Source organism: Archocentrus centrarchus, unplaced genomic scaffold (assembly GCF_007364275.1).
Source record: "Archocentrus centrarchus isolate MPI-CPG fArcCen1 unplaced genomic scaffold, fArcCen1 scaffold_41_ctg1, whole genome shotgun sequence".
NCBI classification, from domain to species: domain Eukaryota; kingdom Metazoa; phylum Chordata; class Actinopteri; order Cichliformes; family Cichlidae; genus Archocentrus; species Archocentrus centrarchus.
The window spans coordinates 3,015,569-3,076,516 of NW_022060267.1; the positions used below are offsets into that span (position 1 = coordinate 3,015,569).

Sequence of the window (60,948 nt, forward strand, 5' to 3'; positions counted from 1 at the left end):
ATCTGCCCAAACTAACCAACAGTTTGCCCAAGTTAACGGTGTTGATCCCAGATCAGCTGTGGCTCTTACCAAACACAGAACAATTCCACATTAAAATCACATTATTGGTCCTTAAAATTACAGTAAAGTCAGAAAATCTTCATCACTTCATAATTTCTTCATCAGTGAGGTCTCAGCAGTGACTCTGTCAGCCGTCAGCCACTGATCTCTGTAATAAGTCACTCAGAGGTCAGAGGTCACTTTCAGACTCTCTGAAGCCTCTTTCCCACCAACAGGGTTCCGGTGCCGGTGCCTTAATTTGAACCGTTAGGCGGGTTTTCCACCGTGGAAGCACTCGGTGCTCGGCCGAAAAAGGGGTTCAATTCCAGCCCTGCAAACTAGCTGGTCTGGAACCAAGAACACGTGACGAAAGCGGCAGAGGGGCGTGACTCTGCCGTGTCAACATCCAGTTTTCTACCATATTACACGTGTATTACAGGAGAAAAGCAAAGCGATTTTCACAGCTGTGAATTAGGTTGGGCTCTAAGGCTGAACTTGCTGCTTTGTATCAGTTCATATCACAGATAAAAGGACACAAAGTGCGTACTTGTCGTCTTGCTCTAATCGCTGTCTGTGTTTCCCTCTGTGCTGCACACAGATGCTGCAGTAGTTTGGTTTGGACCCTAAAAGGTGTTTGCAGCACAGAAAGGGGAGCGTGTTCTCCCACGTTTGTGCGCTTCGGCTTCGTGTCCAGACGAGGACCCGCCCACACTCATACGTAAAGGAGCAGTTCACAGAAACGAGTTGGGAACGCGGGCCCGTTCTTAAGCGTTTCGCCGGTTCATAGGGAACAGAACCAGCACCGGCTCCTCGGCGGTGGGAAAGTAGCACAAGTCCACCTGCAGGATCAACATGACAGCAGAGAAATCATGAATCCCGTCCTCATCAACAAGACTGTGGTGGAAAAAACATAACTGAAAACACAACTGATGTTCTGATATTTATGGAAACCTTTGCAAAGGGATCAATACAGCAGGAACAGCCCAGCACTGAGCAGAGAACAGAGTAATAACAGCTCCTGTATGTTTCCACCAGCATGCAGCATCAGCATGATACTAACCTGGGTCATGACCTCAGACACAGATCACAGCCTTCACTCAGACCTCAGTCACTCAGAGCTACACAGAGGTGACAGAGCTGAAACATTAATTTCCTCTCCTATGATAAAACACATGTATGATGCTTCATATCCTGAGTCTGAAAATGGAGACATGAATTTAAATGTCCCTCCACCCCCTGCAGACACCGTCCTCCTCCATCTTTGATGTGTTCTGTACAGACAGGGACACGATGGTCACTGTAATAACTTAAACTGACAAACATCATAATAAATAAAGATTTACTGAACATTAACTCATGGAAATCAGATGTTGCCTTTGAACTGTGTTCAACAGAATTATTTAAAACTCAAACTGGTCTAAAATGATGGAGCCCTAAATGAGCCGACCACAGGGACGTGTTAACCTCAGGTGTGTGTGTGATCTGAGGTGTGTCCTCTAACCTGTACTCAGCCTGTTTAAAGGGGGGAAAGTGGTCACTGTGCTGTTTGGCACCATGGAGAGTCCCACACTGACCATGGACCACAGGAAGCAAAGAGCTCAGGAGACGAGAAAGAAAACTACTTCTGAGCAGCTTGATGTTCCTGTGACTGCAGCTGCTCATGTTATTGAGGAGTTGGACCTCCATGGAGCTGTAACCAACCTCAACACGGCCACAAGAGGAGCACTGATGACACACTGAAGACAGATAATAGGAATGGTAACAAAGAGGTCAGAGGTGAACTCCAAGGTCAAGGTACATCAGAGTCAGATCATACCATCGGTCACTGTTTGACTTAATGGAAGGTGACCAAGGAGGACCCCCCTGTAGAAAGCATATCATAAAAAATAAGGCTGTAATTAACCAAAATACATATTTGACAAGCCATGAAGCTCCTGGGAGAACGTCCTTTGGACAGATGAGACAAAACTGGAGCTTTATGGCAAATCCCATCAGCTCTGTGTTCACACAAGCAGCCTAAGCAGAGAATCCCAGACCTCCCTCACCCCACCCACCTCCACCAGCTCATCCAGAGTGACTCCAAAGCGTTCCCAGGCCAGCCGAGAGATATAATCTCTCCAGCATGTCCTGGGTCTGCCCCAAGGCCTCCTTCCAGTAAGACACGCCCAGAACACCTCATCCAGAAGGTGCCCAGGTGGCATCCTAGTCAGATGCCCGAACCACCTCAACTGGCTCCTCTTGATGTGGAGGAGCAGCGGCTCTACTTTGAGCTCCTCCCGAATGGCTGCACTCCTCATCCTATCTCTAAGACAGAGGCCAGCCTCCCTTCAGAGGAAGCTCATCTCTGCTGCTCGTATCCTGATCTCATTCTTTTGGTCACTACCCAAAGCTCATGACCATAGGTGAGGGTAGGAACGTAGATCGACCTGTAAATCAACAGCTTCGCTTTCACACTCAGCTCCCTCATCTCCATAAGGGTAAAGAGGGGGATGACTCGCCCATCACTGGGGGTGAGGTCACTGAGGTGGTTAAACAACTACTTAGTGGCAGGGCCCCTGGGGTGGATGAGGTTCGTCCTGAGTTCCTGAAGGCTCTGGATGTTGTAGGCCTGTTGTGGTTGACACGTATCTGTAACAGAGATCCTGGGTGGTGCCACTGGATTATCAGACCGGGGTGGTGGTCCCCATCTTTAAGAAGGGAGACCAGAGGGTGTGCTTCAACTATAGGGGCTCACACTCCTCAGCCTCCCTGGTAGGGTCTGTGCCAGGGTGCTGGAAAGGAGGGTCCATCCGTTAGTTAAACCCCAGATTCAAGAGGGACAATGTGGTTTTGGTTCTGGTCGGGAACCCTGGACCAGCCAAAGGTTGTGCAACTAAATTTTGTCCTGTCCTGGCCGCTCTCTAACCACATATATAAAACAGGATTAGGCTGAACGGTCATGTGCATCTCAAATATGACAGGGCAACATGGCGGCTTCCACAAACCAGCGTCCTGTATTTTTAATGGATTAATTTCAGTTTGTTGGAAGATGTAATTACAGAGTAATATGTGTGCATTTATGAGTACAGTAATCTATTTTTCTATTAAATAACCTTAAATGTCCAACTTAAAACACCTGAAACTTTAAAATACCTGCCAGTGTGTTTTCTGCTGTCAAATCCATAATCACACAACATCATAAACAGCTCTTTATAACCTCCTTTCTATCCAGCGCTGCGCTTGTGTGCGCCTCCAGTTCTGATTGGTCAGAAAATCTGACATACACAAATTCTGACGAATCAGATGGAAGTAAATGGCCTGGTGTAAGCGTAGAATTCCCGCCCTGGTGGCCTTGCTATGCGGGCGGAGCCGTGTGGCACAACTGGATTTGACTAGCGGTCCATTTAACCAATCAAAGAGCAGTATTAAGCGTAACTCCGCCCAGGTTTGAGGGGCCCTGTCCCGCCCCCTGAATAGGAATGACCAACGGGGGCGTTACTGGTGGGCGGGGCCTGCCTCACGCTCGACCCAGTTTGAAAGTGAACCAACGGCTCCAGTCGCAGCTTCAGCCCCCAAACAACAACAAGAACCCGGAGAACCTTTAGAACCCGACCCGGTCCCAGCCCGCCTCACCTGCAGTCGGCCCTCCTGACCAGTGAGTACCCCGATCAGCCCCACGGCGGGCCTGCGGTTATATATGTGTGTTTGAGGCGGAGATGAGCCGATGTGCCGGGCGTCTTTTTCCTGATGAGCGGGGATCCAGAGAGAAAGGGTCCGGGAACGGAGCTGAAAAACGGGATAAAATGGCCGCTTTGACGGTCGTAATGTGGCGGCGGGGCGATCCGATCTCCTTCCCGGTCCTTTGTGTGCTCCCTCTCGGGGACTGATCCAGACGTGTTGTTGTAAACACGAAACGCCCATTTTGGAGTATGAATGCCAGGAAATAGCCTGACCCTGTGCATACAGTGCTGACCTCCCCGGAGCGTAGACGGAGCCTTTCGTTGAAAATGCGCAGCAGACGGCGAGACTGTGTGTTTCCATTGCAGACGCGCCCGTTAGCAGCACTAACGGCGCTGCTGCGGATCAAATACCGCTGAATTTCCTGAGAGCCCCGCGGGGCTCCGCTCAGCCTGTCCGCGGGTTCACTGGGACTCTACGCGGCTGTTAGCCGGTTAGCCATGGCTAACGGAGGGGGATGGGGCGGAGAGCTCCGCAGAGGGCGGGAAGCAAATGGTGGTCCATTGTTCTGACTGCTAGCGCGGCTAGGCTAACCGCAGCGGCCGCCGATCAGCGCAGGAGGCCCGGATACGCGCCCCGTCCTCTATGCCAGGCTCTCACACCTCCAGCCGCGGGTGGACAGCGGGCACCGGCGCTTCGGAGGGAGGACCCAGCGCGATCCCGGGGAGGGGAGGCTGCAGCAGGGCCGGAGGGCCTCCCGCTGCCCGGCGGAGAAAATGGATCCCCGCCCGCTGCCTTTGTTATTCACAGCGAGCCTACGGAGCGCCGTTACCGGAGATTTACCACGGCCTTATACAGGGCTCATTTAACAGGTTATTAAACTGAGAATATCGGCATACACACGAGTTAAAGGACGTGTTTAAATAAAGATTAAATCCGCCACGAGAGGTCATTAACACGGTTCTTATTTTAATTATTACGGTTTGATTGATCCAGTTTGTTTAGTCAGGTACAAATACACTAATTATCCTCATCAATAATAACGGTCAGCCTCTATGAGTGCTGCATGTCTGATCAGTCATTAATCATAATAAATAAACTGTGGGTGTATGACACCATCAGCTTGTGTCTCAGAGTTTTCTTTGTGATGATAAACTGAAAGTTTCTGATCAGGACTGCAGAGTGATCAATAAACCAGTGACATGATGATCAGAGTGATCAATGATGGTGATCAGTAGTGAATCACAGCTGAGGTCAAAGGTGATGCCCTCACCTGTCCTTACTGACAGGTCAAAGGTGTTCAGTTTATGTAGCAGCAGCTGCAGTGTGCAGAAATACCTGCTCAGTGATCTGTGTAGGAGGAGTCTGCAGGTACAGGCTCACCTCTAACTCCTCCTTCTGCTCCTCTCTTCTTCTGTGGTGGATTTGCAGGCCGCCACTATGATGCGCAAAGATATCAACAAGCCGAAGGGGAAGACGTCGGCGTACGCCTTCTTCGTCCAGACGTGTCGAGAGGAGCACCGCAAGAAGAACCCCGAGCAGTCGGTCAACTTCGCAGAGTTCTCCAAGAAGTGCTCCGAGAGGTGGAAGGTGAGACGGGGGGGAGGCAGGTGGAGGTGAGACAGGTAAAGAGAGGGCGACCTGGACTAATACAGGGGCTCTATTGTCCCAACATCAGGACTCATGCTCAGTGTTTACAGGGTTGTTTTAAAGCAGGTAAGTGGTGTTCAGGTCATGTGACCAGTTACCTGTGTGAGACCTCAGGTGAAACAATAATGAAACCTGGTCACATGACTGATCAGATGTGTTATAGACAAGGGACTCATTTCTGTGTGAGTGTGAGAGAGAGAGTAATCCAGAGCAGGAAACACCTCACCTACCTGTGCTCAGCTGTCCAATCAGGACACAGAGAGTGTCCCAGCAGTGAGCAGCAGATCCAGCTGTTAGTCTGACTCCAGCTGTGCCTGCTCACACTCACTGGTGTTTATACTGGTTATAGTGGGGTTGTAATAAAGTGTTTTCAGGTCATTAATGTCTGAGTGACCCTCTGAAAGAAGCCTGTAATCATCATTTAAACCCTCCTGATTGAGCTCTTTCTATTCTCTGGATTAATGAGTGCGCTTCATGTGAGGAGCCTCACAGCACAGAGAAACAGAGAGCAGCAGCTCAGTGTTCAGGCCTGACCTCTGTGCTGATGTCACTCAGCCATCCTGATCTAACCTGCTTCACTCTGAGTGTGGATTTGGAGCCATCGGTCAGCGTGTTGGTGACTGATCAGAGCAGAGCTGTGACTCTGCAGCTTCACCTGGTCACTGCATCAGGAACGCTGCTGTGCTCTTCATCACTCAGTACAACAGCTCACACCTCATCCTCAGTCACAGCTGATGATAATTAACCCTCTGACATGGACGGGACCCCCTAATGAGTCAGGAAAGTCACAGGGCCTTAAAAAAATAGAGGAAATAAAATAATGTCAAAGTAAAGTATGTAAAACCAAAAAATAAAAATGTAAATGACAACAGTAAAGACATGAAATAACTGCATGAAGCAGACAGACGTGAGTCACAGTGAATCCTCAGAGCTGAGTCTTTAAATCTGTAGTTTGGTGTTGGGTAGAGATGACATCAAAGGAGGCGGAGCCACTCAGCGTGTGACATCATCAAACGCTACCTGACTGAAATGTCGGCCATATTGGTTTGTCTGCTGAAAGCTGTCAGCTGCTGTGTTATCAGCAGGAGAGAGCTCACTGTGAGCGACTCATCAGGTCATTTTTTCCTTCATCACTCAGAAAGGATGGGGGGGGGGGGTCAACAGCTGTGCTTAGAAGAGCAGTCACACTACACTGTACAGGAGAGCATCAGATACACTCATAATCATGTGACTGGATGTTCATGTACGTATGCACATGTCACAGTGCACATACACTATAACACTCAGCAGCCTGATCCACTGACCCTTATAATGATCAGACTCAGTTTATCACTCTGACTCTCAGCACTGATGCTCGCCTCTGTTAGCAGGAAGTGAGCCTAACACCACACAACAGACAATACAAATGGTGACCTCAGAAGTCATGTGATGTGCCAGGAACCCCCCCAAACCTTAGACATATATACATGGATGCCGCATAGAGCGGGGCGGCCTGTTGCTGTGACACGTCAGCGCGTCCACCATATTGGATGTGGCAGATCTGACTGTAGACTAATACAAGTGAACGGACTGAACTTCATAAAGCGCCTTTCTACATAGTTATTGAAGTTAATGACACACAGTCAAATATGCACTAATATACACTGGGAAACTGTTAGGCACAAAAAAAATAATTCTGTCTTCAAAATGTTAGAATGGCCAAAAAACATGTTGATGTGATTCTGTTTGACTGTAAAATGGTTTGAAAAACTCCACCAGAGTGCAGCATCTCTCACTTTCACCACATCCCATATGGCGGCGACGTTGATGTATGCGTCAGCGCTCAATGCGGCGTCTATGCCCTAAACATGCCTCACTCAAGCCTCTTTCCCACCAACAGGGTTCCAGAGCCGGTGCCTTAATTTGAACCATTAGGCAGGTTTTCCACCGCCGAAGCACTCGGTGCTCGGCCAAAAAACGGGTTCAACTCCGGCCCTGCAAACTAGCTGGTCTGGAACCACGAATGCATGACGAAAGCGGCAGAAGGGCGTGACTCTGCCATCTCAACATTAAGTTTTCTACCATATTACATGTGTATTACAGGAGAAAAGGCCTGTTCCTCAGTACTCAGGACTAGTTTGTACTCAGTAAGTTTGCTCAGGAGTCCAGACTTCCTGAGGACAGGACGAAGCTGCTGAATCACAGCTCAGCTCCAGAGATCAACATTTCCAATGTAACCTGTCCACAGTACATCTAATTAGAGTTGTTTCAGAGTAGATGGTTTAAAAAGTGTTGTTTAAGCACATTAAGGAGCATGAATGTGAAATAATTAGCAGTAAAGTTGATGAATTTACTCTGGAAGGATGTTAGCAGGTGCTAAAGAGCTGTGCATCATTATACTGAGATAAATACTGAGTAATAATATTTTAGTAACATACATATAACATTAATTTGGTCTGTAGATGTAAGAACAGCTGCCTGATTTAATCAGGACCATCATCAGCAGAGGTGGCAACAGTACAGACATCCTGTACTTCAGTAGAAGTACTGGTACTGAATGAAAAGTTCAAGTACTGGTTCAACTTCTTTACTCAAGTAAAAGTGTAAAAGTACAGGCTCTGAAATGTACTCGAGTAATAAAGTAAAGTAGTTCTTTATGTTTGTACCTGATATTAATGTTGATGTATTTGAATAAAGGTTTGTAGTAAGGCCTCAGTGTCTGCTGTGTTTGATCAGAGTGAAGGATGCTGGGCTCCAGGAGGGTTTCTCCTGAGTTTAGTGAGACTCGTCCTCTCACTCTGGGTGTTTGCTATGAAAATGAGCCCTGAGAGGTCAGAGGTCACCCACTGACTGTCTGCTCTCTGCCTTCAGGCTCTGTCTCCCAGCGATAAGAAGTGCTTCGAGGACATGGCCAAGGCCGACAAGGTGCGCTACAACCGGGAGATGAAGGACTACATCCCCCCCAAAGGCTTCGGAAAGAGGGGCCGCAAGAGGAAAGACCCCAACGCCCCCAAAAGACCCCCGTAAGACCCCAAATACACACTGATCCACAGACACACAAAGGTGTGTGCTGTAGTTGTTGTAACTGTGTTCTGTCCTTGATGCTGAGCTGTGTCCTCAGTGAAGTCTCTGCTGTTGCTGGGTTAAAGGTTAAACTCATGTTAGTCCATCACACTACTCTGACCTGTCTGTGTGTCTGTCTGCAGGTCAGCGTTCTTCGTGTTCTGCAGTGAGTACCGTCCCAGTGTGAAGCAGCAGTATCCTGGCCTCTCTATAGGAGACTGCGCCAAGAAGCTGGGAGAGATGTGGAGCAAGCTGTCCCAGTCTGAGAAGCAGCCCTACGAGGAGAAGGCCCAGAAGCTCCGGGAGAAATACGACCGGGTCAGCCTCACTCACACACACACACGGGTCACAGACAGACAGATGGGTCACAGACAGACACACGGGTCACAGACACAGATGGGTTACAGACACAGATGGGTCACAGAGACAGACGGGTCACAGACAGACACACGGGTCACAGACACAGGGGTCACAGACAGAGGAGTCACAGACACACGGGTCACAGACACATGGGGGTCACAGACAGACACACAGGTCACAGACACAGATGGGTCACAGAGACAGACGGGTCACAGACACACGGGTCACAGACAGACACACGGGTCACAGACACACAGGTCACAGACACACCGGTCACAGGCACACAGGTCACAGACACAGGGGTCACAGACAGACGGGTCAAAGACACATGGGTCACAGACAGACAGACGGGTTACAGACAGTCAGACGGGTCACAGACAGAGAAGCAGATGTAGTGTTTGGGAGGAGGTCAGGGTGGTGTGGTGGGGTCAGACCTGCTCAGCTGTTTGTTTCTCCCTCACTTTAACAGGATGTTGGTGCTGACTGGAGGGTTGAACCCTCTGGAGTAGATCTGCCTACTTATGATTTGACCTTTATAGTTGACCTTACAAACTGCTGACCTCGCCTTCTTTGGTATCATTCTTTTCAGCACAGCCTCACATGTGTGACTGCACACTTATTCTTTCACTCTGACATACTGCAGTGTTCTAGCTAGCAGTTGATCGCCAGGCGCTGCGCCAGGCTGAGGATTTCACCTTCACTCTCGGAGCTCTGCTGTCACTGCATTTAGCAAACAGGAGCCCCCCCCCCCGCGGACTCCACCCCGGCCAGATCGCTGCTATTATGGCTGCTTGCGCCTGGATTATTTCACTGCAATTTACAATCTACCACAGAGCACAGAAAGTTCACAATGTGCACGTTTGATCTCCCTGCGGTCGTGAGCGCGCTTGATTTCACGGCTACAGAAGTCGAAATGACAACCTGCTTGAACGCGAGGAGAAGTAAGAGGAAAAACGAAGATCAAATGAAAATTTCAGGCATGAATTAACTCGAGTGGATCATCGCTGACAAGTTTTTTCCACGCCTCCATTGTTTGTGTGGCTGCGCGCGCGTTTTACTGGCTGTGCTGAGAATGTCAGCTGTTATTTTTTCTTTACGTCAGCTGTAGCCACCAGAACATCACTATAACCATAGTTTGCTAGCGGGGGCTGCCATTAGCACTAGTGATTGTTTGGTGCCAGAAGCCCCCCACCTCAGTACGGCGGAGCTCCAGCAAAATGTTTTTTATGCTTTAATTATGGACTAAAAATAGAGCTGCAGTAGAGAGGTAATTTGGAGGAATAAAAAGCATTACAGCATTAAGCTCATGCAGCCCCCAGTTTTTCAACAAAAACACTCAATTAACAAGCGGGAGCGGCATTTAGCGGTTACCATTAGCTCGCTAATTAGCATTAGAAGAGCATTAGATCTGAGTAGAAAAAAGCTCTTTACTGTGAGAATCACAAACATATTTAATGAACCATTTTTACAACTTAAAATACAAATATGTTGCAATTTTTAAAACCTTATGTACAAATACAGCAAACAACAAACTTCTATAGAACTATTGACATTAAAAAGCAGCACTGCCACAGAACAATCAGCTGTCACAATAAGACGCCTCACTAATTATTTGTGCCGCTCCAAAAACACTTCCTGTCCCCACAGACAGAGGGCGCCATCACAGACAAACCTCCCCATCAGTATCAGTGTCTTCACCTGTTTCTCTGCAACCAAATGCTCACAGACACTTCCTGCTAGTGAAAATCCAGTTTTTACCATTTTTCCTGCATGAAACACGCATCGAACGTGAGGCACAGCCTAGATTATTGATCACAACTTAGTTGGCCTGTCGACATGATTTAAAAACTGGTATGTAGTTTGAAGTCCTCACTTTGCTTTTAAGCAGCATCCCGCTGCTACATCACTTTAAATTGACGTTGCCATTTGGAGGCACTGGTGCATCTGCCGACCCCCGAGGGTAAAACTGACCTCAGGTCTGAGCTTGACAGCAAACAGTGGCTGTCTGAGAGCCTCCAGGAGCAGTTTGATTGGACCTGAACAGCAGCTCCAACCTTCAGCATGAAGCTGAGCACATGTAGAAAAGAGCCAAACATCATCAGCTCCATGAACAAATGTGTGAAAGGAGAGCCATAAACTGCTCTGTTGGTCGTCACAGTGGGGTTGTATGTCATCATCATGTATGAACACAGGAATCTGTGGCTGATCCTGCTGAGTGTTAGGAATAATAAAGCTGTGCTGGTACACAGCAGGAACACTGATGAGTGTGTAACTGAGAGCGTGCTGCTCAAAGGTTAGAGTAAAGATTGAATTCAAACATCAGCTCAGTCTGCGTTCACATCTGATCTGAGGTCAGTACAGTGCAGGTGTCCAGTTTTAGGATATGAACCATTACAGAACAATAACACTGGTTTATTAGCTGATAACAGAAAAACTCAAGGAATAAAGTTGAATGTAAGAATCTGATCATTACTGAAGCTCATCAGGGAAACAGAGACATCCATGCTGTGGGTCAGGGTCAGCAGAGGTCAGGCAGTGTGCAGATCTGATTTTCTGACAGTCTCACTGCCTCAGCTGTGGGTATGCAGTGAAAAGTGAGACCACATCAGAAGACACTGTGGTTTCATCTGGACTCAGATTATGGACCTTGTTGGTAAAGTCTCAGATGGTAAAAGCTCAGATGGTGCAGAGGTGTTTGGAAATGTTGTAGGTGACTGAGTTTATGCTGCTGATAATGGATCTGAGTGGGACTCCTTCTTTGTGGATCTTCAGAAGTCCATAGAAGCATGGAGTAACTTCTCCAGGGTACAGGTGGAGGTAAGCAGGGAGGTCAGTGGCTTTTCCAGTTGTTGTAGGCAGCAGGTGACTTTCTTCTTGTAGTTGTTGTGGGGTCTTAAGAGCTCCTAAATGTTGTTTGAGTTTAGAAGATCGGAGCACCCCCCCCCCATCAGCTGGTAGTAGGGTGGTGTTTGGACCCTCAGGGCTGTGATGGCCTTGCACTGGAGACGGTGGCTGAAACTGCTCCTGCTCTGCTTCAGGTTGTGTTAGTGTGTTATTGCTGTTTGTGTGTCTGTGATGAGGTCCACTGTGGGCAGCTGTTGCTGCAGGTCCTCCTCTGCTTTAGAGGACCCTGAAAGGTTCTGCCTGTCTTTGGTTGTGCTGTTTGTGTCTTTTATATTCACTGAGTTTTGTCCTTTCATTAGTTTCTCCACAAACTGAGGAAGTTCCTTCGTACCCGCTCCTGAGCGCGTGCAGTGAGCTGCCACAGAGGATTAACTGCTTCCTGTCTGTGTTTCAGGACATGGTGGCGTACCGCGGCGGCGGCACCTACGCCAGGAACCCCAGCTCTTCAGCTCAGGGCGGAGAGGAGGAGGAGGAGGACGAGGGCGAGGATGAAGAGGAGGAGGAGGACGACGACGAGTAGAGAGAGAGACTGAGAGTGTGTTAGAGAGAGAGAGACAGGTAGGTGTGTGTGTTTCAGAGTGAAGGTCAGGGGCGGAGCCTAACAGCAGATACACTTCCTGTTCCTCCATTAGTGTGCGCCTCCCAACACCGTCCCCTCTAATATAACAGTTCCACCTGAGAGGAAGCACGCTGCCACTTCCTGCTGCAGCTGATGGTAGGGATGGAGGAGGAAGAGGAGGAGGAGGAGGAGACAGGTGAGCTCAGCTTTACATCAGCAGCAGCTTCCTGTCTGACAGCTGAGGTGCCGTTTACACGAGACCGTTTTCATTTTGAAACGGTGTCGTTTTGATGCGTTTCGGCCTTCTGTTTACACGACAACAGAGTGAAAACGATGTGTTTCAGAAACGGGGTCCAGAGTGGAGCGTTTCAGAAACGCACCGGCTTGCGTTTTCGTGTAAACACTTGAAACCGGGGTGATTTGAAAACGCTCGACTCGCACATGCGCACTATGGTTGCGACGGCCAGTTTTTCGCGCACGCGCAAACTGATAAACAGCACTCGTGAATCCGCGAGTGCTTCTTATGCTTTTCCTGTGTTTTTACCGTTTTGTAATTCAGCGTTGTGTGCAGCAGCGATCCAACCTCATCATCGGTCCACACAAAACCTCTCACATTGGCCGTTTTGTAAGTAATGAACAATTTGCCGCACTACCTACTGTGTCACTCCACGCATGCGCGTCTTGCGTAAACAAACTGCAAAGAGAAAACCAACGCCAACTTGTGGCCTGGCATGGGAACTACATCGTTTTCATCGTTTCACATGTCCTCGTGTAAACGTGGATCGTTTCTGAAACGCCATCGTGTAAACGAAAGGCTGAAACGCATCAAAACGACACCGTTTCCAGTGAAAACGGCTTCGTGTAAACGGCACCTGAGACATGAGTAGGTCAGTTTAGCAGGTGAGGACGTGCTTCCTGCTTCTGGAACATCACATGACTCCATCAGGCAGCAGGTCACATGACCACGCTCAGACAGGTGGAGTCATGTGACTGAGTGTTGGTGTGTTTGGGACACACAGTAGGAGGCCGGGCGCTCTGAAACACACACACCAGACCACAGAGAGAGAGTGTGTGTCACTGTGTGTGTGTGTGTGAATGCAGTGTGTGTGTGTGTGTGTTGCCTTTCAGTAACGTACGTGTGTGTGTGTGTGTGTGTGTGTGTGTGTGTGTGTGTGAGGTCATGAGATGTTAAACTGTCCTGTACCTGAGGATAGTAGAGTACCCCTCCCCTCACTGTTACCATGGATACCCCTGCACCCTCCACCCCCTCCTGTGCGTTACCATGGAGCCCCCGTCCTCTCCATCATCATCATCATCATGTTGTTTTTATGTTGTGGAGGTGTTTGGAGGCTTTGTTCCTCGTTCACTGTCAGAGTAGAAACTTCAGCTTTTATAATAAAACGACCGTCTGAGGGAAAAACTCACCTGAGTCTGTTCTTACTCACCTGAGCTCACCTGGGCTCACTGCTGCCAGCTTTAACCATGTGACACAAACATTAAAGCAACAATAAACACTTCAAAGTCTTCAGCAGCACACACGTGATGGCTGAAAGGCATGCTGGGTAATGCTGCCAGGTGCTCCATCCTACCTTCAGGTATGTTTGAAGAGTCAGAGCAGTGACTCAGGTTTTAGACATGTGATCAGATCAATGAGGGAGGAGCAATGTCTGTGACATCAGAGATACCTGCTGATGGACTCAGGAGGGGCTCAGCACTGACCTCTGACCTGTACCTGAACATGCTTTACAGTCAGAGCAGGGCAGGACTCTGATTCTGGATCAGGTCAGAGTACTTTGGATTATTGATATCTGATGGTTTTAATGCTGAAGCTTTATCACAGGTGCAGGTGAAGCTTCACACAGCCTCAGTGTAACTGCACCTTTCTACCTGTGCACTCACAGCACCACATACAACCACGCCCAGGTGCTTCCTAACATTCACACTGCAATGAACACATCTGAGAGCAACACAGGGTTCAGAATTTTGCCCAAGGGTACTTTGGCATGCAGACCAGAGGAGCCAGGAATCAAACCAGCAACCTTCTGATTAGTAGATGACCTGCTCTACCTCCTGCATGTGTAAATGAAGAAAACCACCGAAGAGAATAATAATGAAGGAATTATAGACCCTTAAACTTGGATACAGAAAGACTTCTACTGTAATCAAACTTATTCCACAGCTGTGTAATTAATGTAAATGTTACTAAGAAATGATGGAGCTGCAGTCTGACAAGTTTAACATCTGTGCTGCTGGTTCCACTGCCACTGACCGCTCTCTAAGGTAAATATATTTAAAAAGGTGCACATCTGAACATGTATAACCACATCAGCTGCACACACTCCACAGTTACTGTACAAAAACATGTTCTCTGAGATGTTAACATGAGACTGAGGATGATCCAAATTATTTAGAGTTTTCCATCATCACTCAGAGCTCTGCAGCCTGCTGACAGGGAAGCTTTAAATGAAGTTAGATTTAGACAGCAGCAGGTTTCAGAGAAGTGTCATTGATTGTTTTCATTTAATAAAGAGAGTCCACATTATTTACAGCTGCATTCACCCTCAAACAGGTGAGGGAGCATCAGGAACATATTCAAAGCCTGTTTATGTTTATTTATATTTGAAAATTTAAAGGAACCTTTAATCAGAGTTCAGCATCAGTCAGTAAACCTCTGTGATACTGATGAGGTCAGTCAGTATCAGAGGGGGTGTTCATCAGTCTCAGCTGCTTTGGTGTTCATCAAATTACCAACAGGTGCACTAGAGGGGCAACAATGAGACACCCCCCCAAAACAGGAATGGTTTACAGGTGGAGACACTCACATTTCCCCTCCTCATCTTTTCTGACTGTTTTTCACTAGTTGTGCATTTGGCTAGGGTCAGAGTCACTGCTGGTAGCATGAGGTCATACCTGGACCCTACAGAGGCTGCACAGGTAGTCCATATGTCTGTGTAGATTCTCAGTTATCCAGGTCATAGTAGTCTCTGGAGCTTGAAAAAGGCGACTGGACTTCTTTTTGTTTCTTGAAGACGTTTCACCTCTCATCCGAAAGGCTTCTTCAGTTCTCAACCAAATGGTGGAGAGACCCAGGTATTTAAACCCCTGTGGGCGTAGTCCCCTGGAGGTGGTTATGACCCTCTATTGATCATGTGCGTGAACACATGTGCCCAGGTGTGAAGGGGGCGTGGGTCATATTTAATCAGTGGTTTCAGTTGAAACCAATTTAGGACTCCGCTCCATTGTTTCCTGTGGCCTATTGAGGTCACTGGAACAAAGGTGTGAATGGGGGTTGAGACGTCTGGGAAGGGAGCTCAGGACAGCACTGTAAGCGGGGGAAAGTTGGTGACGTAATCCACCTCCTCTGTTCAATGATGGTTGTTCACAGTGGACATAGATGGCTTCTTTCACTCCTCTTTCAAACCATCTGTTTTCCCTGTCCAAAATGTGAACATTGGCATCCTCAAAAGAGTGCCCTTTTTCCTTCAGATGCAGATGTACTGCTGAATCTTGTCCTGTCGAGGTGGCTCTTCTATGTTGTGCCATTCGTTTGTGAAGAGGCTGTTTGGTTTCACCAATGTAGAGGTCCGAGCACTCTTCACTGCACTGAACAGCATACACTACATCGCTGATCTTGTGTTTGGCGGGTTTGTCCTTGGGATGAACCAGTTTTTGTCTTAGGGTGTGACTTGGTTTGAAGTATACTGAGATGTCATGCTTGGAGAAAATTCTTCTGAGTTTCTCTGACAAGCCTGCCACATATGGGATGACAATGTTGTTCCTCTTGTCCTTCCCATTCTCTGTAGTTTGTGTTTGGCCTTCATTCCTGTGCATCTTAGCTGATTTGATGAAGGCCCAGTTGGGGTAACCGCATGTTTTGAGGGCTTTCTTAATGTGTGTGTGTTCCTTATGCTTCCCTTCTGCCTTAGAGGGAACACTTTCCGCACGGTGTTGTAGGGTCCTGATCACCCCAAGTTTGTGTTCCAGAGGGTGGTGGGAGTCAAAGAGGAGATACTGGTCTGTGTGTGTGGGCTTCCGGTAAACTTCAATGTTGAGGCTTCCATCTTCCTCGATAAGCACCGCACAGTCCAGGAATGGTAACTTGTTATCTCTGGTGTCCTCCCTGGTAAAACGTATGTATTTATCCACTGAGTTAATGTGACGAGTGAAGGCTTCTACTTCTTGGGTTTGGATTTTGACCCAGGTGTCATCTACATATCTGTACCAGTGGCTAGGTGCCATCCCTTTGAAAGAACCAAGAGCTTTACTTTCCACTTCCTCCATGTAAAGGTTGGCTACAATGGGAGACACTGGGGAGCCCATGGCACATCCATGCTTCTGTCTGTAGAATCCATCATTGTATTTAAAATATGTTGTGGTAAGGCAGAGATCTAAAAGTGCACAAATCTGATCTGGGGTGAAGCTGGTTCTGTTCAGTAAGGAATCGTCTTCCTGTAGTCATCTTCTGACGGTCTCCACTGCCTCAGTTGGTGGTATGCAAGTGAAAAGTGAAACCACATCAAAGGACACCATGGTTTCATCTGGATCCAGTACAAGATTCTGGACCTTGTTAGTAAAATCTGTAGAGTTTTCAATGTGGTGGGGTGTGATGCCAACAAGCGGTGATAAGATGGTGGCGAGGTGTTTGGAAATGTTGTAGGTGACCGAGTTTATACTGCTGATAATGGGTCGAAGTGGGACTCCTTCTTTGTGGATCTTTGGGAGTCCATAAATGCATGGAGTGACTTCTCCAGGGTACAGGCGGTAGTAAGTGGGGCGGTCAATGGCTTTTTCCTTTGCAGGCAGCAAACAACTTTTTTCTTGTAGTTGCTTGTGGGATCACATCTCAAGACCTCATAAGTATTGTTGTCACTGAGGAGTGTAGTAATTTTGTTGTGGTAATCCGATGAATTCAGCACAACCGTGCACCTCCCCTTGTCGGCTGGCAGTATGGTGATGTTTTGATCCTTGCTTAGGGCTGTGATGGCCTTCTTCTCCTGAATGGTGAGGTTGGATGGAGGAACATTGTCATCCCATATGTGGCAGGCTTGTCAGAGAAACTCAGAAGAATTTTCTCCAAGCATGACATCTCAGTATACTTCAAACCAAGTCACACCCTAAGACAAAAACTGGTTCATCCCAAGGACAAACCCGCCAAACACAAGATCAGCGATGTAGTGTATGCTGTTCAGTGCAGTGAAGAGTGCTCGGACCTCTACATTGGTGAAACCAAACAGCCTCTTCACAAACGAATGGCACAACATAGAAGAGCCACCTCGACAGGACAAGATTCAGCAGTACATCTGCATCTGAAGGAAAAAGGGCACTCTTTTGAGGATGCCAATGTTCACATTTTGGACAGGGAAAACAGATGGTTTGAAAGAGGAGTGAAAGAAGCCATCTATGTCCACTGTGAACAACCATCATTGAACAGAGGAGGTGGATTACGTCACCAACTTTCCCCCGCTTACAGTGCTGTCCTGGCTCCCTTCCCAGACGTCTCAACCCCCATTCACACCTTTGTTCCAGTGACCTCAATAGGCCACAGGAAACAATGGAGCGGAGTCCTAAATTGGTTTCAACTGAAACCACTGATTAAATATGACCCACGCCCCCTTCACACCTGGGCACATGTGTTCAAGCACATGATCAATAGAGGGTCATAACCACCTCCAGGGGACTACGCCCACAGGGGTTTAAATACCTGGGTCTCTCCACCATTTGGTTGAGAACTGAAGAAGCCTTTCGGATGAGAGGTGAAACGTCTTCAAGAAACAAAAAGAAGTCCAGTCGCCTTTTTGCAAGCTCCAGAGACCACAGGTAGTCCAGCTCCTCCAGGAATGCACATCAATATGTGACATTGGCAGAAGGTTTGCTGTGTCTCCCAGCACAGTCTCAGAGCATGGAGGAGACTCCAGGAGACAGGCAGGAACTCTAGGAGAGCTGGACAGGGCCGTAGAAGGTCCTTAACCCATCAGCAGGACCAGGATCTGCTCCTTTGAGCAAGGAGGAACAGGATGAGCGCTGCAGAGCTACAAAATGACCTCCAGCAGCCACTGGTGTGAATGTCTCTGACCAAACAATCAGAAACAGACTTCATGAGGGGGGCCTGAGGGCCTGACGTCCTCTAGTGGGCGCCATGCTCACTGCCCAGCACCGTGGAGCCTGATTGGCATTTGCCATAGAATACCAGAACTGGCAGGTCCAGCACCTGATCCCTGTGGTTTTCACAGGTGAGAGCAGGTTCACTGTGAAAGGGTCTGAAGAAGCTGTGGAGAACATTATGCTGCCTGTAACATCGTCCAGCAGGACCGCTTTGATGGGTCAGGGAGGCATAACCATGGAGGGACACACAGACCTCTACAGGCTAGGTATCAGGATGAAATCCTTGAACTCGTTGTCAGACTCTACGCTGCTGCAGAGGGTCCTGGTCCAGATCCTCCAGGACACCACCCAAGCATGTGGGTTAGGGTTCAGCCTGATTTAGTGTTTGAATAATCAGAGTAGCAGGACACACCTGAACTACAACACTCACCTGTCAGTCACATGTTCCAATACTTCTGGAGGAGAGTGTAACAGAATGATGTCAGGTGTGTCACAGCCAGCCTCCAGGTTAGAAGCTCTGAAAGAACACAGCACAGGTGAGCTCAGCCAGCCCAGCAGAGGGTGGAGTCACTGAAGGAGCTCCACCTTCAGCAGCATTAAAGTGATGAACACATGAATCCAGGAGCACTCAGGAAACCATCAAACCAAAAACAACTTCACAGCTTCAACAGTCTCTGCAGCTCAGAAGGCATGCTCAGGAGTGACATCATCCCACTGACCTCCATCATGCTGGGTCATCTCCATGGAGATGGCTGGTTTGTTATCTTCAGCAGATGGACAGCAGCAGACCAGTGGAGCTGTAGTATGGACAGAAGACCACTAGGTGGCAGAAGAGTCAGCACAGATACAGGAAGGAGTCTGAGTACTGCGTACAGTACTTTGGGTACAGTACATATGCATATGGCATAGTTACTTTGAAAAAGTAATAAAAAGTAACTTAGTTACTTTACTGATTATTTGATTTTAGAAGTAACTAAGTTAGAATACAAGTTACTTTATTAGTTACATTCATCAGCTGCTGGTGTTCCAGAAAATGATCGTCTGTATTTAAACAGACTTGTTGACCTATGACCTGTGAAGCAGATATCAAACATATCTCTCATCAATGATATCAGGTCATTTTGAGAGAGAAACAGCATTTCTATCACAAGGTAGAAGCTGCACTCAGTTTGACTTTTATATATTCTTGTTTTTATGAAGGTAAAAACTGACATTAAAAATGTCTTTTTAAACATAAATCTGGCTCATAAAGCTGCAGAAATCACAACAAATATAACATCACAGATCAATAAAGATATTTGAAGTGGCCAAAAAGCTCTGGATTGATTATAATGTAGTTACAATAACACAGACTCCTAAAGATTGTTGAAAAACAGGTTATTTCTGCATTTTATATATAAGCCCTTCATAAATCATACTGACTGCACTCTGTTTACCAATATAAGCAAAGACATTACACATAAAAACACACTGAAACATCTGAATCACTTTATGGCAGATGATCACTTTTTGGTACAACACCAGCAGCACACAGTGAAACACAAACACAGACTCCACACACTGATCTGACAGCCAGGAGCCCAAAAAGATATGATTAATATTTCTTAATGAATCCTGGTTACAGTGACAGGATGAAACCACACATTTAACAGATATTTTTACAACAAATATCACAGAATTGTAAATACATGAAATACCAATAAAATAAAAAAGTCTGTACATTAACATCTAATGTAAAATAACATGTAACTGTGATTAAAATAGAACTTTAAGACATAAAACTGTTAAATTGCAGTTTGAGGCTGTAAATACATCTCTATAGTTTAATGAGAGTTTGCAGTAAATAAAATACAGTTTGCAGTAATTATACAGAGTTGTTCACTAATGAACAAATATGCAACTATGGAAGTTTTCACCATAAAAATGTTAGGCAATAGAAGTGATTACTGTAACGTCACTGATGGAGCATTTCATAGTTTTTCTGTAGCTTCTAAAATTATTGACCAGAATTGGTGAAATTATAGAAAAGTAAGAATAATATAAAGTTATTTATAGATTTCTTCTTCAGGTGTAATCACAGGTCTGCATCATTAAAAATGCAATCAGAATCATTTAATATCATCTTACTGATGCTTTTAATGAAGTTATGTAACAGTGAAAATGTTTTTGTAGAATATATCAGTAAGAAGTGAAAGGGTTAAATCAACAACAACCAATCAGATTTGGTTCTTTGGTGGGTGCACCTGCAATGATCAACTGTGGCCACAAGATGGCAGTAAGTTACAGTGTGGCAGCTGCTCTTCAAACCTGCAAAGGAAGGAAAGATTAGAGATGCTGTGACAGCCGTGGGGTTTCTGTAGCAGAGGTCATTATGTATCTGCACAGGTATGAGGCACAGTGCTGCTGACAGCAGGTCTCATGACCAACATGATGCTCTCAAACATCTTGGCTTTCATCACGTGTGTCACAGTGTGACTGTTACTGTATAGTGTTGATATTAATGGAAGTAGGTGTTTAAATTTATTTGTGCAGCACTTTCACAGACATGTCAAAGTGCATTACAGAGAGCTGCATGAAAAGTAGTTAAGAAGGTCACATGTGCATATACAGATCAATACATAGGTTACTAAGTTTTAATGATGTAATAATTTCATGTTACCACTTACCTCACATCTCTGGTAACATTAGTTACTCTGTGGGCCTCTGAGTATTTCCTGTTCCTCCTCACACAGACGAGCAGATACTGATAATGTGGCTGAGTTGATGCTCTCCTGTTGCTCTCACCTGTCCCACTGTCCATGTGTCTCCTGGTTCAAAAAACAGCCAAATGAGACTAATGTAGACATGACCCACCCCTTGTATTTCCCCAACATTCGGTCAACCCAATTTCCAATTATATCATCAACTCCCGAGTTTTTCGCCAGCTCCTCAGATAACGAGGTCAGTCCAGCCAAAGCCTTTGTTATACTCCCATCCGGAGCAGTATTGTTCAGGATGAACGTACAGCAAAAGTCTCCAAACATGGCGCTTGCTCTCAGGGGGAAACTGTGAACCAATTCTCCAGATGCTTGTCCTTCCATCTTCTTGCTTCTGGTTCTCATTGGGTCTTTTGCTGGACCTCCCTTCTTCTTTGTCTTTGCCTCCGTTCTCGTGATGTATCCTGTAAAGTTCCCCATCAGGCTGCCATTTTCTGGTTCAGTCTCTTTCCAGTTATCAGGATCATTTGCCAAAATATGCTCAGGTCCCTCCTCTTCCTCTGAGCTCTCCTCTGGCCAATCTTCTTCCAGTTGTGGGGGTCACATTGACATGATCCCTGTGAAGAGGTGCTTGAATTCTCCCTTTTTTCTTTCACCCCTTTGCACCTTGTGGTTCACCCGAGCACCCTGAAACAGCTGGGGACTCTGGTGGAGTGTACCCTTCTGGTAATCCACAAACAGCAGCTGACATTTCCTCCTTTGGTTTTATTGAAGTCTCCATTAGGTTTAATACAGTTTGCTTGAGCTCTTCCACTTCCTGCATAAGCTGTTCTGTTTCCTTGATTCGTCCACGCCTAAAAAGCCTTTTTCACATGTACCACAGGTGCTTGGGTCAGGAGCTCACTTGCCTGATAGGCTGCCAGGGAGAAAGGCTGGGATACAGTCCAGCAGCAGCTTTCTTACCTCCTTTCTGGGTGTCTGTTGGCTCTGGAAGAGATGACAACTTATCTTTGTCCTCCTTCAGGGACAGGCCCTTTTCTTTTTTTCTTTCCTGCTTGGGTCATCCAGCACACGACTGCTACCACGGTGTCCTCTTCCACTCTCTTCTTGTGTGATCTATCCCCACCTTTTCCTTCCGCTGTCCTGCCATTCAGCTTCTGCCTCCCGTTTAGCTGCAGTTGCTCCTGCAGCAATGCACATTCATTTCCAGGGTGCAGGGAGAAGCACTTCCGGGTTGCTGGTGAGCAGGCCTTAATGTTCCCATTTTTCCCACATCTTCCCTGCCATTCTTCTCCTTTTCTTTTTTTCTGCTCGTCTGCTTTTTCGGTCACTGTCCCAGTGTGTTGATTCCAACCATTTTCAGGAAGTTTGGTCAGAATTATTGCTGTTAATAAACAGTAGCAGGTACACAGCTTTTAGCTTTTACCAATCTGCTCACAAAATGTAGTTCTCCTTACCAGTGTGGCCAAGTGCCTGTAGAGACTGTAGAGCAGTCACTCTTCTCCAAAGCCTTTTATTGTGGGGTTTGTCAGCTCCTTTCCCTCCTCTCTAATGTGATAGGACCAGGAGCCAAGGAGTGCGCTCCCCTTTAAAATACAAGAAATAAAATTAACAGAGCAAAATTGAAACAAAGTCAAATTAAACAAGCAAAAATAATTAAATGAATGAAAACAAAAACAAACATATCTGCTTCTCAATGTATAGAGGGGGTTTATGTCCATGTATTCAATGAGATCATTGCTCTATATATACGTGTATATATACATACATCTCTGGTAGAAATGAAATACATTTTTGATTGTACACCCGTACGCTCTTTGAATAATTCTGATGAGGGATTTATGGCATATCTTTGGTCAGGATTAGCAATGGCAGTTGTTAGTTCAGTGATGCACCTTGGAAAAGAAAAGTCTTTCACTAATAGTGTTTCGGGACCTCCACGGGACAATGAGACCATTTCACATCGTGAAATCAGAGAATGCTCGAGCCCTTAAAGATTGATTTAGATTACGGGGACTGCAGCCATCTAACGCTGGGTCAGTGACACAATTTAGGAAATGAGAGTTCAAAAACAGGAGGCTGATCAATAGTCTATTTGCAAACTCAACATCATCAGTATCAATATTGGGGGGACACATCCCCCCAGTATTGCAGACAGCCACATTTGTCCCACCCAAAAATTACACTGTGGTGCAGAAAAATACTTGATTTTGAAATCTTTAACTCACGTGCTTATTTTGAACATAGCGTCAAGTCACTGATCATAATGCATCAACCTTTATTACAGCATATTAGATATGTTTATTAATATCTTATCAGGAGAATGGTAGTTCACAGAGTAATGACTCAGTTGAAGCAATAAAAGGTGGAGAGGCTGAAGAACTAGTTTAGTGAAATATGTATTAACCTGTTATTATTTTTTAAATATAAAACTAAACAATTTGATCATGAAAAGAACTGTCTGACCCACGTCTTCTAACACACATACATATGGAAATCACACATGCAGTAATATAGGTGTACACAACACTTTTTTTTTTCAAGATACATTTGAAAATGAATAAAGTAAAATATCAAATAATATTTTTTTTATGCTTTGCTCTGAGTATTTTCCAATATGTGCCCCCCCCAATACTAAACTCATTCCTACGTTCTTGAAGTGTTCCTCATGTTTCATCATCCACAACATGAAACTGGCTTCTGTCTGTGCTGTCAGACTCAGAGAAACTGGGACTCTGCTGCTGTCTCTGCAGGCCGCTGCATTACTGTGAGGACCAGCGCACAGCTGCCTGATGGAGCTCCCAGCTTCAACTGGAAAAAGTGATTTCATATCAGTCCACGAGGCTTTGAAATAAAATGACAAGCAAGAAAAGGAACATCATTTTATCTGTGATTTCAGTTAGTTTTGTCAGCTCACAATACAGTTTTAGTTATCTTTTTTTTTTCTTTAGTTATATTTTTCTTTTTAATTATAGTTTTTAATTTATTTCAGTTAACGAAAATGTTTTCAATTTCAGTTTTGGTTATTTCATTTGTTTTCATCAACTATAATATAAAAAGGATCCTTAATAATCCTTTTGCACTGTTTTTGGAGCTTACTTTGTATCATCATGCAGTCCAACTTTGTAGCTGTTTTTTAAACTTTAAATGATAAATAAAATGTCAAAAGCAGCAGACGTCAGTCTGTTCACCACACCACAGTGGAAATGGCTTCAAATTCCCTCAAGTGGCCTTTTGGTGGTCAGATTGCCACTACAGTGCCAGCAGTTCTGTTTTAGGAGTTTAGCATGAAATTATATGATTCTGGTTATGATTCTTTTTTTGTGTTTTTCCAACACACACAAAGGAAACAAACGTGCATTTTCTGACAGAAATGCTTCATTTTCTTGAGAAAATTTCAGGGGTGCCAACATTTTGGGCCATGACTGTATCTGTGTTTGGCTGCATGCTATCAGCAGATCATTACAGATATTTTTGAACTGCAGCCTTGCGCTAACTTGCCCTGTGGGGGGGTGTTCTGGGTCGTTCAGAGACTGTAGTTTTCTCACTCCATTGTTTCTTTGATTAAATTTAGGTTGTCATTTGTGTGCTTGTAAAACTGGTACCTGAAGTTAATGCTCCTTGTAGTCCACTGTTTCAACACTGGATTAAACCCAAATCATGTATTTGTGTCCTCACAGTTTCCCAGCATGCCCTGGCTGTGGTGGTGGAGGTATATGAGGGGGAAAGGTCCGTCCTGCTGCCCTGCCTGTCCTCAGGTTTATTACCTGAGGACAATCCCACAGTGATGTGGACTCGCAATGATCTCCATCCCAAATCTGTGCACCTGCGAGGAGGAGGAGGAGATGACCTCAGAGGGCAAAACCAGCGTTACAGCGGGCGCACATCAATGAATGTTTATGCCCTGATCACCAAAGATTTCAGCCTCACTCTGAAAGCACCTAAAATGAGTGACAGCGGCAGCTACATCTGCTCCATCAGTGCTGCAGGAGGAGAACTAAGACTGAGGGAGATCCAGCTCCAGGTCAAAGGTCAGATCCCAAAATCCCAAAAAATGTAACCAGTGGCTTCTTCTCTTTCTCCCTCTGTGTTGTGTTGATTATTGGAGGCCAGACCACTGAGGTATTTTGGAGGAAATCTGCATTTATTCACTGACAAAAGTTGGGATAAAACAATGTATTCCAGTTAGTGACTGACCACTCTAAGCCCTACACAAACACATGAAGATATTATTATCTATTACAGTTGGTTTCTGACCATTTACTAAACTTTCACTCACAGGATGAGGGGGGGGCACAAAGCTGATCCTTACAAAGGAGTTGTTCCAGAAAAACAAACAAAATGAACCAATAATTCTATATAAATAAACATGAAAATAACAGACAGGACATAATTGTAACCTATATTAAAGAACTGTTACATTGACAGGTCAACAGTCAGTACTGCAGATCAAGGTTAAGTATTAAGTAAAGAAGGAAATTGTTCTGAAACTCTTGATGAAACGAGTAGGGCTGCAAATAAAGATTACAATTATTTATTCAATTAGTCAACAATTATTTCAGTCTAACCTCACCTGTTCAAGCCTGCTCACCTGTTAACATCACCGTGTTCTCTTCTCACGATTAAAATACTGACCCATAAAAATACAAGTTTGAAACGAATCAAATATATTTTTAACATTAATGTGACACCACAATAAATATAAAATACAAAATGCATATTAAAGTGAATGAATTTTTGTTTTTAAATGAAAATATAATGTGCAAATAAATAAAAATGGCCTCTGTCCAAAAGTTCAAATAAGGCTTCAAATTAAATCAAAAATTTTTTTCCGTCCAAAACAGCTTTAAAGTTTACGGATGATTCAGTTCATACAGAGGTTTATTATTCAGAATGAACACTGATATTAATATTACTGTCCTTCACTCGTTAGCTAACATCACTGAAATGGTGGTGCTTAGCAAACATCATCCATGAGAGCTTGTTTCAGGTAAACTAACAGAAACACACCTGTACAAACATTATAAGGTATCAGTGACGCACTAACGTACCATCCAGAGCTGACGTCACAGCTCCAGGGTGCAGAGCTGACGTCACAGCTCCAGGGTGCCGTTGTTTTAAACGCTCAGCACTGCAGCGATGCTGCTGGAAGCAAAGCTCTGCTCTGCATTCAGCTTTATTTTAGTTTCTATCAAATGCTGCCACACCTTTGACAGTCTGTCTCCATGTTCTTTCATTTTCTCCTCCCTCCTCTCTGTTCCACCAGCGTTACGCTGTTCTTTCACTTTCTTCTTCGTTGGTATTGTTGTTATTGGCAGACAATGGAGGGAATACTGCCCCCATATCTTCCTGTAGTCTATTGCAATTACAAAATCACATAAGTGGAACAAAATAGATGGATGGGTTTAAAATATGACACTTCGACGCTGAAATTCCACATCGACTCATTTTTGTAGTCGACCTCATCAATTATGTCGATGAATCGTTGCAGCCCTAGAAACTAGTATCAACACATAACATTTATCTGACCTCATTGGCAAGAACAAAACGTGAGGAGGACTAAAAGAAGACCTTACTGATGCAATCTGTGGGGTAGATGAGATCACATTCATTTAGGTTCTGTGTGTGTTCTGCTCACGGAGGCCCAGCACACACACTTCTGTAAATATATTTACAGCTGCCAGCTGACGCCAAGACAATGATGTTTGCTTTTTTTCTTAGATCTGTGTTAAAACCAGCATTTCCAAATATTTTAATAATTCAACCTCAAAACCATTCATCACGATCCTTCAGTAGTTTGTAATCAGCCCATCAGTTCCAGGTTAGTTCGCATTCAAAACAAAAACAGCCAAAGAATAGAGATCCACTTTAGTGGTTGCAAGTCAGAGGTCATTGCTGTAGATAGTCAGTCATGCTCCAGTTACCATCACAGCTGCTGCTTCTGCAGCTGATGTTGTTTATTGTCCTCTCAGACCAGCAGGTGGAGGTGAAGGTGGAGGAAGGCTCAGAGTCTGTCATCCTGCCCTGCAAAACCAACCCTGATCTGCCCGAGGACACCAGGGTGGAGTGGACTCGCTCTGACCAAGAACTCATGGTAGTCCATGATTATTCAAACAAAGATGCTCACAAAACAGGACGGTCTTTACAGAGACCGAGCAAAGATGAACAAAGACCTGCAGAGAACTGGAGACCTCAGTCTGACCCTGAGACACCTCACACAGAGAGACAGTGGAGGATACATCTGCACCATCTACAGGGACAAAGACATCCTGAGGCACAAAGTAGTGCTGCAGGTCAAAGGTCAGTGCGATAGATACAAGTCGGAGTTAAATGGTCATTTATTTGTGTGTGTGTGTGTGTGTGTTTTCAGAATCAGCCTTATTGACAAATACAAGAAATTGGGCTTCGGTTATTTCTTTGCTCTCCATGTACATAACAGACAAAACTGACAATAGTAACATGGCACAGAAAATAACATGTATAATATATATATATTTGATGGTGCATAGGGGGAAAATGTTGGAATAAATTATGGAATGATAACTGGTTACTGTATACATACAGTATAAACATGAGGACTTGACTATATATATGGTATATAGACCAACAAAGAGCATATACAGTGTGCTTTGATTCAGCAGCAGGTATGATGGATGTTTAAGTACAGTCTATATGAGTGTTGATCTACAGCTCCGGCCTTTAAGAAGCTTGGATTGGTACAGTCAAAGCACGCCTGTAGTTCCAGCTTTGCCTCAGTGATCCATCTCCTCACTGTCTTAATCGCAGGGTTGCAGATCTTGTGTTTTGCTTGTGAGTCAGGAGAGGATGAACCAGGCAGTGATGGTGGAGTCCCAGAGCAGCACAGGGCGCAGTCCAATAGGCATTTTTAATGTGGTGCAGCAGTGATCCAGAATGCTTTTGTCCCTGGTAGGAGACTTTATCTGTTTTCTGAATTTTGGCATCTCTGGGCCGATGTTTGCTCTGTTCCACTAATACCTACTCGGCTTGACTTGACCCGGTTTCATTTGTTTTCCTTTAGATTAGATTAGATGAAACTTTATTAATCCCTTTGGGAGGGTTCCGTCAGGGAAATGACAGTTCCAGTAGCACTTTTACATTATAGGCACACAAACAGAAATATGCAAGCAAATGAATAAATAAATAATAAACAAAGATACAACAAAGACAAAGAAGAAATAAAATGTCTGACAGATGAAGCGATATTGCCCATTATCCAGTAATGCTTTATGCTACCTTCTGTTTGTGATCAGGCTCAGTCTGCTGCTCCTCTCCTCCACTGTCCTCTTGTTACCCCTCCTCCCCCCCAAAGAGGAGCTGTACAGCCTGAGGGACAAAGAGGTTTTTCAGTCTGTTATTCCTACTCTTGGGAAGGAGTAGTTTATCACTGAACAGTAGTGTTGTAGTACTCGAGACCCCTTTTTGATGGTCTCGGTCTTGTCATGGACTCGGACCTTGCGGACTCTGGATTTTATTTCAAGACCAGTCAAGACCACAGCTGTGGAAATATCACTAAATTGCCAGAATACTGTCCAATTTATTTGTTAACATCTTTGCTTTTATTGGATACAAACGTACTGATTCAAATCCAACAAAGATTGCGCTCCTCTGCCTCTCAAAGGAGCACCTTGCAGACTCCGCCCCGGCTAGGTCGCTGCTATTATCGCTGCTTACGCCTGTATCATTTCACCAGTTTGCAATCTACCACAGAGCACGGACAGTTTCATTCACAATGTGCACGTTTGATCTCACTATGGTCACGCGTGTGCTGCATAAATCGAAATAACAACCGGCATGAACACGAAGAGAAGTAAGAGGGAAAATGAAGATCTAAGGAAAATTTCAGGCTTCGATTCAACAAAAAAATCCCAGCATGAAAGGTAAATACCAACCTTCATGTATTTGATACACAAACTAAAAATTTAATGCAAGTTTTAGGACTGCAACCATTGGCGGTTCTAGGGGCGGGGCCACAGGGGCATTGGCCCCATATGAAATCTGATTGGCCCCCTGAAGTGCCCCTGTCCTGTCACTCTTCTGTCCTCTGTCCGAGAGCGAGGATCAGCTTATAGGTGGATGCAATCCCATGCCAAACAGGAATATTCAGCATGAATAAAGCTTACAGTTACCAGTGAGCAGCTTCATATGAGCGCAGCTTTGCAGCTTATATCCTTGACATGAAATTGCAGGCCAGAAGTAGGGGGCGGGGCTGGAAGTGGCCCACAGGCTGGGAGTTTGAGACCACTTTGTTTCCTTTTTTTCCCCAAGTAAAATGTGTTATGCGTCACATGACGGTATAACGTCAAAACACTGTGGGGAGGGGAGGAAAGTGTGTCTGCTCTGTGCTGTGACAGGAGCCACACTTAGACAGTCAGCTCGCATCTTTGATGAAACCACAGCACTGCATACAGGAGAGAACCTGAAGCCAAAGTATTGATCTCATCACATTGGTATTGATTAATATCAATGCCAACGTTGGTATCGATATTATCGATATTTAGATCGATCCGCCCACCACCACCACCTTTAACCAACATCAAACCTTTACTGGGAAACAGCTGGAGGTCCTTCATCATCAGATATATCAAACATATCTCTCATCAATGATATCAGGTCATTCTGAGTCAGAAACAGCATTTCTATCACAAGGTAGAAGCTGAACTCAGTTTTTGGCAAAGTGACTTTCATGTATTTGTTTTTTTTTAAGGTAAAAACTGTCACTGACATTAAAAATGTATTTTTAAACAGAAATCTGGCTCAGAAAGCTGCAGAAATCACAACAAATATAACATCACAGATCTATAAAGATATTTGAAGTGTCTAAAAGGCTCTGGATTGATTATAATGTAGGTACAATAACACAGACTCCTAAAGATTGTTGAAAAACAGGTTGTTTCTGCATTTTATATATAAGCCCTTCATTAGCTGTTATTATTCTGTTCTTTGGTCAATGCTGGTGTGAAGACTGTGCTGTATTAATCCCTTTGCAGCAGTTTACTCTTTACTTTCAATAAATCATCAGAACATCAGTTTAGTTTCAGAGCTCAACAGTTTTTTCCTTCACAGTCAGCTGCTGAATGACAGTGATGCTGGTTCTCTGTTGGAGCCAGAGCAGCTGCTCTGAGACACAAGCTTGGTTAGACACTCACTGTTAGGCCTGAATTAGTCGACTGCACTGGGTCTTTGTGGGGGCTGCGTACACAAGCGGGCGACATTCATTATGTATGTTAATTGCCTGCTGGTCATGTCCCAGTGTTTTACCTGCGGTGCCGACAGAAACAAAAACTGCCAGGACTTGTTTCCCTCCAGGCTCCTCCCTCTTTGGAGGCAGTTTGTTTTTTGTGGCTGCAAACACGATTGTCCCTCTAGTTTGGATGAAAGGCAGTGAAAAAGTTTGATAATGCATGTGATGGATGTGTAACAGTTCCTCTCTGCTGTATGTGAACAGCATGATGAAAACTGAACAGATAAACAGAAAGTACCTCAGAGCGCAGTACCAAGGCTACTATCTGCAGTGCCAAGGCTACTATCTGCAGTGACAAGGTTACTATCTGCAGTACCAAGGTTACTATCTGCAGTACCAAGGCTACTATCTGCAGTACCAAGGCTACTATCTGCAGTGCCAAGGCTACTATCTGCAGTGCCAAGGCTACTATCTGCAGTGACAAGGTTACTATCTGCAGTACCAAGGCTACTATCTGCAGTTCCAAGGCTACTATCTGCAGTGCCAAGGCTACTATCTGCAGTGCCAAGGTTACTATCTGCAGTACCAAGGCTACTATCTGCAGTGACAAGGTTACTATCTGCAGTACCAAGGCTACTATCTGCAGTACCAAGGCTACTATCTGCAGTGACAAGGTTACTATCTGCAGTACCAAGGTTACTATCTGCAGTACCAAGGCTACTATCTGCAGTGCCAAGGCTACTATCTGCAGTACCAAGGCTACTATCTGCAGTGCCAAGGCTACTATCTGCAGTGACAAGGTTACTATCTGCAGTACCAAGGTTACTATCTGCAGTACCAAGGCTACTATCTGCAGTGCCAAGGCTACTATCTGCAGTACCAAGGCTACTATCTGCAGTGCCAAGGCTACTATCTGCAGTGACAAGGTTACTATCTGCAGTGCCAAGGCTACTATCTGCAGTGACAAGGTTACTATCTGCAGTGCCATCTTGACAGCTACTTATATTCAGTTTTTTGATAATGTTTCTCTGCAGAATCATTTCCACTCTGGGTCACTGCTCTCCTGGTTCTCCTGGTTCTCCTGGTTGTGCTGCTTGTTTCTGTGGCTTGTTTATTTCGTTTCCAGCACTATTTCATGTCAGGTGAGTCTCTCCTACTACACACCCCTTAATACTGATGGTTAACAGGTGCCTTCTGATGGTTCCTTGATTGCCACTTGCACAATCTTCTAGAAGCTGAAAGAGGAGTTTCTGTCCTAAAAACCTGCTGCTGCTGTTTGTGCAGCTCATGTTGTGTTTGTTGTCCTCTCAGACCATCAGGTTAAGGTGGATTCAGGGAAGCAGTCTGTCCAGCTGCCCTTCAAAACCACCAAAAACATACCTAAAGATGCTAGAGTGGAGTGGGAGGACAGAAACAACAGAAAGGTCCACGTGTATGTGAAGAACATGGACCGGACTGAAAAACAGCACCAGGCTTACAGAGACCGAACAGAGATGAGGAGAATCCTGCTCAAACCTGGAGACCTCAGTCTGACCCTGAAACAGCCCACAGACGGAGACACAAACACCTACACCTGCACCGTCTACAGCAGGGAGGGAAACATCCTGCTGAAGAAGGACGTGGAGCTGACAGTCAGAGGTCAGTGCTGTAGATACAGGACAGAACAGTCTTAATTTGGACTTTATTTGATATCCATTTGTGGAAATTATTGATCAGCAGCAGGTTGGATGAAATATGTCCATTTAAGGCTGAAGGAGCATTTGTCAAATCATATAGAAAATGGAGAGAGATGAACTGTGCACATTTAGACTAGAAATGCAGCAGTTAGTAATTAACTATACAGCAAGTAAAATCAATGAGTCAATCCATGATAATACTCAAACAAATCCAAATGCTGTGCTGATTTCTACAGTAATCTTTATACAAGTACTGCCATAAAACTGTCTGCTTTATGCGGGCCACTGTAATCATTCATAAATCCCCAGGAACAGACGGCTTTACTGCTGAATTTTATTAACATTAGCTCTCAGCAGATAGTCTGCTTCAAAAAGAGGTTTTTTCACAAAGATGATCACTGAGTCCTACATTATGTTAAGCATTAATATTCTTAATTCCAAAATTCTAAATCCATTCTTCTTATTGGACAGTTCGTGGATTGATTCTTGTTTTTAATTTAACATTGTGGACTTTTATTGGCTAATAGATTTAAACCTGAGCTTAGTCATCACTAATGCAGGTCACTCAACAAACTGTTATCATCTTAGATAGCACAAGTTAACTTTGGTCTTGCTTTTGTGGTTCGGACAGTGATTTTAATGCCTGTTACTAGTGGTTTTCATTTAGGTTTGAACCTTTTTCAAGCTGTTTTCTCTTTAAAACTTGCCTATAAAAATGGTAAATATGTTCAATTAAAAGAAAAAATAACAATAAATTGATTCAATAAAAATTCATACACTGAAAAAGCTGTTTTTCAGGAATAATGGACATTTTCTATTGTTTTACAATAAAAACAGTTAGAAAATAACTTGTCCAAGACAAACATCATGTTACACAGTGTAATCCTGACCACTGACTGCAGTACTTACTGGACAGGCAGGGGGAGCACTTTCTCTAACAGACGATGCCACAGGCAGTAATTCTTTTCCTAGCAGAGAAACATTTAATTTGAGCATTTTATTAACATTTAAAATTCTGTTTTTACTTTGATGATTACTATTCTTATTAATGAACAACAATTTATAGACTGAAGCTCCTTCAAAGGTCTAATTCAGCTGGCACATGATACTGCTCACTTTCTTCAACACACCTCACAAATGTTAGTGGCTGTCAGCACCATCCAGTCCTTCTACAAAGCATCTGGACTTAATCCTAATCAGTGATTATTACCAGTTCAGTGATGGACCTCAGTTTTTGGTACTCCTCTGTTAGATATCTTGGAGCCAAAATTACTGAGTGTTGATATTCAGTTGCAGTTCTGTTGATGGTATGATGAGTAACGTCTTATGGAAAAACAAATCCCTAAATTTTGCTGCAGAGTGTGTGTGTGTGTGTGTGTGTGTGTGTGTGTGTGTGTGTGTGTGTGTGTGTGTGTGTGTGTGTGTGTGTGTGTGTGCGTGCACATGTGTCCTAAAGTTTGAAAAACGACATTTTCTTTTTCTATCTAAAATTAATGATGTGTTCTGAGTCATTAAAAACAGGAGTTGAACTCAGTGAGTAGTACATAAAACAGTATTTTTAGGCTGATTTGATATAATGCATAAGTTGAGTTCTGCTAAGCAGAAACTCCTGCAGTGTATTTGTTTTTGACTCCTGAAGTTTTGAAGATAAGATGAGCTTTAATGATTCCTCCACAGGGAAATTTGCATGTTACAGTTACAGCAGCTCAAGAACAGAGAAGAAGGATGAAATAAAGTGAACTACAATAAAATATAGAACACTATATACAAATACATCAAAACACTATTAACATTTGCAGCTGGTAGTTTGTATACAGCATACATAATATGCATTATTGGTGGGAGTGTAAATAAATAAAATATATACGTACTATATGTAAAGGTACACTGTATGGATAAAGTGATGACAGTAGAGTGTCAGGTGACTCATGACATCATGATGTGTTGTCTAACTGCTGCTGGGATGAAGGAGCTGTGAAAGCGCTCCTTCCTGCAGTGAGGATGTTTCAGTCTCTGACTGAAGGAGCTGCTCAGCTTTGCTAACATCCTCCTCTCACCCACCACCATCACAGACTCCACAGGACATCCCAGCACAGAGCTCGACCTCCGCACCAGTCTGTTGATCCTGCTCCTGTCCCTTTAGGTGCATGAACAGCTGCGAAACACCGGAAACACTAATCATACTGACAAGACTGAGGGAAAAACTGAACATGACAGACAGACACCAAATGACTATCAAAATAAAACAGGAAGTCAAAGAAGGACACAGACCTGACACATGGAAACACGAGGAACTAGAAATAACCAACTGACCACAATTACAAAAGATAACAAAAAACACTGGGCCACCGGCCCAGGACCATGACAGATTTGAGTGATCTAGGTGAGAGAGGGATCTGTGCAGCAGGTAAATGACAACATCGTCCACCCCGATGCCGGACTGGTAGGCAAACAGCAGGGGGTCCAGCGTTGGGCTCACCAGTGGGCGGAGGTGGTGCAGGATGAGCATCTCCATGGTCTTCATCAGGTGAGAAGTCAGGGCCACAGGTCTGTAGTGGTTGGACTCCCTGGGATCTTTGGCACTGGAACTATGCAGGAAGTCTTCCACAGTTCAGGAACCCTCTCCAGAATCAGGCTCAGGTTGAAGATGTGCAGGACCACCTGACAGAGCTGGTCTGCACAATCCCTGAGCAGTCTGGAGCTGATTCCATCCGGACCCGCTGCCTTCCTGATCTTCGTCTTCCTGAGCTGACTTCTCACCTGATCAGCTGTGAGGTGGAAGTGAGGCTGGGTTGGAGTGGGTGATGGGGCTGTGATCATATCTGTGATATGAACTGATACAAAGCAACAAGTTCAGCCTTAGAGCCCAACCTAATTCACAGCCGTGAAAACCGCTCCTCTTTCCTCCTGTAATACACGTGTAATATGGTAGAAAACCTGATGGCAGAGTCACGCCCTTCTGCTGCTTTCATCACATGTTCTTGGTTCCAGACCAGCTAGCTTGTGGGAATGGAGTTGAGCACCATCTTTACATCAGCAATGATGTGAAGATGAAGAACAGTTATTTATTCGTGTATATCAAGGTTGGTATGGCAGGCCACTGAATAAAAGACATCAGGTCCATCCAATGTACACCACCCTCTGAAACTAAAGTTTCTTAAACATTAATGTGTCAATGAGGTCTGCTGAGTCCACAGTTTTTCATGGTTTTCTTGGATAGGTCACCATGGTAACTGATGCCAACACATGAGCTGGTCTGCAGCAGGTTCTGTTCAGAGTTTCAGCTTCAAATGGGCTCAACGTGTCCCATTTTCACTGATTCTTTTCCTGACGACATCCTTCCAGTGTCATCCTCTGCTGAAGCAGTCTGCACAACCTGTTGATCCGTAACAGCAGGAAGGAAGCGCTGCAGTTAGAGAGAAACTGTCTGAGTCCTTTGTTGTCCTCTCAGTCCCCCAGGTGGAGGTGGATTCAGGGGTGGAGTCTGTCCAGCTGCCCTGCAAAGCCACAGTTCACCTACCTGAAGATGCTGAAGTGGAGTGGACAGACAGAGAAGACAGGAAGGTCCACGTGTATGTGAACAACGCAGATCAGCCTGACGTACAGGACCAGGTTTACAGAGAGCGTACAAAGATGAATGGAGACCTGCTGAGAACTGGAGACCTCAGTCTGACCCTGAGACGGCCCACAGACTGGGACACAAAGCCCTACACCTGCACCATCTACAGCAGGGAGGGAAACAGCCTGATGAAGAAACAAGTGGAGCTAAAAGTCAGAGGTCAGTGCTGTAGATTCAGGTCAAAGGTCAGAGGTCACAGGGTACTTAGTTTTGACTTGAATCAATGTCCACTTTTGACCTTTTTGAAACTAATTTCTCTGCATTATAACCTCCATGCCAGTGGAGGTCCTTGGATTGTTAGAAACTGTAGACCTCTTAATCAGCCGTGGTTGGATGAAGATATTTCCTGTGATATTTGTAAGATCACACAGGAAATGGCTCAAAGAGGGAGAACTTATTTGTCTTTGGTTATAAATGCAGCACTTACAAATAATGCCTTACAACAACTAAAAATACTGAGTGAGACACTGATGGTACTAAGATATCAGTGTTGATTTCTACAGTAATCAAGTACTGCCTGTCTTTGCATTGACCTTCCCCAGTCTGAGTCAGTTTAATAAGCCAGATGATCTTTACTGTGACACACTGAGGTTATAAAGATGGCTGTATCCTCTGGAAGCTCAGGTTTGTTTCTCACACTGTTGTAACAGAGGATCACTGACCCCACATTACATTATTGTTTTCATTGGAAATTTGCGGACCAGCCTCTTTTCTTAGACAACAGTGGCAACATTTCTGCTGTTAATTTAGCTAATAATCCTAAATCTTTACTCGATACTGGGACTGACCAAAGTCATTCAGGACTCCACCTAATAAAACAACCCTCATACTGACCACCCAGTGGAGCACCTTCTCTAAGAGACTGATTCAAGAATACATACTGGAAATTTTTCATAATCCTCTCTGATATACAGCATACAGCAACCACGGGGAACACACAGCTGAGAGGGACAGCATGACAAAGGGGAAAGGGAGACTCAGGTAACTTACAAAAGGTAAAGAGGTGAAGAATAAACATGTGGAAGACATAGTGGGAACAAATTAGGGACAATGAGACAAGGGAAGTCAAATAACCCACCAAAATAAAACAGAACAGAACTTACACAGAGACAAAGGGGCCTAGGGGTAACCCTGATATATAACATGAGGCCCAACTCTCCACCCCTTTGAGGAGCTGGCAGCTGAAAGGACCTGACCCTGTCCCACCTGTTTATCTAGATAGGTAACCACAGCTTTCCCAAACTCACATTTGGCCAAGTTCTGTGTCAGAGAGGCAGTACCTGATCAATTCACTGAGGGTTTTGATGTGCTGGGTGGGTAAGTAGGCCACTATATCGCCCAAATAAACCTCACAATTAGCGACTACACACAGAACAGTGCTCATAAGCTGCTAGAATATGGCGGGTGCATTTGGTAAATGGTAAATGGAGTAGTTCTAATATAGTGCTTTTCTACTCTGAGCACTCAGAGTGCTTAATTCTCAACCTGAATGGCATCACAGTTTACTGGAGGAAATGGTGACGGGTGACAAAGGTACTGATGTCAGAGGCACGTTTGGTAAGTGGGACCTGCCAGTAACCTTTAGGAGGTCTAACTTTGTCACAGACTTAGCTGAGACGACACGAGCAACACAATCATCCATACATGGCAGTAGGAACGAGTCTGGTTTCGTACTGGCATTAACCTGTTAACTGGTGGCACCAAAATCACCTGAAAAATGTAAAGAACTCCTCTGGTTATTATTTGCTCTGGAAAACCTATTTTGTAGCCTATTAACGGCCCACGTCCCATCCATATAAAGTGCATTTTATATGGCAGACTAGACCCTCCCATTTTGATTGACACCTCATTCGGCCAGTCATGTTAAGTAATGGGTTTCACAGAGCCAATAATAACCAGAGGGCGTTATGTAGCTTTGTCAGGTGATTTGGTGCTTCCAGTTACATTATTGGGCAGTTATGAGGCTACCTTCATGGTAGTCATTACAGAACCGTGATGTTCAGGTTTGGAAACAAGCAGTGATGCCGAGCTCAGTAATGGGGTAAAAAAAAAAGTGATTTATGAGGCAATCAAAATGAGTTATGACATGTCATAATTTTATGACAGGATATGTCATATTTCCAGGACCAGAAATATATTTCATAATATTTCATAGTTCATAATGCGTATATCATAAACGGGTGGTGTAAATGTAGGTTGGGAATGCCTCTGTGCCACCAGATGAAACTTTTTTCATGAAAAAGGCTCCTTTTCTATAAAAAACTGCTGCTGCAGGCGAGGCAGGGAGGACCCCAACGCAGGACACAAGGAGAGCGTAAATAAGACTTAACTTTTATTGTAAATACTTAACACGAATAGCTGGTAAGGAGCCAGCTGACCAGGAAACCCGAAACCTGAAACTAGAAAAACAAAGGCATGCAGCAGGAAACATCAACACTGACAAGGACCCGAACAAAGAGCAGAGGAAAACTAAGAGCTTCAATCCACACGAGGAAATCAGGGAGAGTGGAAACAACAGGATGGACTGTCTTAGTGTATTTGTGTTCTAGCACAGATTACGGGGTTCATGCTAATGATTATCAGACTATTCTTTTCTCTTTTCACTGACTTGATAAAATGATAAAGTTTTAGAGCAGCGCCCTCCTTTCAGTTTCCAGAGACACCCAGTCAGCCAGGTTTGAGACTTTACTGGCCAGATCAGGCCCCCAAACCTTATATTTGATATTTCTGGACTTAGCCATTTATTTTCTCTCTTTTTGTTAATATTGATTAAAAATGAAATAAAGAAAGAATAACAATAAAAACAATAGGCTTTGCAAATTGATATTTGTTTCCATTTTCTCATTATTCAGTTTGCTTTCAGTAACAGCATTAATGTTTGAGTTCTCACTAAGCATGTTATTGAATGTTATGGTAATGGCAAACTTGCCATTGGTGTCTTTATGAACTTCAGTTCCATTAAATGATTTTTGGTCAGGCAGATCTGTCTCCCTTTGTTTCCTCCCAGTCATGCTGAACTGTTTGGTTATCTTGCGCCTCCATGTTTGTCTCCACGCCTGTGTTTAAGGATCCTGGCAAGAATCTGAGTGTTTCACAGGCAGCTGGAGCGACTTTGGCTGTTTGGTCTGGCAACAGCGATCAGAGAGAGAAAATACATGGTTAAAGTTACAGATATTATTCTTGTCCTAATTGTTAAAAAGAAAGGGAAAACTAATTGGACTTAATTGTGTCTTACATCATATACAAGCAGTCTGCTTTCTGTTTCAGAGTGACACAGTTTCAGTGTTAGTGACACAAACCTTCATTATTTTACTTTCATGACTCCATTTATTTATTTTGTACTCTGTGTAATTTGTGTATCTTTATTGGTCTCTTTCTGAATATAACACCATGTAGTTCAGTCAGTCAAATTCAGGTGAGTCTGACATGTTGTGGTAATTCTGGGGTCAGAGGTCATACTCACACTTCCCTCCTTTGTCGACCTTTTACACAGAGCTCACAGCAGAATAGTTTTCTGTGATGATCTAACTGAAATCAGGACGTGTCCCTCCTTAGACCTCCTGTCAGGAAAAACAATAATCAGTGTTACAGGAAACAAAGCAGATTATATTCCTGTGGCCTTCCAATGATCAATAAAACAGATTATGAGTCAGATACTGAGAACGTTCAGACTGGAACTGAAACATTGCAGTCAGTTGTTATTTTCCTGCAGTTCTTTGACCTTTGACCACTAATGTGTTTTAGTTCTTCACTGAGAGCCTGTGACTGAGCGTGCTTAAGACCTAACGCTCCCCATGTTGAAGAGATCTCCTGTTGATGACCCTCCTCCTGGTCTCAGACTTTACACAGAGGTCAGGGGTCAAGGAACTTACAGTTCACCTGTTTGTCTGAAGTTGGGCTTCTTATTGAGGGTCATGTGGAACCAGGAGCCTTTTTCCTGAGAGCTGTCAGTCTGTTCAGGAGAGCTTGGTGTGATCTTGAACACCTCCATCTGCACCAGTTTCTTTATTGGTAGCTGATCCAGTCTCTGCAGCCCTGGTGATGTTGTTCAGGCTCCTGTTACAATCAAACTGAGAAATCTTTATTAGTTACATCTTTACTCTTCTCCTAGTTCATATCCCTCCTTTGAGACATGAACTCTGTTTGTCTCAACAATTTAACTTATTTATCTGAAGGGCATAATGCTTTTTTTGCATTATTACTTTTTGTATTTTTCTTCTAAGTTTAATTTAATATCAATTGGATCAAAACTCAAAATGATCAATTCTCCTTCCTCTTGTAATCTATCTTTGTTTTAATTAAATCTGCTAAATACATAAATGTAAATGCATAAAAGTGTAAATCAGTTAATTTTTTTTATCATATATTTTCATAAATCGTCCCCTTAGAATTATAAGGTTCTATTTACATTCTGAGCAGTTTTGAGATATTAAGCTTTAAAGTTTTTGCACTCTGTATCACAAAAATGACACATGGAATAAGTCTCGTTCACACATGATTATGAAACACACCTTATATGTATTCTAAATCAGTAATATCAAAATCCTATTAAATGTGCAAATAGGTTTTTTTACACAAGTAAAATGCAGATAGAAGCTTATAATTGTAAAAATGTGTTTTCTGTTTGGAATTATTAGGTTCTCTCTGCAAAATGTGACAAATACTGCTGATTTTCAAGGACTGAAAAATAGTTAACTTATAGTAAGTTTAAACCATAAAATTATAGATAGTGTTTACAAGTATGGTTAAATGAAATTGAATGAATTCTGTGACATTTTTTAAGTTTCTTATTTCATGGTTTTCACACACACTTCCCTTTACTAGAAGAAGATGATGCTCGACAAAGTTTCGTCTTTGAATGTTTCAATGCTACAACATCTCCATCCATCCAGTGTCTTCTGCTTATCCTGTTCAGGGTCGTGGGGGGGCATCAGTCTATTAAATAAGAAAGTCATTATTCTTAAAGTCTAATATGGTTACAACGCCACAGCCAAATTAGCTCTATTTAATTAAACGGTTTTCACGATGCCGCCACGAAGGTGCGACTTTAGGACTGAACAATTCTCTTTAGAGTCGCTGCTCGTCAGCTTTTATGGTATAAAGCCAATTCTCACACCCATTCTTCATGCTGTGGATATCAGGAGTTATCTTCCAACCACACACACTTCTTGGTTAAATACATTAATCATCAGCCTAATGCTGAAGGGCAGTTTAACGTTTCCATTACCTCATTCTGACTCATTTCAACTCTTATCCCTTCACATACTTTGTTTCTTTCAACCACTATTTTTAATTCTTAATGTCGAACTTTTTTGTTTTGTTTTGTTTTTCTGATACTTTAATGTGTATAAATGTCAAAGTTTATTTAACAGATTCTCTATAAATGTATTCTCTCGTGAGCTCACCTCCTCCTCACTCACAGAAAGATTTTAACACCCAATTCAGCAGAATTCAGTTATTTAAACAACAGGTTTCTGCTTATCTTTTTATTATGAGGCCTCACTGTGAGTGTTTGAGGTGTTCAAGTCCCAAAGGTGAGTCCTGGAGAAATGATTCCCCTTCGTTCTCTTATGCCAATCATCTCACTTCAATCCTCCACAATCATGTCGGAATCACCAAACTGACAGGACACGTGATTTGTTTGTGAAGGAAGACACTGAAACACTTTAAATAAGTAAGACATTTAATATATTAAAGAATCAGAAGTTATCACACATGCATATGTGGGACTCAGAGGAAGACACAGGCCTGTGTGCTGTCCCCTCTGTTCCTCTCTAACTGTAACATCTTTATTCTGCCACTATCTACATGTAAACAGTCAGTGTGCTGCAGGGTGACCTTCATCATTCAGTCTTCTCCAAGCTGGTCCTCTGGACCCAGATTCCTCTCATCAGCGATAAACCAAAAAGCATCTTCTCTCCTGATGTTTTAATTTAAGCAGAGCAATCTTTCCCAGATCAATAACAGAACATGGTGATGATTTAATTGTACCTGCTGTAGCCGAACCTCCAGGATAAGATGGACTGAGACAGAGAAGTTAGTCAGGCGCTTTGTAATGTTTCTAATGTTTAATGTTGTTTGCTTCAGCCACTGTTTATTAATTCATTTCCTGGATTTACTTTTAAACATTTGTCCAGTTGTCATTTTAATCTTTGGGTAAAAAATAAACCTCAACATGCCATACTACTTAAAAAAGTCTCTCTGCCCCCCTGTAGTCATTCGTTCAAGGCCGTGAGCAGTGGGGGGGGTGAATAAGGTCCTACATATGACAGATTTTCTCTGCCACTAAACAAGCAGGGAAACAACCTTTAATTTCATCCTCAAAGCCTCCAGCTTTAGGTATTAAGGATGGGCAGGAAACTACATGAATCAATGTATTTCTAATTATAATCTGTGAAACAAATAACTTTGGAGCCTTGCATTATTATAGAGGGCTTTAAACCTTGTTGAGCCATAACATTTAATATTAAACAGGAATCAAACCTTTACAGTTATGTGTTAAAAAAAAGCACAACTTCTAAACTAAGGCCTCCTAAAATGTTTAAGAAATGCTTCAATTAAAGCCAAAGGCGTGCCTCTTTCCCCCTGCTGGGTTTTTGTACATACCAAAAACGGTTTGTGCTCCCGTAACGCTCTACAAATGTCTCACAATCATAGTAAACTACTTTCTCGTAATGCTTTACCTCATTTTCAGGTACTTGAATGTAACACAGATGCCTGTCACCCTAAAAGGTCTCCACACCACAAATAACATGTGAGATCCTTACATTTATAATAGATCAACCCACACCGCTTACATTTTTCATAAATTTCACAGATATTAACAAGCCTGTCCCCAATCTGTTTAGGGATGAAGCAGACTCTGGACCTACAGACTCTGTTACAGGGCAGGGTTCTGAGGAGCTGTGATCAATGACACCATCAGGATCCAAACAAACACAACAATGAACAGCAGTGAGATGCTGGGTTATTAAACCCTGTGAAACAATGCTGGTACCTAGAAAAGCTTTTAGGTTTTTAATTGCATGATAATGATTCTGAAGCAGAAACATAAATAAAACTGTCCCTGCTATCCTGTAAAACACCACAATCTTACAATCCAAAGCTGTTTCAAAGTTATGAATGTCACTAAAACTCACAGGGTGGTCTTCAGTCAAACCTGCCTTTACATGGATTTCCCTGCCAAACGTTCTGCCTGTGAATCATTTAAGCTGCGGTTTAGCAAATGTGCTGTATTGATAGCAAAACACAGATGAATGTTATTGCAGACAACATATAAAAAACACCTTTTTTTGTGTATGATTTCATTGTTGAGCATTTTTTTCAAGGCTCTCTTACCACTGACTCCAGGTGGTCTTACAATTTGGGCTGTCAGCATCAACGGCACATCTGTGACTGAACAGCACAGAGTAACAACTGCTCAAATTCTGATAAGTTTATATCATCATTGCCTTGGACCCTGATAATTGAGGAGACAATTTGACCTTCTAGTTCACGTGCTGCACATGTGTTAGAAGCCTACACACAGCCTCCTGGGCTGATTTCATCACACCCTGATAATACAAACCACACTCTGGGACAATTTTAAGAACTGGAAAGTTTAAAATCTGTCTAATTATTACGGGAAACTACATCAGGGGGCATACCACCACCACCACCCCCTTGTTGTGCGTTTGAGGCGTGTGATGCATGTTGATGTTGCAGCAACTGTTGGTGCAACAGCTGTTGAAGATGTAGCAGGTTCAGGTGTTGCTGCAACATCAGCATCATAAACTACAGCAGCAGGAAGCAGTTTGGCTCCAAATTCAAAGATTGCTGTATATGACTTTAAATAGTAAAGTTTTTCTTAATATATGTATATAAATATGGATACACACGTTATTGAGCTTACCTGTGATGCATCACCTGAGCTGGTAGCTCATTGGAGCGTGCTGTATTTGGTATAATGGCGGATCGATACTCCGCCCTTTTCTGCTCGTACCCACAAACTTGAATTCATGTCCACACAGAAGGGAAGAGTTCATAGTGGAAGAAATTGTATTCACAAGACTTTGGACTCACAGCTTTTAGATTCATACTCACATAAAAACAGTTTCTCACACTCTCATATATTTCAGCAGAGGTTTAGGTACAAGAATTTTATTGACATACAAATACGAATATGAATGTCAGAATTATGCACACATCTTTTTGACAGTTATCTTACTCCATACTTAGATAAGATGGTGTTTATTTGTCACATGCACAGTTATACACAGTACAGTGCACAGTGAAATGGATTTTGCACCTGCAACCATATATACACACACATATAAATAAGAAGAATAAAAATGAGTAATTCACACTATATACTATACACACTTTAAATGGAATTATAGAATATTATAATAATTTACATTGTGCAATAATAGTCCAGTTTAGGGCTCAGAGTTGAGGCTTGTGGGTAAAAACTCTTCTTCAGCCTTTCAGTCTTAGTCCTCAGGCAGCGGGAACGCCGGCCTGGTGGGAGCAGGGAGCAGAGAGAGTGTCCGGGGGGGCTGTTTTAGGGTCTTCATGGCCCTCAGCCTGCACTGCTTGATCGTGTTTCTGCAGCTGCTCTCTGAGAGATGAGAGCACTCCCTGCAGTGACACTGCCTCCCCTGGGTCCACATGGCCTGATCATTCTGTCAGGGCTTGCAGGGAAAGGAAGGACCCAAATGCAGGAGCAAGCGTTAAAAGTCTAAAGTGTTTATTTCCACAAATCCAACAGAAAGTTTGGGGGCTTGTGTCTGGGGCTCGTCTCCAGCGCTCTGTCAGCCTCACACGTTAACAGAATCCAGCTCGGCGCAGCACACAAACAGCGATTAATCCACAGGACAAGAAGCAGGTGAATCAACAAGAGAATGTGCCGCATAGTTTGGCTACCTGGTAGGGGCAACGATTCAGCAAGAACTGAAGATTTCCTACGGCTTAACTACCCATCATGTGAGCATTCAGGAAAACCGGTGAGTGATCAGTGATTGTAATCAGGTGTGCAGCTCACTGCCAGAAGAGGCTGGTGGGAGGGTGGAGTGAACGCCAAGCCTGCCCAAAAAAACAACACACCCACACAAACAACACACTGCCGAATAATGCCGGCCCGGAGAGGGTGGGACCATGACAGATGGTGAGACAGATAGAAGCGAGTGTCTTGTTGTGGATGATGAAAACATGTGCAGAGCGTAAAACCACCAACATCAAAATCCACCTGAGAAGCTCACAATGGCTACAGAAACTTTTTATTTTATTTTATTTTATTATTTTATTAATTATTATTTGAATACCCATCATCTAGAAGATACTTGACCTCTTGTTGCATTAAGGTGCGCTTAGTGGGGTTCACCCTGCTGCTTAATCAGCTTATGATCACCCACATCAATGTCATAGTCCCATAGTTTGAGTGGGAATATCAACAAAGAGGATCGGGTTATTTTCGATGAGCTCTCAAACATCTGTCTGAGCAGATGTATCAGATTCTCTTAAAGGAGAAACCAGTGTGACTGAAGGGCTGGCCGAAGAGTGGAAGGACTGGCAGAGGCAGCTGCTGCACACTCCAAGTCAGGAGCTCTCAGCCTTAAGTGCAGAGCTTCCACCTCCAACTGCTGCTTTTGCAGTTCCACCTCCTTTATGCGCAGTGTTAGCTGCAGCTCCTCTGTAGAAGTTTGAAAAGGGAGACTTTGCAGTGAGGTAGGAGCAACAGCACCCAACTCAACTCCCTCTGCAGGAGTTGGCTCACTAAAAAAGCCCCTTTCACCCAGCTTTGCACACAGGAGCTCCTTCAGCTCTTTTTTTCTTCACATTTATTGGCACTGGCACATCAAAGAAGTTAGCAATAAGTATAAGATCACCTTTCTTACACCTTTTAAGTTTCTATCTTGTTGGACTTGAAGTAAACTTCTCCAACTTAAACTCCACACTGCCATGCCCTCACACAAGAAAAAACTGCCAACCAGAAAGGCAAAATTATTATTGCACACTTTCTGTAAGTCCTATAAACTTCATTTCACTTCTTAAATATCACTGTGTTTGTCTGCTATATGATAGATTTAACTGAAATTGCTGATCCAAACAACCAATGATTTAAAGGAAAATCATGGAAATTATCAGGAGTGCCCAAACTTTTGCACACCACATCATTTTCTTCAGACATGAGCTGAAGCAAAACAACAAAGCAAAGGTTCTGCGCTCCCCCATCCTCACCTAATTACTATATATTCAAATGTTATCAGTTACAGTTGCCAGAGGTGGTAAAAGTACAGGCATTCAGTACTGCAGTACAAATATAAATACTAGTAAACAGTGATGACCAAAATAAATACAGTTGATCATCTTCAGCTCTGAGTGAAGCAGCTTGTTTGCTCCACATGTGGATCAGTTGTGTGTTTCAGTGTGTGTCATCAGTGAGTGTGTGCTTGTGTGTGTCTGTGTAGATTCTCAGTTATCCAGGTCATAGTAGTCTCTGGAGCTTGAAAAAGGCGACTGGACTTCTTTTGTTTCTTGAAGACGTTTCACCTCTCATCCGAAAGGCTTCTTCAGTTCTCAACCAAATGGTGGAGAGACCCAGGTATTTAAACCCCTGTGGGCGTAGTCCCCTGGAGGTGGTTATGACCCTCTATTGATCATGTGCGTGAACACATGTGCCCAGGTGTGAAGGGGGCGTGGGTCATATTTAATCAGTGGTTTCAGTTGAACCCAATTTAGGACTCCGCTCCATTGTTTCCTGTGGCCTATTGAGGTCACTGGAACAAAGGTGTGAATGGGGGTTGAGACGTCTGGGAAGGGAGCTCAGGACAGCACTGTAAGCGGGGGAAAGTTGGTGACGTAATCCACCTCCTCTGTTCAATGATGGTTGTTCACAGTGGACATAGATGGCTTCTTTCACTCCTCTTTCAAACCATCTGTTTTCCCTGTCCAAAATGTGAACATTGGCATCCTCAAAAGAGTGCCCTTTTTCCTTCAGATGCAGATGTACTGCTGAATCTTGTCCTGTCGAGGTGGCTCTTCTATGTTGTGCCATTCGTTTGTGAAGAGGCTGTTTGGTTTCACCAATGTAGAGGTCCGAGCACTCTTCACTGCACTGAACAGCATACACTACATCGCTGATCTTGTGTTTGGCGGGTTTGTCCTTGGGATGAACCAGTTTTTGTCTTAGGGTGTGACTTGGTTTGAAGTATACTGGGATGTCATGCTTGGAGAAAATTCTTCTGAGTTTCTCTGACAAGCCTGACACATATGGGATGACAATGTTGTTCCTCTTGTCCTTCCCATTCTCTGTAGTTTGTGTTTGGCCTTCATTCCTGTGCATCTTAGCTGATTTGATGAAGGCCCAGTTGGGGTAACTGCATGTTTTGAGGGCTTTCTTAATGTGTGTGTTCCTTATGCTTCCCTTCTGCCTTAGAGGGAACACTTTCCGCACGGTGTTGTAGGGTCCTGATCACCCCAAGTTTGTGTTCCAGAGGGTGGTGGGAGTCAAAGAGGAGATACTGGTCTGTGTGTGTGGGCTTCCGGTAAACTTCAATGTTGAGGCTTCCATCTTCCTCGATAAGCACCGCACAGTCCAGGAATGGTAACTTGTTATCTCTGGTGTCCTCCCTGGTAAAACGTATGTATTTATCCACTGAGTTAATGTGACGAGTGAAGGCTTCTACTTCTTGGGTTTTGATTTTGACCCAGGTGTCATCTACATATCTGTACCAGTGGCTAGGTGCCATCCCTTTGAAAGAACCAAGAGCTTTACTTTCCACTTCCTCCATGTAAAGGTTGGCTACAATGGGAGATACTGGGGAGCCCATGGCACATCCATGCTTCTGTCTGTAGAATCCATCATTGTATTTAAAATATGTTGTGGTAAGGCAGAGATCTAAAAGTGCACAAATCTGATCTGGGGTGAAGCTGGTTCTGTTCAGTAAGGAGTCGTCTTCCTGTAGTCGTCTTCTGACGGTCTCCACTGCCTCAGTTGTGGGTATGCAAGTGAAAAGTGAAACCACATCAAAGGACACCATGGTTTCATCTGGATCCAGTACAAGATTCTGGACCTTGTTAGTAAAATCTGTAGAGTTTTCAATGTGGTGGGGTGTGATGCCAACAAGCGGTGATAAGATGGTGGCGAGGTGTTTGGAAATGTTGTAGGTGACCGAGTTTATACTGCTGATAATGGGTCGAAGTGGGACTCCTTCTTTGTGGATCTTTGGGAGTCCATAAATGCATGGAGTGGCTTCTCCAGGGTACAGGCGGTAGTAAGTGGGGCGGTCAATGGCTTTTTCCTTTTCAAGTTGTTGCAGGCAGCAAACAACTTTTTCTTGTAGTTGCTTGTGGGATCACGTCTCAAGACCTCATAAGTATTGTTGTCACTGAGGAGTGTAGTAATTTTGTTGTGGTAATCCGATGAATTCAGCACAACCGTGCACCTCCCCTTGTCGGCTGGCAGTATGGTGATGTTTTGATCCTTGCTAAGGGCTGTGATGGCCTTCTTCTCCTGAATGGTGAGGTTGGATGGAGGAAGTCTTGCACTGGAGAGAGTGGCTGAAACTTTCATCCTGATCTGTTCTGCTACAGGATGAGAAAGTTTGTTATTTCTTATAGCGGTTTCTGTTGCTGTGATGAGGTCTACTATAGGAAGCTGTTGTGGGGCTATGGCAAAGTTGAGTCCTTTGGCTAGCACATTTTCTTCTGGTTTGGTGAGGACCCTGTCTGATAGGTTCTTCACCCACTTTCCTTGGTTTCCATTGCTTATCGTGTCGTCCTGTTTGTTAACAGATGAATGGTATGCCTTGGTTTGCAGAGTTTGAAATTTACGTAGTTGTCTTTCCACCTCCAGGGGACTACGCCCACAGGGGTTTAAATACCTGGGTCTCTCCACCATTTGGTTGAGAACTGAAGAAGCCTTTTGGATGAGAGGTGAAACGTCTTCAAGAAACAAAAAGAAGTCCAGTCGCCTTTTTCAAGCTCCAGAGACTTGTGTGTGTCCTTGTTTATAGTCGGCTTCATGTGGATCAGCTGTGTGTTTCAGTTCCTCCATATTTTTGATGAGCAGCACTTTAGTTTGATCCATGTTCTACTGACTTTGAATATTTGACAGTTTGTAGCCAAGAGCTTTTACCCAGAGTCTGTAGGTACATATTAGATCCATGTGGTTGTCTCCCTGTTCCAGCAGTGCATCCTGCTAATAATAATGAAGGATCTAATTCCTTCATTGTTATGCTCTTCAGTGCCAACACAGTGCAGAGCAGCTACCTAAACTCTGCTCCCAGTGAGGTCGATTATCTCATCAATAGTTTTACATCTGTAGGATACATTTTAGGGGTCTCCATGTTCCTTTTTGACTGCAAATTAAAACCCAATTAAAACCATAGTTACCAACAAATCACAGGGTTGAGCAGGTTCTGATGCAGGCTGTTTATTAGACATCTTAGTTACACACAAATAGTTAAACAGACACAGACAGTAACATAGTGAAGACTGAGTTACACACACAGAGTAACAGGAAAGAAGAAAGAACCTGTTGATGAAGCTTCCTCATCACTCCCTCACACCGAGGAGAGCTGAGATTAAATATGAGTCCAAATAAAATCAAACTGTCCAAATGATCCATGGCTTCTCTTCATTGGCTCCCATTAAATCTAGAATAGAATTTAAAATCCTTCTCCTCACATACAAGCAGAGGTGGTATAGTTACCTTGAAAAAGTAGTCCGTCTACTGATTACTCCTTTAAAAAGTAGCTTAGTTACTTTACTGATTACTTAATTTGAGAAGTAACTAAGTTAGATTACAAGTTACTTTATTAGTTACTTTCAGCAGCGGCTGTGTTGTGCCAAAAAGTGATCGTCTGTCATAAAGTGATCCTGATGTTTCTGTGTTTTTATGTGTAATGTCTTTGCTTATATTGGTAAACAGAGTGCAGTCAGCATGATTTATGAAGGGCTTATATATAAAATGAAGAAATTTTTCAACAATCTTTAGGAGTCTGTGTTATTGTACCTACATTATAATCAATCCAGAGCTTTTTGGCCACTTCAAATATCTTTATAGATCTGTGATGTTATATTTGTTGTGATTTCTGCAGCTTTATGAGCCAGATTTATGTTTAAAAAGACATTTTTAATGTCAGTTTTTACCTTCATAAAAAACAAATGTATAAAAGTCACTTTGCCAAAAACTGAGTGCAGCTTCTACCTTGTGATAGAAATGCTGTTTCTGACTCACAATGACCTGATATCATTCATGAGAGATATGTTTGATATGCTTCACTGATTATAGGTCAACAAGTCATTTACAGCCGTTTAAATACAGGGAAGGATTTTTTTTAGGAAATACCAAAAATTGCTGTTTGGCAGACGATCACTTTTTATCACAATACCTTTTCTGCTTCTTCAGCCCCCCCCCCCCCCCCCCCCCCCCCCCCACTTACTGGTTTGTACTGAAGTCCAGCTTTTGTAGTTTGGGTGCTGGGGGGCTCCTGCATCAGCTGCAGCTCTGCTCACTCTGTAAGTGTGACTGCGCCGTGACTCCAGAGGTTTCCTCATATTTGACGTAGTGTTTTTGAAGCTAGATAGCACTTTGTCACCAGCACGGAGCGCACAACTAACCTTGATGCTGTCATTTTAGCTGACACAGACTCACAATAGTGCCTGTCTTTCAGCTAGAAAACGCACATCTCTCTCCTCCCTCCACTGTTTACCTTTGTGTCCCTGTGCTGTTGTTGTCCTCATGATGAAAACTGGACTGAACATCTGTCAGACGTCACTCCCCGAGACGCAAGAAGAAAACAAAAATATATCTTTGTACTGAGAAAAATGACAAAAATAGTAACACACAGTCACTTGGATAAGTAACTTTAATCTGATTACTGGACTGTAAATAGTAACACATTAGATTACTCGTTACTGAGAAAAAGTAGTCAGATTAGAGTAACATGTTACTAAGTAACGTGTTACTAAGTAACACGTTACTGACATCACTGCATACAAGGTCTTGAATAATCAGGCCCCATCTTATCTCAAAGACCTCATAGTCCCATATCACCCCAATAGAGCACTTCGCTCTCAGACTGCTGGCTTACTTGTGGTTCCTAGGATACTTAAGAGTAGAATGGGAGGCAGAGCCTTCAGCTTTCAGGCCCCTCTTCTGTGGAACCAGCTCCCAGCTTGGATTCAGGAGACAGACACCCTCTCTATTTTTAAGATTAGGCTTAAAACTTTCCTTTATGATCAATCTTGAAGATTGAAGATTCAAGATGGCGCCGGTGAGGTCAGCAGCCGTCGTACCTGCTCCTACGCTTTGTTTGTATATATTAGGTTTAGCTCTAATTTTGGACTTTATAATTCCGCCTGCTCTGTGTCATATCACGTATGACAGACAGACTCTTTTTAATATCAGAATACAGCACTCTGGCTGTATTCTGACACCTTTTTCTCCCGACCCGACTTGGCCTCAGGAGATACTGCGTTTCCAGTGGGCCAGCTCAAACAAAGGACCCAGGTCACGGACAAGGCCCCGAGGGAAAAGAGCCGGCGTAAGAGAGAGGCTGAGGCGCAGAGCGCACCAAACGCCACTGCCGAGCATCCTGTTGGCTAATGTCCAGTCACTGGATAACAAGCTGGACGAACTCAGGGCCAGGATACAGTTTCAGAGGGACATAAGGGACTGCAACATCATCTGTCTCACGGAGACATGGCTGACCCCCCTCATACCGGACCACGCCGTACAGCCGTCGGAGTTCTTCAGTGTTCATCGCACGGACAGAACGAGTGAGTCTGGAAAATCAAGAGGAGGAGGTGTGTGCCTAATGATTAATAACAACTGGTGTGACAGTAGGAATGTTGTCCTTCTGAAACAATCATGTTCACCTAACCTGGAGCTCCTAACCCTGAAATGCCGTCCCCACTACCTGCCCCGCGAGTTCACTTCTGTCATCTTCAGCGCCGTCTATATTCCACCTCAGGCGGACACAAACACTGCACTATCCGAGCTACATGAGGCTATTTCCACCTATCAGGCTAACCAGCGTGATGCGGCTCTCATCGTAGCCGGGGACTTTAACAGTGCAAACTTGAAAAAGCTGATACCGGAGTTGATTCAACACATCGACTGCCCCACCAGAGGAGAGAGGACCCTAGACCACTGCTACTCTCCATTCAAAGATGGCTACAAAGCAAAGCCTCTTCCGCCTTTTGGGAAGTCTGACCACACCGCTGTCCTTCTCATGACGAAATACAAACAACGGCTCAGGCAGGAACCCCCTGCTGTGAGAGAAGTGACACGGTGGTCTGATCAAACAGAGGCCGCTCTGCAGGGTGCGTTGGATTCAACCGACTGGGACATGTTTCGCCGCAGCGCGGGCGGAGACATCGAGGAGTTTACGGAAACTGTTGTGGGATTTATTGGGAAAGTTGTTGAAGACACTTCACTTAGGTGGACCATCAGGACTTTTCCCAACCAGAAGCCGTGGGTGGATAAATCTGTCCGCGACGCCCTGAGGTCCCGCACCGTTGCCTACAACTCCGGCCTCGCCTCTGGGAACATGGAGGACTACAAGGTTGCATCATACAACGTCCGCAGAGCGGTGAAAGAGGCTAAACATCGCTACGGCCGCAGACTGGAACAGCAACTACAACAGTCTGACCCCAGGGGACTGTGGCAGGGACTACGCACCATCACGGACTACAAAGCACCACACACACACCCGGTGAGTGCCGACGCTTCTCTGGCTGATGAACTCAACATCTTCTTTGCGCGCTTTGAGTCGGGAAGCCGACAGCCCGCTGCGCTCCCGGCCGGAGGGGCGGAGACACTCACTGTGACGGAGCGCGACGTGAGGAGGGCGTTTAGACGTGTAAACACCAGGAAAGCGGCTGGACCAGACGGTATTAGTGGACGTATCCTTAAGACCTGCACTGACCAGCTGGCACCTGTGTTTACACTGATATTCAACCTCTCACTGAAACTGTGTGTGATTCCCACCTGCTTTAAAAAGTCCATCATAGTCCCTGTCCCAAAGAAACCACACCCCAGCAGCCCCAATGACTTCAGGCCCATAGCACTCACCTCTGTGGTGATGAAGTGTTTTGAGAGACTCATCAAGACATTCATCACCTCCTCACTGCCCACCACCCTCGACCCACTACAGTTTGCATACCGGCCAGACAGATCCACAGATGACGCCATATCCTTCCTCCTCCACAAGACCCTTTCACACATAGACACTGGTAAGGGGAACTATGTGAGAGTGCTGTTTGTAGATTACAGCTCAGCATTCAACACCATAGTTCCCTCCAGGCTGGTCTCTAAGCTGCTGGACCTGGGCCTGGGCCCATCCCTGTGCAGGTGGGTTCACAGCTTCCTGACCAGCAGACCACAGGTGGTACGAGTGGGTCACCTCACCTCATCCTCCCTCACCCTCAACACTGGATCCCCCCAAGGCTGTGTGCTCAGCCCTCTGCTGTACACACTGTACACCCATGACTGCGAGGCCACGTCAGAGTCCAACGTCATCATCAAGTTTGCTGACGACACTGCTGGTGTGGGACTAATCTCTCACAATGAGGAGACAGCCTACAGCAGAGAGGTCTCCCGCCTGGAGAACTGGTGCCAGGAGAACCACCTCCTGCTCAACGTCAGCAAAACGAAGGAACTGATCGTGGACTTCAGCAGGAAGCAGCAGAGGGACTACCATCCACTTGTCATCAGTGGTGCTGAGGTGGAAAGAGTGGACACTTTCAAATACCTGGGAGTGACCATCTCACAGGACCTGTCCTGGACTCATCACATAAACATCACTGTGAAGAAGGCCAGACAGCGTCTCTACCTCCTCAGGCGGCTGAGAGACTTCAAGCTCCCACTCAAGGTGCTCAGGAACTTTTACACCTGCACCATTGAGAGCATCATGCGTGGGAGCATCACCACCTGGATGGGAAACTGCACCAAGCAGGACTTCATGGCCCTAAAAAGGGTGGTTCGTTCAGCTGAACGGACCATCAGAACCACCCTCCCCAACCTGCAGGACATTTACACCAAGCAGTGCAGGCTGAGGGCCATGAAGATCCTAAAACAGCCCAGCCACCCCGGACACTCTCTCTTCTCCCTGCTCCCATCAGGCCGGCGTTACCGCTGCCTGAGGGCTAAGACTGAAAGGTTGAAGAAGAGTTTTTACCCACAAGCCATCCATCTGCTCAACTCTGAGCCCTAACTGGACCATTATTGCACAGTGTAAATATTATAATTTAAAAAGTGTGTATAGTGTATAGTATATAGAGTATAGTGTATAGTGTGAATTACTTTTTTTTTTATTTTTATTCTTCTTATTTATATGTGTGTGTATATAAGGTTGCAGGTACAAATACATTTCACTGTGCATTGTACTGTGTATAACTGTGCATGTGACAAATAAACACTATCTTATCTTATCTTAAGCTTATAGTTAGGGCTGGATCAGGTGACCCTGAACCCTCCCTTAGTTATGCTGCTATAGGCCTAGGCTGCTGGGGGGTTCCCATAATGCACTGTTTCGTTTCATTCACCTTATTTACATTGTTTATACACCACTCTGCATTTAATCATTAGTTATTATTAAGCTCTGTCTCTCTCCCCCCTCAGCAGATGACCCCCCCCTCCCTGAGCCTGGTTCTGCTGGAGGTTTCTCCTTCTTTGAGTCTGGTGGAACTTATCACTTCTCAAAATGATTGAATATTTGTGACAAACAGGAATAGTTTCACAAGAACCATTTTTTTTCTTCTTTTTAAATGTTATTTGTTCTCATTTCAAATTTGACTCATATCTTTAACAAATGCATAATCAGTCATTTATAATCTTTCTGTCATGGTTTGGGGTTTGACCCAGTGTATCTGTCTCTGTATCCTATTATGTCTTATCAAGGTCTTTGTGTGTTGGTATCTTTCTGGGTTCCTGCCTTCCTGCTTGTGTCAAATTCACCTGTCTTAATCTTGATCTCTGTGTTTGCTACTTCCTGTTTTATTTTGATAGTGTCTTTGGTTCTTGTGCTTTGGGTTTAGCTTTGCTTCGTGTGTCCTTCCTTGCTGTTCCCCATGATCTAATTCTTTGATGTATATATTGTCTGTGTTTTCCATTTGTCCCCTTTGCGTTGTCGTTTCTGGCTCCTTGTTTGTGGTATGCTTTTCCATCTGTCTCTCTAGCTAAAGGGAGTTTTCTAGTTTTTGCTGCTGTCACTACCAGCAAATAAAGCTGAAGTTAAGTCAATCCTTTGTCCGTGTCCTGCATCTTGGCTCCATCCCCCGCCTACTACACAGCGGCCCATGATAGTTTCACTGTGTCACAGTATAAATACATTGGATGATGCAGTTTTAGACCAAAGATTCAGTGTGTGCAGTAATGTAATATGTTAAAAAGAAATCTAACATAAATTAGCAGCTGTAAGATTGTTTTTTCATTCATCAAGGACCAGGCGCACACAAAGAGCTCTGGTAGTCAGGAGTTTAATTTCTTGTGAGCACGGAGCGTAATACATACACAAAGAAGCTGTCTGCATGTGCTCACACGAGGAAGTTCAAAGGAGCGTTTTTATACACATGATTACATCCAACCACGTGACCTCATATGACAGCAGGAATGCAGTCTGTTCAAGGCAACTGTTCAAAGATCATACAAGGTTTCTTCCTCCTCACAGAGGCATTTTCCAGTATTCAAAAGCAATTCTGACAAACAACTTATACATAAGCATGTTATTATAACTAGGGGAATCTTCTGCAGCGCTTTGATGGTAAAAGTTCTCAAGCAGCTGTTTCATTGTTTTCATATACTGACCTGTGCAAGCGAAATGAGATCATCTGTTATCGCTAACTTTTACAGCTTCTGACAAGTTGATGTCTAAACTTTGGAATGAAACACACCCTGAGTTATAAAAACCAACACTGTTCTTATAGCAGCTTCACTGAGTGAGTCCAGCTACAGGAGAGAAAACTCCAACACTGCTGCTTCAAGCTGCTGACGCTCCACACACTGAAGGTGAGTCTGAGCAACAACACGACTCACAGGAAGTTTCAGTGAAGGTAGCAGAGGAGGGAGGGAGCAGGACTGACTGTACTTCCTGTTTGCAGCTTCACTAACAGATTCAATGGCTTCCAGATCAGAGGAGGATCTCTGCTGTCCGGTCTGTCAGGAGGTCTTCAGAGATCCTGTTCTTCTGTCATGTAGCCACAGCTTCTGTAAAGACTGTCTGAGGAGATGGTGGAGAGAGAGGACGACACACCAGTGTCCAGTTTGTAAGAGAAGATCTTCAGTGTCTGATCCACCTCCTAACCTGGCTTTGAAGAACCTGTGTGAGTCTTTCTTACAGCAGAGAGCTCAGAGAGCTTCAGAGGATCTCTGCAGTCTGCACTCTGAGGAACTCAAACTCTTCTGTCTGGACCATCAGCAGCCAGTGTGTGTCGTCTGCAGAGACTCACAAAAACACAGCGAGCACAGATTCAGACCCATCGATGAAGCTGCACAACAACACAAGAAGGAGCTTCAGGAAACTCTGGAGCCCTTAAAGAAGAAGTTAAAGGTTTGTGAAGAAGTTCAAGTGGAGTTTGATCAAACAGCAGAACACATGAAGGTCCAGGCCCGACACACAGAGAGGCAGATTAAGGAGCAGTTTAAGAAGCTTCACCAGTTTCTAGCAGAGGAAGAGGAGGCCAGGCTGGCTGCACTGAGGGAGGAAGAGGAGCAGAAGAGTGGGATGATGAAGGAGAAGATGGAGGCTCTGAGCAGACAGATAGCAGCTCTTTCACACACAGTCAGAGCCACAGAGGAGGAGCTGAGAGCTGAAGACGTCTCATTCCTGCACAGCTACAAGGCTGCAGTGGAAAGAGTCCAGCGCTGCCCCCTGCTGGATGATCCACAGCTGCCCTCAGGAGCTCTGATAGACCAGGCCAAACATCTGGGCAACCTGACCTTCAACATCTGGAACACCATGAAGGACATGGTCTCCTACACTCCTCTGATCCTGGACCCAAACACTGCTGACCCACGACTCATCCTGTCTGAAGCTCTGACCAGCGTGACAGGAGGAGAGAGGAAGAAGCTTCCTGATAATCCAGAGAGGATCGAAAGGTTCTGGTCTGTCCTGGGCTCTGAGGGCTTTAACTCAGGGACTCATACCTGGGATGTTGAGGTTGGAGACAGTACATGGTGGGCACTGGGTGTGTTAGCAGAGTCTGTCCAGAGGAAGGGACGCATACGATCTGGATTGTGGAATATAGGGTTATATGAAGGTAAATACTCAGCACACTCTCCATCAGCTCCAAACACTGCTCTGTCAGTGCAGAAGAAGCTCCAGACCATCCGAGTGAATCTGGACTGGAACAGAGGAAAGCTGTCGTTCTCGGATCCTGATAATAACTCACACATACACACCTTCACACACACTTTCACTGACAACATGTTTCCATACATTTTTACATGGGATAAAGTGAAGGTCTTACCACTCCAGATATCAGTGTCAGTGCAACAGCGGCCTGTGCCACGAAGAAGGATGTCACCTCATCCAGGTAACTCCAGGGGTAACTCTGGGTCTTCAGTACTAAGGCGGTTCACTTCTTCCTGGGGGACATTGCCATGATAACTTACAGTGTGAACCTATGTGTATCAGTATCTACAAACAATTTTGCAGCAGTTTTATTGTTCTGAAAGCATTAATAAAGGATCCTAAAAATGAACACAATACTTTCTGATCAAATTTGCACATAGACTATTCTCACTGTTTCTGCTGTTTTCTCACATGGAAACTTTTCATTTCACCAATTCTTAGTGAATGACTTCCAGTTTTTTGTGTGTGTGATTATTGGGCTGCTGTTAGGAAAATAAATTCTGTGTTTAGTATAATAAATCATCTCATTCTCCATGTAGGTTCTTAGTCATCCAGGTCATAGTTGTCTCTGAAGCTTGAAAAAATAGCAACTGGACTTCTTTTTGTTTCTTGAAGACATTTCACTAATTCTCTAATTGACTTACTTACTATTTTTAAAATGTACACATTTTTATACATTCTGTTTCATTTTCTGTATATTTTTAGAAGTTCAATTTTATATTTTAGAAAGTGTGACTTTCTACAGAATGGCACTGAACAGGAGTGGCCCTCCAATCTCATTGTTCTCTCATTCTGTATAATGACAATAAAGGAATTCTATTCTATTCTATTCTATTTTATTCTATTCTATTTTATTCACCTCTCATCCAAAAGGCTTCTTCAGTTCACTGTAGAAGCCTTTCAGATCAGAGATGAAATGTCTTCAAGAAACAAATAGAAGTCCAGTCACCCTTTTTTTAAAGCTCCTGAGAAATCCCCTAGTTATAATAACATGCTTATGTATTAGTTGTTTGTCAGAATTGCTTTTGAATACTGGAAAATGCCTCTGTGAGGAGGAAGAAACCTTGTATGATCTTTGAACAGTTGCCTTGAACAGACTGCATTCCTGCTGTCATATGAGGTCACGTGGTTGGATGTAATCATGTGTATAAAAACGCTCCTTTGAACTTCCTCATGTGAGCACATGCAGACAGCTTCTTTGTGTATGTATTACGCTCCGTGCTCACAAGAAATTAAACTCCTGACTACCAGAGCTCTTTGTGTGCGCCTGGTCCTTGATGAATGAAAAAACAATCTTACAGCTGCTAATTTATGTTAGATTTCTTTTTAACATATTACATTACTGCACACACTGAATCTTTGGTCTAAAACTGCATCATCCAATGTATTTATACTGTGACACAGTGAAACTATCATGGGCCGCTGTGTAGTAGGCGGGGGATGGAGCCAAGATGCAGGACACGGACAAAGGATTGACTTAACTTCAGCTTTATTTGCTGGTAGTGACAGCAGCAAAAACTAGAAAACTCCCTTTAGCTAGAGAGACAGATGGAAAAGCATACCACAAACAAGGAGCCATAAACGACAACGCAAAGGGGACAAATGGAAAACACAGACAATATATACATCAAAGAATTAGATCATGGGGAACAGCAAGGAAGGACACACGAAGCAAAGCTAAACCCAAAGCACAAGAACCAAAGACACTATCAAAATAAAACAGGAAGTGGCAAACACAGAGATCAAGATTAAGACAGGTGAATTTGACACAAGCAGGAAGGCAGGAACCCAGAAAGATACCAACACACAAAGACCTTGAGAAGACATAATAGGATACAGAGACAGATACACTGGGTCAAACCCCAAACCATGACAGAAAGATTATAAATGACTGATTATGTATTTGTTAAAGATATGAGTCAAATTTGAAATGAGAACAAAAAACATTTAAAAAGAAGAAAAAAATGGTTCTTGTGAAACTATTTCTGTTTGTCACAAATATTCAATCATTTTGAGAAGTGATAAGTTCCACCAGACTCAAAGAAGGAGAAACCTCCAGCAGAAGCAGGCTCAGGGAGGGGCAGTCATCTGCTGAGGGGGGAGAGAGACAGAGATTAATAATAACTAATGATTAAATGCAGAGTGGAGTATAATGCCTGTAAAACACTGGGAATACCACTGTCATAGTTTCTGTTTGGCATTTTCACACCACGTGCGGTGCCACACAGTTAAATAGCATTTAGAGTAGGGGTCCTCACATCCAGGCCTCGAGGTCCGGTGTCCTGCAGCTTTTAGATGTGTCCCTGATCCAACACACTTGAATCAAATGGCTGAATGACCTCCTCAGTATGCAGTCAAGTTCTCCAGAGTCCTGCTAATGATTCTATATTTGAGTCAGAATGGCTGGCCAAGAAAGCTAATGTTAGCATTTGGAATCCCTTGAACAATGCAGTGCTCAGCTCTGCACAACATTAGCTAAAGTCAGTTATATAACACAAAATATAGATGTTACATAACACAGACTATAGGAAGCAGCACTTTGAATTGCAAGATTTTACCGGGCTCTGTCAAGCGACCGTGTATGCCTGAGGGTAAAAGTGGGATTAGCAATAAAGAGTCTGTTGAACATAACTAGCAGACACAGGAAAACTTAGTTTAAGTCACAGGTTCCTTCTGACTCTTCTGTGAATTCGTCAGAAACGGGAATCCGCTATGGGCCAAATATCTTGATAATACCCGATAGTTCATTAGCTGGCGGACATATATTTAGCAAAGGCGTAAACTATTAAATATGGGGAAACAGACATCTGCCCTTAACATTTCTTTATAGCAGTCCTTGTCAAATAAAAGCTGGCGATTACACAGCCAAATTCTACCTAACATATTTTAAAAAATGAAGTACAAATAATATTAAATTTAAGTCACCACCATTAAGGCCTTTACACACCGGACAGTAAATTCATGTGAATGTTTCGTGCGTTAAAAATATTTTTCGGACTCTCCTGTTCTTAATGCAGCTGTTCACACCAACCGCGTGATTTCACAGGACGAATCTGCAGCATTTATTTTTTCAGATCAAGTTCGATTTTTCTGACTTTCGCAAGTTAACAAACAGGTCTGACCAATCAGAGCGCTGCATTTAGCAACACGTGAGGTCATAGCTCAAAACTCACACTGATGTACTGAATATGCAGTGATGTGGGAGCAATAGAATCAAACTATTTTACCTCAGACTCACAGCTACACGCTGCTGCTGCGGGTTAGTTGGCCCTCTGAAATGATTCTCTGCCTCCTCACATGTGATCCCAACTCTGCCAACAATCAAACTGCCCACTGACGTCCTGAAATATGTGCAAAAGCGGCCGTGATGCAGCTTTAACTCCGGGAAGAAACCATGAAACTCTCCCTGCTGCTGCTTTCTTATATGTTGGATGAACCCAGAATGTGTTTCTTCCTTCTTTGGTTTAGAAACATCAGGGCCTCATTACATCATCGTTTGATGTCAACTTCATTTCTTTCACAGTGCGTTTTATGGGGACGATTTACAGTGGCTTGAAAGTATTCATACCCCTTGAACTTTTCTATATTTTGTCACATTACAACCACAAACATAAATATATTTCACTGGAATTTAATGTGAAAGACCAACACAAAGTGGTTACAATTGTGAAGTGAAAAGAAAATTATACATGATTCAAAACATTTTTACAAATAAAAAACTGAAAAGTGTGGTGTGCAAAAGTATTGAGCCCCCCTGAGTCAGTACTTTGTGGAACCACCTTTTGCTGCAGTTACAGCTGCAAGTCTTTTAGGGTATGTCTCCACCAGCTTTGCACATCTAGTGACTGAAATTTTTGCCCATTCTTCTTTGCAGAACAGCTCAAGCTCAGTCAGATTAGATGGAGAGCGTTTGTGAACAGCAGTTTTCAGATCTTGCCACAAATTCTGGATTGGGTTCAGGTCTGGACTTTGACTGGGCTGTTCTAACACATGAATATGTTTGGTTTGAAACCGTTCCATTGTAGCCCTGGCTTTATGTTTAGGGTCGTTGTCCTGCTGGAAGGTGAACCTCCGCCCCAGTCTCAAGTCTTTTGCAGACTC

General features: G+C 44.0%; 2 protein-coding genes and 1 pseudogene across 2 annotated transcripts; all 3 read left to right on the forward strand.

The window, feature by feature from the left end:
• Window positions 1–3,534: 3,534 nt before the first annotated feature.
• Window positions 3,535–12,471, forward strand: LOC115777017 (high mobility group protein B2-like). The gene is made up of 5 exons (XM_030724824.1): window positions 3,535–3,673; window positions 5,128–5,286; window positions 8,197–8,348; window positions 8,532–8,706; window positions 12,047–12,471. Exons 2-5 carry the CDS (start codon window positions 5,137–5,139, stop codon window positions 12,170–12,172), a joined length of 603 nt encoding a protein of 200 aa, XP_030580684.1. The 5' UTR covers window positions 3,535–3,673; window positions 5,128–5,136; the 3' UTR covers window positions 12,173–12,471.
• Window positions 12,472–18,587: 6,116 nt separating this feature from the next.
• LOC115776939 (uncharacterized) lies at window positions 18,588–42,261 on the forward strand (annotated as a pseudogene).
• Window positions 42,262–55,611: 13,350 nt separating this feature from the next.
• On the forward strand, window positions 55,612–57,394 carry LOC115776940 (nuclear factor 7, ovary-like). The gene is made up of 3 exons (XM_030724739.1): window positions 55,612–56,744; window positions 56,790–57,028; window positions 57,387–57,394. The coding sequence occupies exons 1-3, from the start codon at window positions 55,612–55,614 to the stop codon at window positions 57,392–57,394; spliced, it is 1,380 nt and encodes a 459-aa protein (XP_030580599.1).
• The last annotated feature ends 3,554 nt before the right edge of the window (window positions 57,395–60,948 follow it).

Bases quoted from the DNA above. Each gene is read 5' to 3' on its own strand.
- LOC115777017 (XM_030724824.1), top strand. From the start codon at position 5,137: ATGATGCGCAAAGATATCAACAAGCCGAAGGGGAAGACGTCGGCGTAC. The intron at 5,287-8,196 runs GTGAGACGGGGG...CTCTGCCTTCAG, and splicing joins AGTGCTCCGAGAGGTGGAAG to GCTCTGTCTCCCAGCGATAA. The intron at 8,707-12,046 runs GTCAGCCTCACT...TCTGTGTTTCAG, and splicing joins TCCGGGAGAAATACGACCGG to GACATGGTGGCGTACCGCGG.
- LOC115776940 (XM_030724739.1), top strand. From the start codon at position 55,612: ATGGCTTCCAGATCAGAGGAGGATCTCTGCTGTCCGGTCTGTCAGGAG. The intron at 56,745-56,789 runs ATATGAAGGTAA...AGCTCCAAACAC, and splicing joins GGATTGTGGAATATAGGGTT to TGCTCTGTCAGTGCAGAAGA.